Below are 72,089 nucleotides of genomic sequence, written 5' to 3'. Positions count from 1 at the left end.
TTTGGCATGTTATTCTTAGCTGGATGCTTTGGTGCATCTCACCTGCTTCCTGTATTTAAAAAACAAAACAAAAACATGCCAGCTTCAGGTTTTAATTATACTGTGCTCTGCTACTCCATACTGGTCAGGAAAACATCCCTCAACTCACTGCTGCAGGCACCATGGATGTTTTATTCATCTATGACTGTCAGCCGCCTGGAGTGCCATTTTTTGGGTAGAAAGACAGGGTACAAATGAGTGAATGCAGGAATGCTGCTGATTCACCCATGCTGCAGGCTCGCCTTTCCAGCCATCCCTCTAACCACGGAGAAACGAATGAAAGAGCCGTGTGCTCAGGGTGCCCCCGTGGGTGTCTCCCCCTGGAGTGCCAAGTCAATGCAAGAAGAGCCGGAGCGGCTCCTCCAGCAGAACAGCAGCTATGGCACCCGCTGTAATGCAGCCACGTTGCCTAGACTGGGGCCTGTGCTGGCCCCACTCCTCATGCAGATGGAAGGTGCACCAGCAGGAGCTGAAGGAGGACCCACAAGCGCAGGAGGAAATGAAGTTACTGAAGGAGGCCCTGCCACCCTTCCCCGTGCCACCTGACAGCTTAGGCCTGGGGTCTTCCTGCAGTGCGAGACAGGTCCCTTGTTCTGAACGGGGGCACCTGGGGGCTTTTGTTGCCACTCTAGAAAAGAGTTTTGGCCGGTGGTGGAACTATGAGCCATCTATCAGGCGACCCCTCAGAGTAGAGCTGAAACAAAATCTTGTAACATTTCAGCATCTGTGGAAATTGCGGAATTGCAAAATCCCGAAGTTGAGGTTGAAATCTAACCTCAAAGTTCAACACTCCGGTTTTATTATTTATTTAAAATAGTATCTGTGTCTCCTGCCTTTCCATCTGATGAGCTCCAAGGCAGCTTACATAAAACAAGAATAATACTGCCATATAAAGTATAATAATTGCATCCAACTAAAATCCATCACTGGCAACAAATCCCCAGAAGAAGGAAACTGCTATAATGGCCCCATTGAAATCCCTGGGCCTGGGCGAACAAAAGAGTGTTCACCTGGCAGCAAAAAGATGACAGAGGAGATGCCAAAGCAAAGCATCTGTGCCTGGGGGTATCCCCAAATTTGGGAGTAAGCAGAGCAGGGCCTAAGCAGTAGGTGAACTCAATCCATGGAAGTTGGGACTGATCCAGTGGGACTCTTGTTCTGTTAAGAGAGGTGTCCACCACAGGGTCATACCCAGAGGTACTGTTAGAGTCCTCCCTGGGGAACATGAAGGGTGGGGTTGCAAGTGTCCCTGGGCATGAGGCTTGCTTGCATCTGACACCTCCTGCATTGAATAAACATGTGCGCATACTTATTCTCTCTTCAGCTTAGCAGATTCAGCACATTCCAAAAGACAAAGCAGAGAACCTTTCATGCCTCGCTGGCCGCACATTTGCTGAATCAGCACAGAATTTACTTCAGCTTTGCTGAAGAAGGAGAACGGTGCTGTGAGCCAATTTATTTCTCCATGTTTCTGGGACATCCCTCGCACCCCCCATCCCACCCACTTTGGATGAATGAATGCAAACTGATGATCTCTGGCTACCACAAATCCTTCTGCTAAGCGGAGTTTTCTGCACTATGTTCACCTCCTTCCACTGTGGAAGCTTTACGATATTTGGAAACACATCTTTAAATAAAATCACAGTGAAGATGAAGGACACGAGGGACATCTTTATGCAGGAGATGCTGCAAGGTTGGTCCCCAGCTTCTTGCTCCACTGCTCCTTGTGCAATGCAGGGCAATAGAAGACCCTCGGCATAGGAGTGGCAGCTGTGCCAAACGCAAAGGCTACATGCGTGCAGCTGCCTTACACCGAGTCAGTCCATTGCTCTAGCGAGCCCAGCATGGCGTATTCCAGGGACAGGCAGAAATCAGTGGTCAGTGAAGAGAGAGGTGGACCAAACCACCTGTGTGACTTCCAGGAGAAACAAGGGCAGAGGTTCAGGACTCAAATGCACGATCACTTGCCTTTCTTGCTGTTCAGAAGTGTCCAACACTTGACTCAGTTAATGGCAGGCAGTCTTCCAGCATGGGGAGTCCCCCTAGACAAGGCAAAGTATTCAAGAATGAAGAGTTCTCATGGAGTTTGCAAGAAGGCTCAAGTTCATTCAGTTTTCCACCCCTCATGGTTTCTCGATTCAGCTGATAATTGGGGGGGGGTGCCCATTGCTCGAAGGCACTTCCCACTTCCTACCTGTGCAACTGAGGATAGGGTCTGCCTACAACTGAAGAAGTGGAGCACCTGAACATGAGAAGAACTTTGCCAGATTGGCAAAGCCTGCATAGTCCAACATCCTTCTTCCCATCAGTGGCCAAACAGGTGCCTCCAGGTCGTCCACACATCCCACGCGAAGGCAGCCGCTGCGTGGGTGAAAAAACTCCCTCTGTCTGTTTGTTCTGATGGATTCACCCTATTCACACCTCCGAAGCCTTTCAGCAAGCCAAGACAGAGTTGCATTCCAAAATTCACATTTTTGTGAGCTTTCCAATGCATCTGATCTCCAGAAAAATGCCCACCAAACACACACACACAGTAGGGAACCATGCACACAAAACTTGTACATTTTTAAAAATGTGCACAAAATGGCATTTCAGCAATGTGAAGTACCTGGAAAAATGTCTGTTTAAAAATGCACACAAAAATACATATACTAGGGAAAATGCATACAAAAAGTAAAAATGTCCATACAATTATTATTATTTAATTGCAAGCTCATGTCCATCCCTAGAGTTATGCAAAGCTGTTGCCCTGTTCATTGGGATTCTGTATCTGAACCGAGAGGTTCCATTTGGCTATCATGGCTGATAACTGTTGATAAACCATACACTTGCCTCTTTCTCTTTTTACATCATATGAGTCAGCAGCTATCACTCCTGGGCAGTGAATTCCATAACTTCCTTAGGGATTATAAGAAGCCTTTTTCTCTGCCCTGGATCTTCCATTTCCCTGTCCTTGATCTCCTGTTTCTCAGTCCTGTTGGGTGACCCCAAGCTTCCCCAAGGGGGAAGGATCAATGCACGAGGGCTCTGAATGCCTGTGACAATTGTCTCCTTGGGCTTGGTCTAATAAATTAATAAAAAAATAGCCAAGAGTTAAGGAATAATTGGCTTATTATCCTTAATTTTGTTTACTCCGCCATCACATTATTAAATTCCTCAACAAAGGGAGCTCCAACTGCACAATAATTAGCTGCAGGTGTGAGTTAGACAATTATATTTCCTGTCTCTTAAGCAATATATACCCATAACAGTTCACCAAAGCAGCTATTAAAGGGAGAAAACAGCATAACATTCTGTGAATTTCAATGGGGAAGATCAAGCCACTGCTTTGTGGAAAAGGCAGGGGATAATTTTAATAAACAAGTGAATGTCACCAGCTCTGCAGAATCTGAGACCTTTCTACATATGCTCCTCTTTTGACCTTTTTTAATGGAAACCTATAAGCAAAGAGAAAGGCACTGAGTAATATCAGTGGGTCTATATTAATATAATATAAAATAAAATAAATCTCACTCATCCATCTGGTTATTTGCTGTTAGGAAATTAACCCTGCTCATCATTTCACCCATCTCGTTGCTCCGACCAGCCCAGCCCAGAGACCCCCTTTAAGAGGGAACGGGCACTTAAACCTGGTAGCTTCTGCATGCACAGCATACAGCCAGAGCATGCAGTTTGCATGAAGAAGGCCCCAGCTTCAAGACCTGGCTATGCGGAGGCTTCCTATACTCATGTATTTATGTAGCACATGACTGAGTGTTTGGGGGAAGGGTAAGTGGAGGTGAAGATGGGGAGTGAGGAAATACAATGAAAAATCTCCAAGTTGAGTCATCCAATTTTCTTTTTTCTTTTAAGTGTTTGTTCCATAGTGAATCCATCATGAATTCATTGTTGTGTTGTGTTGTCTTGCCAGGAGTGGTAGACATGTGATAATCTCACAACCTGGCACAACCCGCGTTCAGGAGGCTTCTGCCCCAACTGGAATAGCTGTTTAATGATTATCTCCCTGCAAAAGGAGTTCCAGCTCCACTTCAAAAGTGTTTGGCAGGAGCCATGTGTCCTGGCCTCTCGGAGAGGGTGAAAAAGAAAATACAGAAGAAAGCCCTCAGACCAACTCATATTGCTGCAAGTTGAAATTCATTATTACTTCAAAATCTCATCAGCTTTGAACAGTGAATTCATAACTTGGTGAGCAAATTACACCGTATTACCTGGTCAGGTCGCCAGTCACTAGGCAAAACAAACCTCCCTGGGCAGGGAGTTCCAGAACCTCAGTGCATCAAGAATGTTTTGTGCTGTGTTTTACTGATACACAAGTGTGCTCCAAAGCATTGATAAAACACTGCACAAGACAAATCTTGACTAGATGACCTCCTGGTTCGCTTCCCACTCTGTGATTCTATGAATCATAATCGACGAGGAGTGATTTTTTTCCTATGCAGAGGAAAACAAAACTCATGAATGAATGGCAGGAACTGAAAATGCCATCAGACTGTGCATGCATAATACTCTATACAAAATTTTGAGTTTTAAAAAATGGAACAACTGAGATTTCTGGATGCACCAGTTCCATTTTGGAAACACTGCTAGGTAAGATAGAACTGCAAGATGTGGTGGTGGTGTGTGGAGATTTCAGATAAGGATAATTTTATTATTGATCTATTCATGTACTGGATAATTTGAATTCCACTTTTCCAAGTCTGAACACAAAGTTCTTAAGGGAGCTAACATCAGGTTTTAAAAACCAAAAATACACAATTAACCCCCCCCCCAACAACAACAACAGAAGCATCAACTATCAGTAAAATGGTGTGGTTCCTTTAGAGGGAGCAAAACAAGATTAAACTAAAGAGAAGCAAAAGCAAGCCTAATAAAACAGAAAGGCCTTCTGACTATGGTGGAAGAAGACCAACAGAGGGCTAAGTGCAAGTTCTCCCAGGGCATGGAGTTCCACATCGTGGGGGCCACAATTGAGTAGGCCCTTTACTGTGTTCCCACTAACTGTACTTCCAAAGATGGCAGGTCATGCAACACCTCACTGGATGTGCAGAAGAGTATAAATGGAGACGGTTCTTTACGTATCCTATAGTGTCTGAGGGCAGGTACATGACCACTCAGGGAAGTATCTTGGAACCAACAAATGTGCAAAGTGGAGGGAGGAGGGCATTTTAGTATGTATATATGTATGTATGTATGTATTATTTCTATACTGCCCAATAGCCAAAGCTCTCTGGGTGGTTCACAAAAATTAAAACATGAAGTGCAGCATAAAATGCATTTATGGGGAAGAAGCAGCAGGCAGGTGAGAGAGCTGCTTTACCCTCCTGCACCCACCAACTTTCGCCACAGGCCTGCCCCATGGTCACTTTCCCCCACGTTGATCCCAGTCTTGGATCAAATCCCCCTTCTATCCCAAGTTTGCACATCAAGGAAAAAACTGATTGGGAATCCTCTACTTCTGACTTTTTTACATCTCATCTTCTCAGAGGCTGCTAAATGCTGACAAGAGATATTGGAGAAAACAAAACAAAGGGAGACAATGCACTAGATGGTAATATGACCGATTCATAAAAACAACATTGTAAATGGCAGTATCCCTATTATATTATCTAATGTCAACCCTCTAACAACTATAATGAAGTGGGAAATGTACATGAATATCAACAGAGACAACTGATGCTGAACGAATATACGGCAGTACTAAAACAAGGAACTAGCATGCATGCATCTGCAATTCAATGCAATGCTGTGTTTTCTGGACTGGAGTGCTGTCAAGCAGAGTCTGTAAATCGACTGTTTATTTAAAACATTTCTATGGCACTTTCCTACCACACTGTAGTATTCAAGGTGCTTCGCAAGCAGATTAAACCAAATGAAAACAAAAATACAATAGCAATACAAAAACCTAGATCTCAAAGCAGGAGAGAGAGAGAGAGAGAGAGAGAGAGAGAGAGAGAACTAGTAAGTCGTAACAAACCACAGCCATACTCAAAGATGAGCCTGCAACCCAATAAGCAACAGTGTAGATAAATGGGGCCCCTTCATGGATCACTGCCTTGTTGTGGCGAAGGGGCTTGCGTAACTCAGTGAAGCCATAAGCTATGCCGTGCAGGGCCACCCAAGACGGACAGGTCATGGCAGAGAGTTCTGACAAAATGTGGTCCGCTGGAGAAGGAAATGGCAACCCACTCCAGTATTCTTGCCAAGAAAACCCCATGGAACGTATCACAAGGCTAAAAGAGATGACGCCGGAAGATGAGCCCCTCAGGTCGGAAGGTGTCCAATATGCTACTGGGGAAGAGCAGAGGGTATTTCCAAGTAGCGCCAGAAAGAGTGAAGCGGCTGGGCCAAACCCGAAAGGACACTCAGCTGTGGATGTGTCTGGTGGTGAAAAGAAAATCCGATGCTATAAAGAACAATATTGTTTAGGAACCTGGAATGTCAGATCAATGAATCAAGGTAAGCTGGAGGTGGTCAAACATGAGACGGCAAGATTGAACATCGACATCTTGGGAATCAGCGAACTCAAATGGACAGGCATGGGCGAATTTAATTCAGGTGACCATCACATCTACTATTGTGGACAAGAATCCCTTAGAAGAAATGGAGTAGCACTCATAGTCAACAAAAGGGTGGGAAAAGCAGTACTGGGGTACAATCTTAAAAATGATAGAATGATCTCAGTACGAATCCAAGGCAAACCATTCAACATCACAGTAATTCAAGTCTATGCCCCAACCACTGAGGCCGAAGAAGCTGAGGTTGATCGGTTCTATGAAGACCTACAACACCTTCTAGAACTAACACCAAAAAAAGATGTCCTCTTCATCATAGGGGATTGGAATGCTAAAGTAGGAAGTCAAGAAATCACCGGGATAACAGGCAGGCATGGCCTTGGTGTACAAAATGAAGCAGGACAAAAGCTAATAGAGTTTTGCCAAGAGAACACGCTGATCATAGCAAACACTCTTTTCCAACAGCACAAGAGGCGACTCTACACATGGACGTCACCAGATGGTCAATATCGAAATCAGATTGATTATGTCCTTTGCAGCCAAAGATGGAGAAGCTCCATACAGTCAGTAAAAACAAGACGTGGAGCTGACTGTGGCTCAGATCATGAGCTGCTTCTTGCAAAATTTCGGCTGAAATTGAAGAACGTCGGGAAAACCACTAAACCGTTCAGGTATGACCTAAATCATATCCCTGATGAATATACAGTGGAGGTGAGGAATAGATTTCAGGGATTAGACCTGATAGACAGAGTGCCTGAGGAACTATGGACGGAGGTCCGTAACATTGTTCAGGAGGCAGCAACTCAATCCATCCCAAAGAAAAAGAAATGCAAGAAAGCCAAGTGGCTGTCTGATGAGGCTTTACAAGTAGCTGAGGAAAGAAGGGAAGCGAAAAGCAAGGGAGAAAGGGGAAGACATACCCAACTGAATGCAGAGTTCCAGAGAATAGCAAGGAGAGACAAGAAGGCCTTCTTAAATGAACAATGGAAAGAAATCGAGGAAAACAACAGAATGGGAAAGACTAGAGATCTCTTCAAGAAAATTGGAGATCTCAAGGGAACGTTTTGTGCAAAGACGGGCATGATAAAGGACAAAGAAGGCAGGGACCTAACAGAAGCAGATGAGATTAAGAAGAGGTGGCAAGAATACACAGAAGAACTATACAGGAAGGATGTGAATGTCCCTGATAGCCATGATAGTGCGGTCACTGAACTTGAGCCGGACATCCTCGAGAGTGAAGTCAAGTGGGCCTTAGGAAGCATTAGTAACAACAAAGCTAGCGGAGATGACAGTATTCCAGCCGAGCTATTTAAAATCCTAAAAGATGATGCTGTTAAAGTGCTGTTAAAGTGTGTTTGATCCACACAATCAAAGGCTTTAGCGTAGTCAATGAAGCAGAAATAGACGTTTTTCTGGAATTCTCTGGCTTTCTCCATGATGCAGCGAGTGTTGGCGATTTGATCTCTAGTTCCTCTGCCTCTTCTAAACCCAGCTTGTACTTCCGGTAGTTCTCGGTTTGCATACTGCTGAAGCCTAGCTTGTAGGATTTTGAGCATCACCTTGCTGGCATGTGAAATGAGCGCAATTGTGCGGTAGTTTGAACACTCTTTGGCGTTGCCCTTCTTTGGAATTGGAATGTAAACTGACCTTTTCCAGTCTTGTGGCCACTGTTGAGTGTTCCAGATTTGTTGGCATATTGGATGCAGCACTTTAACGGCATCATCTTTTAGGATTTTAAATAGCTCGGCTGGAATACTGTCATCTCCGCTAGCTTTGTTGTTACTAATGCTTCCTAAGGCCCACTTGACTTCACTCTCTAGGATGTCCGGCTCAAGTTCAGTGACCGCACTATCATGGCTATCAGGGACATTCAGATCTTTCCTGTATAGTTCTTCTGTGTATTCTTGCCACCTCTTCTTAATCTCATCTGCTTCTGTTAGGTCCCTGCCTTCTTTGTCCTTTATCATGCCCGTCTTTGCACAAAACGTTCCCCTGAGATCTCCAATTTTCTTGAAGAGATCTCTAGTCTTTCCCATTCTGTTGTTTTCCTCGATTTCCTTGCATTGTTCATTTAAGAAGGCCTTCTTGTCTCTCCTTGCTATTCTCTGGAACTCTGCATTCAGTTGGGTATATCTTCCCCTTTCTCCCTTGCTTTTCGCTTCCCTTCTTTCGTGAGCTACTTGTAAAGCCTCATCAGACAGCCACTTTGCTTTCTTGCATTTCTTTTTCTTTGGGATGGATTTCGTTGCTGCCTCCTGAACAATGTTACGGACCTCCGTCCATAGTTCCTCAGGCACTCTGTCTATCAGGTCTAATCCCTGAAATCTATTCCTCACCTCCACTGTATATTCAGAAGGGATATGACTGAGGTCATACCTGAACGGTTTAGTGGTTTTCCCGACGTTCTTCAATTTAAGCCGAAATTTTGCCAGAAGCAGCTCATGATCTGAGCCACAGTCAGCTCCAGGTCTTGTTTTTACTGACTGTATGGAGCTTCTCCATCTTTGGTTGCAAAGGACATAATCAATCTGATTTCGATATTGACCATCTGGTGACGTCCATGTGTAGAGTCGCCTCTTGTGCTGTTGGAAAAGAGTGTTTGCTATGATCAGCGTGTTCTCTTGGCAAAACTCTATTAGCTTTTGTCCTGCTTCATTTTGTACACCAAGGCCATGCCTGCCTGTTATCCCGGTGATTTCTTGACTTCCTACTTTAGCATTCCAATCCCCTATGATGAAGAGGACATCTTTTTTTGGTGTTAGTTCTAGAAGGTGTTGTAGGTCTTCATAGAACCGATCAACCTCAGCTTCTTCGGCCGCAGTGGTTGGGGCATAGACTTGAATTACTGTGATGTTGAATGGTTTGCCTTGGATTCGTACTGAGATCATTCTATCATTTTTAAGATTGTACCCCAGTACTGCTTTTCCCACCCTTTTGTTGACTATGAGTGCTACTCCATTTCTTCTAAGGGATTCTTGCCCACAATAGTAGATATGATGGTCACCTGAATTAAATTCGCCCATGCCTGTCCATTTTAGTTCGCTGATTCCCAAGATATCGATGTTCAATCTTGCCATCTCATGTTTGACCACCTCCAGCTTACCTTGATTCATTGATCTGACATTCCAGGTTCCTAAACAATATTGTTCTTTACAGCATCGGATTTTCTTTTCACCACCAGACACATCCACAGCTGAGTGTCCTTTCGGGTTTGGCCCAGCCGCTTCACTCTTTCTGGCGCTACTTGGAAATACCCTCTGCTCTTCCCCAGTAGCATATTGGACACCTTCCGACCTGAGGGGCTCATCTTCCGGCGTCATCTCTTTTAGCCTTGTGATACGTTCCATGGGGTTTTCTTGGCAAGAATACTGGAGTGGGTTGCCATTTCCTTCTCCAGTGGACCACATTTTGTCAGAACTCTCCGCCATGACCTGTCCGTCTTGGGTGGCCCTGCACGGCATAGCTTATGGCTTCACTGAGTTACGCAAGCCCCTTCGCCACAACAAGGCAGTGATCCATGAAGGGGATATGCAGAGTACATCATGAGAAATGCCGGGTTGGATGAATCAGAGGTCGGAATTAAGATTGCTGGGAGAATTATCAACAACCTCCGATATGCAGACGATACCACCCTAATGGCAGAAAGCGAAGAGGATGTCAAGAGCCTCTTGTTGAGGGTGAAAGAGGAGAGTGCAAAAGCTGGTTTGAAACTCAACATTAAAAAAACTAAGATCATGGCATCTGGCCCCATCACTTCCTGGCATATAGAAGGGGAAGAAATGGAAGCAGTGACAGATTTTACTTTCTTGGGCTCCAAGATCACCGCAGACGGTGACTGTAGCCATGAAATTAAAAGACATTTGCTCCTTGGGAGGAAAGCTATGGCCAACCTAGACAGCATAGTAAGAAGCAGAGACATCACCTTGCCGACAAAGGTCCGTCTAATCAAAGCTATGGTTTTCCCAGTAGTAATGTATGGCTGTGAGAGCTGGACTATAAGGAAGGCTGAGCGCCGAAGAATTGATGCTTTCGAACTGTGGTGCTGGAGAAGACTCTTACGAGTGCCCTGGACTGCAAGGAGGTCAAATCAGTCCATCCTAAAGGAAATCAACCCTGAGTGCTCAATGGAAGGACAGATACTGAAGCTGTAGCTCAAATATTTTGGCCACCTAATGCGAAGAGAAAACTCTCTGGAAAAGACCCTGATGCTGGGAAAGACTGAAGGCAAAAGGAGAAGGGGACGGCAGAGGATGAGATGGCTAGATAGCATCACCGATGCAACGAATATGAACTTGAGCACGCTCCGGGAGAGAGCGCAGGACAGGAAGGCCTGGCGTGCTATGGTCCATGGGGTCACGAAGAGTCGGACACGACTGAACGACTGAACAACAACAGATAAATGGGGAAACCTCTTCCTGCTTCCTAAATTAGGTGCCAAGTGGATCTCCCATGGGTGAGAGTTCCCTAGAATCATAGAATAGTGGGGTTGGAAGGGGCCTACAAGACCATCGAGTCCCACCCCCTGCTCAGTGCAGGAATCCAAGTCAGAGCATCAAAGTCACTCTGCAGCATATGTCTCTGAATATTGACACCTTCCGCCTGGGGATGTGGGATGGGGGAGGGTCTCTCTCACGGCACGACACCGAGTGCCTTGTCAGCTCTTGCCCAGCGTCTCTCTCCCTGCAGGGGCAGGATTAACGTCTGAGCTCATTTGCTGTTGTTTAATTTAGAAATGTTCTCCACTTCAAATCCTGCTGGAGCTTCGCAATTCAGATGCTCTTCAGGGTGACAGACAGTCCATCAGTTGCCATGGTGCTTACCAGAGCTTTGAAGGAGAGAACCTGGCAAACTTGTTTGCCTTGCTTAGCAAAGACTTTCCAGGGGATTTTATCCCGCTTTATTTTTCAGCATCGAGGGAAATAAACTGTTTTAGTTCAAACACCACAGGACATAAAGGAAGGGGAATGTATGTACACATTTAATGACTAACCAGATTTCAATCAGTGCATAAAAATGAGTGCAGAAAATTTTATTTATTTATTTATTTATATTTATTTCATTTCTATACAACCCAACAGCCAAAGCTCTCTGGGTGGTTCACAGAAATTAAAACCAAACAGCACACAATAAAACAATTTAAAATATATAGAACATTTAAACCACAATTAGGGGTGGACGAAAGTCATTTCCCTGTCCTCGAAGCTTGTTCGCGGTGGGGGGGATGCGCTTCGCTGCTCCCCCCGCGAAGTTCAGGCCAGGGGGGGAGGCTTCCCGCCTCGCCCGGCCGAAATTCAGGCCAGGGAGGAGGCGCCTCGCCTCGCCCGACCGCGAACTCAAAAGTTTTTTTTTTTTTTTTTTAAACGCCCCCGTCATAGGCTACGTGACGATTAATGTAGCCTGTCATGGCTAGATCTGCAAAGTCAGCCGTGATAGGCTACGTTAATTGTCACGTAGCCTATCACGGGGGCGTTTTTTTTTTCTTTTATTGGAATGGCGGGGGCGGCAGCTGGTCGAAAGACCAGCTGCCGCTCCCGCCCCGGACGAACACGCGCCAAACCGCCGGCCGGACCCGCTGCCGGGAGGGACATTCGGCAAAGGTAAGTCCCATCCCGGGGGGGGGTGTGGGGGGCAGGGGGGTGCGGAGAATTTCTCCCCGAAACTTGTTCGGGGGGCCGAACACGTTGGCGCTCGGCCCCCTGAAGTTTCGGGGAGAAATTCTCCGCCATCCCTAAATATAACAATACAACCATAGAATCATAGAATAGTAGGGTTGGAAGGGGCCTACAAGGCCATCGAGTCCAGCCCCCTGCTCAATGCAGGAATCCAAGTCAGAGCATCCCTGACAGATGGCTGTTCAGCCTCGTCTTGAACGCCTCCAGTGTGGGAGAGCCCACCACCTCCCCAGGGAATTGGTTCCATTGTCGTATTGCTCTAACAGTCAGGACGTTTTTCCTGATGTTCATCCGGAATCTGGCTTCCTGTCACTTGAGCCCATTATTCCGTGTCCTGCACTCTGGGATGATCGAGAAGAGATCCTGGCCTTCCTCTCTGTGACAACCTTTCAAGTACTTGAAGAGTGCTATCCTATCTCCACTCAGTCTTCTCTTCTCAAGGCTAAACATGCCCAGTTCTTTCATTCTCTCCTCATAGGGCTTTGTTTCCAGTCCCCTGATCATCTCTGTTGCCCTCTGAACCCACTTCCGTTTGTCTGCATCCTTCTTAAAGTGTGGTGCCCAGAACTGGACGCAGCACTCCAGATGAGGCCTAACCATTGCTGATTAGAGGGGAACTAGTACTTCCCGGGATTTGGAAGCTATGCTTCTATTAATGCAGCCCAAAAGAGCATTGGCCTTTTTTGCAGCCACATCACATTGTTGGCTCATATTCAGCTTGTGATCGACAACAATTCCAAGATCCTTCTCGCTTGTAGTGTTGTTGAGCCACGTATCCCCGATCTTGTAACTGTGCATTTGGTTTCTTTTTTCTAGGTGCAGAACTTGGCATTTCTCCCTATTAAATGTCATTCTGTTGTTTTCTGCACAGTGCTCCAGTCTATCCAGATCACTTTGAATTTTGTTTCTGTCTTCCAAAGCATTAACTATCCCGCCCAATTTTGTATCATCTGCAAATTTTATCAGCATTCCCTGCACCTCCTCCTCCAAGTCATTAGTAAAAATGTGGAAGAGCACTGGGCCCAGGACTGAGCCCTGCGGTACCCCGCTCATTACCTCTCCAAAGTTTGAGAAGGTCCCATTGAGAAGCACTCTTTGAGTCTGATTCTGTAGCCAACTGTGGATCCACCGGATCATTGTTTCATCTAGCCCACTTTGAGCTAGTTTGCCCATCAGGATATTATGGGGCACGTTGTCGAAAGCTTTGCTGAAGTCAAGGTATATGATGTCTACAGCATTCCCACGGTCCACAAGGGAGGGGACTTGATCAAAAAATGAGATCAATTTTGTCTGGCAGGACTTGTTCTTGACAAATCCATGTTGGCTTCGAGTAATCACGGCATTGTTTTCAAGGTGCTTACAGATGGGTTACTTTATCATCTGCTCCAGAATTTTCCCAGGGATTGATGTCAGACTGACTGGTCTGTAGTTCCCAGGTTCCTCCTTTTTGCCCTTTTTGAAGATAGGGACAACGATAGCCCTCCTCCAGTCATCTGGCACTTCCCCCGTCCTCCATGATTTCTCAAAGAGAATAGACAGCGGTTCTGAGAGTTCTTCTGCCAGTTCCTTTATTACTCTAGGATGCAGTTCATCTGGCCCTGGAGATTTGAACTCACTCAAAGTAATGAGGTGTTCCTTGACCATATGCCTGTCGATCTCAAGCTGCAATCCTGCCCCTTCAGCCTGTAGGGATGGCAGAGAATTCCACCATGGATTCCACCCAGAATCCATGGCGGAATGGCCTCCTGCCCCCTCTCACCCCCCGCGGAATCCCCCAGGATGGCACTTACCTAGGGCGGATGCGGCGGATTCGGCAGCGGCTCTGGCAGCAGCAGCAGCTGGTCTCCTGGCCGGCCATGGCCATGCTGCTGCGGCTGCCATTGCCTTCTTCGAGCTGTGATAGGCTACGTAAGAATTTACGTAGCCTATTCCAGCTAACCCCCCCCCCCAAAAACACCAGCGTACGCAAATGGCGGTGGCTACGGCGGCTGCCATTTGCGTTCTCTATTATTCACTGTTCTAGCCTACGTAAATATTTACATAGGCAATTACGGCGGAAAAAAAAGGGAAGTGCAAATAGCATAGTGAGTGCTATTTGTGTTCCTTTTTTTTCACCGTGTTATCCTACGTAAATATTTACATAGGCTAGAATGGTGAAAAATAGAGAACACAAATGGCGGCAGCCATAGCTGCCGCCATTTGCGTATGCTGGTTTTTTTTTTTGGGGGGGATTAGCCATGATAGGCTACGTAAATTCTTACATAGTCTATCACAGCTGCCTGGCTGGACACAAACGGCGGCTGCTATGGCGGCTGCCATTTGTGTCCACAGCAGCCCGTCCATGGCCAGAAATCCGGCTGCGGATGGCCCTGGCTGGCTGCTCTGCAGCCTGGCCACGGAGCAGAGCCAGCCATCAAGGATTCCAGGGGGGAGGACCGGATCGCCTCCCCCCATCCCCCCATCCCCCCCCACCGCAAAAGATTCCACGAAAAGATGAGTTTCGTACATCCCCATCAGCCTGTACTTCGCCTTTGCCAGGGGGGTCATAGACCCCCTTTTGGGAGAAGATTGAGCCAAAGAAGGAAATGAGCACCTCTGCTTTTTCTTTGTCATCTGTTATCCCTTTGCCATCATTTAATAGCTGAACCACCATTTCTTTCCTCTGCCTTTTACTCTGCATGTATCTGAAGAAAGTCTTTTTGCTGCTTTTAGCCTCCCTCTCTAACTTCAGCTCGTTCTCAGCTTTAGCCTTCCTGATGCCATCCCTGCAATTCTGTGCTACCTGCCTGTACTCTTCCTTTGTAACTTCGCCTTCCACTTCCTATATGTGTCCTTTTTTGTTTTCAGGTCATCCCTAAGCTTTTTGTGAAGCCACATTGGCTTCCTCTGTTGTCTTCCACCTTTTCTTCTTGTTGGAATTGTTTGTGATTGTGCCTTGAGAATTTCCTTTTTTAAAAGCTCCCACCCATCTTGGACTCCTTTTCTCATTAGAGTCGCTTGCCATGGGACCTCACTTATCATTGTTCTGAGTTTATTAAAATCAACTTTCCTAAAATCCAGTGTATGCGTTTGGCTACACTCGGCTTTTGCTTCCTTTAGAACCAAGAACTCCAGTGCAACATGGTCACTTTCCCCCAGAGTTCCTGTAACTGCTACTTTATCCACTAAGTCATCTCTGTTGGTTAGGCTCAAGTCAAGGATAGCCGATCCTCTAGTTCCTTCCTCTGCTTTCTGTAGGAGGAAGTTATCTGCCACACAAGTCAGGAATTTCCTGGCGGGGCCATGTTTTGCAGAATTTGTCTCCCAACAAATATCGGGGAAATTGAAGACCCCATTACTACTACATCATGTTTCCTTGAAACATTGGCTATTTGCTTTTCAAAAGTTTCATCCTCGTCTTCTCCTTGGTTGGGTGGCCGGTGGTAGACTCCGACCACCAGGTTCCTTTTATTCTTTGCTCCATTTATTTTGATCCAGATGCTCTCGATGGGGCTACCAAGCTCCTCCTCCTGCAGTTCTGTGCAGAGATGTGTATTTTTCACATACAGTGCAACCCCACCTCCCTTTCTGTTCCTCCTGTTCTTTTTGAACAAGTTATATCCTTCACTTGCTGTATTCCAGTCATGAGATTCATCCCACCAAGTCTCAGTTATACCTATCAAGTCATAATTTCCCTCCGGTATTAAGAGTTCAAGTTCGTTCTGTTTGTTTCCCATACTCTGTGTCAGGAGTATGGATGGCAGAGAATTCCGCCACGGATTCCAGTGAGGCTGGATTCTAAAGAATTCTAAAGAATCCGGCTCCCGGAATCTGTGGTGGAACAGCCTTCTGCCCCCCCCGTCCCCCCATGGAATCCCCCCAGGACAGCACTTACCTGGGGCGGATGCGGCGAATTCGGCGGCGGCGGTGGCTCCGGCAGCGGCTCTGGCGGCTGGTCTCCTGGCCGGCTGTGGCCAGTCTGCTGCCGCCGCCATTGCCATCCTTGCAGCCGTGGTAGGCTACATAAGAATTTATGTAGCCTATCACAGCTAACCCCCCCCCAAACCCCAGCGTACGCAAATGGCGGCCTATTTTTTGCCGTTTTAACTTACGTAAATATTTACGTAGGCAATTACAGCGAAAAAAAAGGGGAACGCAAATAGCATAATGGGCACTATTTGCGTTCCTTTATTTTTTGCCAGTCTAGCCTACGTAAATACTTACATAGGCTAGAACTGGAAAAAATAAAGGAATGCAAATAGCGCCCACTATGCTATTTGCGTTCCCCTTTTTTTCGCTGTTTTATCTTATGTAAATATTTATGTAAGATAAATCGGCAAAAAATAAGGAACGCAAATGGCGGCCGCCATAGCCGCCGCCATTTGTGTACGCTGGTTTTTTTTGGGGGGGGGTTAGCCGTGATAGGCTACGTAGCCTATCATGGCTGCCTGGCTGGATGCAAATGGCAGCCACTACACCAGCCGCCATTTCCGTCCGCAGCAGCCTGTCCGCGGCCAGAAATCTGGCTGCGGATGACCCTGGCCAGCTGCTCCATGGCCTGGCTGTGGAGTGGAGCCGGCCGTCGAGGATTCCGGAGGGAGGGACGGAGTGCCTCCCCTCCCACCGTGAAAGATTCCGCAAAAAGGTAAGTGAGTTTCGTACATCCCTAGTCAGGAGCGCCCTAGTGGCCTCTTTCAGTACACTCCAATAGCCAACTCAAGACACAGACGAAAGGATTCTTTTCAAGGCTTTAATCCTTTTACAACTTAATGAGTCTTTGAGATGCTAATCACCAGTGACTAAGCAATGAACAGCAGAGTAGCCTATGCTCCGAGGAGGCAGTTGATCCCCGTTTGAAGGAGAATCACTTGAAGACCCTGAACTTATGGGCTAGGGAGAGATCCTCCCTCTTTCCCTTGGGTCAATGGGAGGCGGCCGTTGCTTGCACACCAAACGGGCGCTATGCCTCCTTTCCGCACCCTCCATCGCTCGTCACTCCCTGGGTCTGCGTCGAGCGTCTAGCAAGCCCCCCTCCCGCACTTTCTCACTGCTAGGATCACTATCAATCTCAGGAATGCCGGCAGGAGGAATCTCTGCCAGCTGCTGTGCCTGTGAGGAATGAGCTGGCTCCTTTCCCACGGATTGCTGATCCTCCTCAGAATCAGAACTGCTCTGAGGTTCTATCGGCTCAGTTTCCACCCTGACATCCTGGGCATTAGTATATAGACACAGAAGACCATGTGCTTCATAGTCTGGCTTTCTTCCTACATGTGACTGAAGACTATTATTGGGCACTGTCAGAGCTGTTGTCTCCGTTGCAGTGCATGCGCCTATGTCTGTTGTTACCCCCAACATTACACCTCCCTTCCCCGTAGGATTCAGTTGAAAGCCCTCCTGATGAAGTTCTTCATGCTGTGGCCAAACACATTCTCCCCAGCCTTTGTGACTTGCAACCCATTCCTTGCGAACAGCCCATCTTCCAGGAAGTATAGCCCGTGGTCCCAGAATCCAAATCTCTCTCGTCGGCACCACCTTCATAGCCAGTCATTCACCCGGAGTATTTTTCGTTCCCTTTCTATCCCTCTTCTAACTACTGGAAGGATGGATGAGAAAACTATCTGGGCCCAAAGTTCTTGAGTTTCCTTCCCAAAGCTTCAAAGTCTGACGTGATCTCCTCGTAGCTCCACTTGGCGGTATCATTTGTTCCCACATGGATGAGAAGAAAGGGATACCTGTCAGTGGGCTTTATGAGTGCAGGCAACCTTTCAGTCACATCTCTAATCCGTCCTCCCGGGAGACAACATACCTGGCAAGTTCACGGGTCTTCGCAACATACTTGGGTCTCGATCCCACGCAGCAAGGAGTCTCCCACTACTACCACTCTTCTCTTCTTCTTCTTGTAGGCCTGGGTTTCATCGCCTCTGTTTGACTGACCTTCAGCCTCTTGCTCACTCTCATGCAGGTTCCCCTGTGATTCTTCCTCTGCAGGCTGTCCTCCAGTCTCATCTGCAAGTACCTGGAATCGGTTCCACAGCTCCACTGCTTCCACTGGTGCTGAGTGGCTTCTAGTTCTTCTGCTCCTAACTGTCACCCTTTTCCAAGGAGTATCCTCTACTCCATTTTTTCTCACCTCAGCAGTTTCCTCTTCTGCCTCATCTTGCTGTTGCTCTTCAAGCTTCTGGTCTTCCCATTGCTGCTGTAGTTCCCCTATTCTGTCCAAGAGCCCTTCGTGTTCTCTTATTCCCCGGAGGGTTGACAGTCGCCGCTCCAGTCCACTTACTTTTTCTTCCAGCAGTGTGATTGACTTGCACTAGTTGCAGGTGTAGGCCATGTTGTTCTCAGGCAAGAAAACAAACATTGCACACACCTTGCAGGTCACCACCACTGGAGAGTCCTGTCCTTCCATTGCCTGTTCTCCCTTTTTGTGTCTAGGTTTGTGATTGTTCCAGACTAGCCTGAGCCTGCTCCTCTGCTCACTAGAGGTTAAAAGCAGAGTCCCACTGGTGTGGAAGTGTGTGTTACTAGACAAATAAATGGAAAAAAGTTAGTTAAATTAAAAAATAAAATAAAAAATGAAAAAATAAAAAAAATGTTAGGGGCCTCCCCCTTGACCTCCTCTGCCGAACTCCCCTGGCCAAGTGCTGTTTGCTCCCCCTGTTCACTTTCACTCGCTCTGGTCGCTCGCTCTCTGGGAGCTTGCTTGCTTCTGTAGTCCCTGCACCAGCTGGAGCAGCTTGCTCTGCTCTGCTCTGCTCTGCTCTGCTCTGCTCTGCTCTGCTCAGCTGGGAGGCGGGAAACAGACCACAATAAAACCTAGCAGCAGTGCAGGAGTTTAAAATACAGATTTAAAACAGCAAAGCTAAAAGTGTAGAAAGCTAAAATGCTAAAATGCCTGGGAAAATAAAAAGGTCTTCACCTGGCGCCGAAAGGAATACAGTGTAGGTGCCAGGCGAACCTCCCTAGGGAGCTCATTCCACAGCCGGGGTGCCACAGCAGAAAAAGCCCTCCTCCTAGTGATGGCAGAGAATTCTGCCACAGATTCCAGTGAGGCCGGATTCTTTAGAATCTGGCCCCCCAGAATCCGTGGCGCAACGGCCCCCGCCCCCCTGTGGAATCTCCCCGGGACGGAACTTACCTGGGGTGGTTGCGGCGGATGTGGCGGTGGTGGCGGCTCCGGTGGCTGGTCTCCTGGCTGGCCATGGCCGGGCTGCTGCAGCCGCCATTGGCGGCCTTGCAGCTGTGATAGGCTACATAAGTATATACATAACCTATTACGGCTAACCAAAAAAAAAAAAAACAGCGTATGCAAATAGAGGCGACTATGGTGGCTGCCATTTGCGTTCCCTATTTTTTGCCATTTTATCCTACGTAAATATTTATGTAGGCTATTACAGCAAAAAATAGGGGAATGCAAATAGCATAGTGGGCGCTATTTGCGTTCCTTTTTTTCTCGCCGTTGTGGCCTATGTAAATATTTATGTAGGCTAGAAGGGCGAAAAATAGGGAACGCAAATGGTGGCCGCCGTAGCCGCCGCCATTTGCGTACGCCTTTTTTTTTTGGCTTGCCGTGATAGGCTACGTAAATACTTACACAGACTATCACGGCAGCCTGGCTGGGCACAAATGGCAGCTGCCATTTGCGTCTGCAGCAGCCCGTCCGCGGCCGGCACTCCGGCTGCGGACTGCCCTGGCCGGCTGCTCCGTGGAGCTGCTGCGGAGCAGAGCCAGCAGGGCAGGATTCCGGGGGAGGGATGGAGCGCCACCCCCCCCCACTGTGAATCACATCCGTGAACAGGTAAGTTACTTTCGTAAATCCCTACCTCCTCCTAGTAGCCACACACCTCACTTCCTTTGGCAGGGGCTCACGGAGGGCTGCTGAGGATGATCAGGAGGGCTGCTGAGGATGATCTTAAGGTCCAGGCAGGCACATATGGGAGGAGCGATCCTTCAGATAACCTGGCCCCAAGCCGTTAAGGGCTTTGAATGTTAATACCAGCACTTTGAATCGGGCCCGGAAATGGACTGGCAGCCAGTGCACCTGGAAAAGTACTGGCGTAATAGGAGCTTGCAGGCCAGTCCCTGTTAACAATCTTGCTGCCCTATTTTGGACCAGCTGAAGTTTCCGGACCGTTTTCAAAGGCAGCCCCACGTATAACGCATTGCAGTAATCCAGACGAGAAGTGATCAGAGCATGGATAACTGTGGCTAGGCTCTCTCTGTCCAGATAAGGGCGTAGTTGGTATACCAGCCTAAGCTGATAAAAAGTGCTCCGTGCCACTGAGTTCACCTGTGCCTCAAGTGACAGTTCTGGATCCAAGAGCACCCCCAAACTACGAACCTGATCCTTTAGGGGGAGTGCAACCCCCTCCAGAACAGGTTGAATGTCACCTAGCCAGGCAGACGAACCACCCACTGACAGTATCTCCATCTCATCTGGATTGAGTCTCAGTTTATTGGTCCTCATCCAGTCCATTACTGTGCCCAGGCACTGATTCAGAACAGCCACTGCCTCACCTGGGTTTGATAAGAAAGAGAGGTGGAGCAGGGTGTCACCCACATACTGATGGCACCTCAGCCCACACCACTGGATAACTAGGGATATCAGAGAATTCCGCCACGGATCTCGGTGAGGCCAAATGCCAGTGCATTTGGCCCCCCGAACTCCGTGGCGGAATGGCCTGCCACCCCCCCACCCCCCGCAGATCAGCCCCGGAATGAGACTTACCTGGGGCGGATGTTCCGGGCGGCGGCTGTGGTGGCAGCAGCGGCTGGTCTTCCGACCGGCTGCCGCCGCCGCCATTTGCAGTCTGGAGACGTGATAGACTAAGTAAAGATTTACGTAGCCTATCATGGCTGGGTTAAAAAAAAAAAACGCATACGCAAATGGCGGCGGCTAGAGCCGCCGCCATTTGCGTTCCTTATTTTTGGCCGTCTTAGTCTACGTAAATATTTACGTAGACTATTACGGCGAAAATAAAGGGGAACGCAAATAGCGTAGCAGGCGCTATTTGCGTTCCCCTTTATTTTCGCCGTAATATTCTACGTAAATATTTACGTAGACTAAGACAGCCAAAAATAAGGAACGCAAATGGCAGTGGCTGTAGCTGCCACCATTTGCATACGTATTTTTTTTTTTTTTTTTACTCAGAGCCCTCCGCGGCCGGAAATCCAGCTGCAGACGGCTCTGGCCTGGGCCTGGCCAGCTGCTCCGCGGAGCCGCCGCGGAGCACAGCTGGCCATTCGAGGATTCCGGGGGGGAGGAACGGATCACCTCCCCCCCATCAAGGATTCCGGGGGGAGTGATGGAATGCCTCCCCCCCACCATCAACATAATCCGCGGAAAGGTAAGTGACTTTTGTACATCCCTATGGATAACTTCCCCCAGAGCTTTCATGTAGATGTTAAACAGCATAGGGGATAAAATAGAGCCCTGTGGAACCCCATGGCACAATTGCCATGGCACAGAGCAATAATCCCCCAGCACCACCTTCTGGAGTCTGCCGTCCAAGTAGGAGCGGAACCACTGCAGTGCAGTGCCTCCAACTCCCAACCCAGACAACCTATCCAGAAGAATACCATGGTCGATGGTATCGAAAGCTGCTGAGAGGTCCAGGAGAATCAATAGGGTCACACTCCCCCTGTCCCTCTCCCAGCAGAGGTCATCCCACAGGGCGACCAAGGCAGTTTCTAAAACCAGGCCTGAAGCCTGATTGAAATGGATCTAGATAATCCGTTTCATTCAACAGTGCCTGGAGCTGACCTACAACCACCCGCTCAAGCACCTTGCCCAGGAAGGGGATGTTGGCCACTGGCCTATAATTGTTAACATCCTCTGGGTCCAGGTTAGGCTTTTTCAAGAGTGGTCTGATTACTGCCTCTTTTAAAGCAGGCAGCACCACTCCCTCTCTCAAGGAGGAATTTACATCCTCCTGGACCCAGCCAGACATCCCCTCCTTGTTTGATTTAATAAGCCATGAAGGGCAAGGGTCGAGCACACAAGTAGTCGACCGACTTGGCCAAGGACCTTGTCCGCATCCTCAGGCCTCAGTAACTGAAACTCATCCAATAAAACTGGACCAGAAGGTGCTCTGAACGCCTCTACTAATGGAACTGCATTAATTGTGGTGTCCAATTCATGACGAATCTGAGCGACTTTGTCTCAAAGTGCCATGCAAACCCATCACAGCAAGCAACCGAGGGTTCCACAGTCTCTCCCTGGCCCAGTAGGCCATGAACCACTTGGAAAAGCTCTGCTGGATGACACTGAGAATATGCAATGTTGGTGGAAAAGAACTGTCTCTTTTCCACCCTCACCGCCACAGAGTAGGCTGGATAGTGGGCTCTTACCTGTGCTCGGTCAGACTCAGCATGAGTTTTCCTCCACCTGCGCTCTAGCCATCCCCCCTCTTGCTTCATTGCCCTCAGCTCAGGTGTATACCAAGGAGCTGGCCGGGCTCTGCTCAGGGGGAGAGGGTGTGTGGGTGCAATCGTGTCAGCAACCCAAGTCATCTCTACATTCCACAGAGCAACCTGGGCTTCGACAGGAGCACCAGCCATACCAGCAGGAAAATCCCCCCGAGCCCTCTGGAATCCATCGGAATCCATTAGCCTCCTCGGCAGACCATTTTAATAGGTCCCCCACCCTTGCAAGGGGGAAGGTTTCCAGGAGTCTGAACCTCAGCAGGAAGTGATCTGACCATGACAACGGGACAGATGTTAATTCCTCCACTTTCAGATCACCATCCTCCTGCCCAGGCAAGAAAACCAGATCAAGCGTGTGTCCTTTTATATGCGTTGGGCCGATGACATGTTGGGACAGCCCCATGGTTGTCATGGCGGCCATGAAGTCCTGAGCCGCCCTGGATACAGCGGCCTTGGCATGGAAGTTGAGATCCCCCAGGATGATGGTCCTGGGGGTCCTCAACACCAAGTCCGAGACCACCTCCGTCAGCTCAGGCAGGGAGTCTGATGGGCAGTGGGGTGGGCGGTACACCAACAGAATCCCAATCTGTCCCGGGTACCCAACACAAGGTACAAACACTCAAGATCTGCACTCGAATGAGCAGGAAGCCTGGAGAGGGAGATTGAATTCCTATAGACCATGGCAACCCCCCCTCCCCGACCCTCGAGTCAGTGTTGATGCTGCACCGAGTACCCCGGGGGCACAGCTGGGAGAGAGTGACCCCTCCCAGTTCCCCCACCCAGGTCTCAGTAATACATGCCAGGTCAGCCCCCTCATCCACAATCAAATCATGGATGAGGGAGATTTTATTTTGGGCCGACCTGGCATTCAGCAGCAGCACCACCAGGCCTGAGGGCAGACTGTTAAGGCCGCCAGGAACAATGTGGTCGGGGGAAGAACCAGAAGAGGGGACAGCTGTAAGGTGTCTAGCCCCTCTTCTCCTCAGCTGGCCTGTTAATCCCCCAATGCCATACCTCACCCTGCCCATGGCCACAGTTATGGTGGCACCTCCCCCACCCCCTGAGTTGCCCAATAGTCCTCCCAGGCACATATTAAAATGTTAGGATATACAATATACATCAGTGTAAAAGAATATAAAAGCTAGAAGAGATAAAAGAGAACAGAAGCGAAGAAGGAGCAGATAAAATCTACGTTTGCCCCTTTCTCTCTGGTCTTTAAAGCTGCTGCCCTCTGCTGCTGCTATTTGCTGCTGGTATCTGCGGCTGCTGGTGTCTCTGGAGAGGCAGGTGGGTGGGTCTTCAGGTGCTGTTCCGTGTGACTCCAAGTGCAGCGCTAAGTGCGCACTTAGCATCACACTTGGCGCGACGCCGAGGTGCACGCCTCTGGCAGCCCCGCCTTAAGTACCTGTTTGGCGGGGGCAGAAGCAGGCTCAGGATCCACCTGGTGCAGCTGGCTGGTCCTCCTTCCCACAGGCTCCTTCCATTGATTGAAGATCAATGCTTTGCCGCATTTTTCATGTTGGGAAAGGCAGAAGGAGGCGCCAGACATCATTGGTGAAAGCCGCATGTTGGCCAGGAGCCAGGGTCAGTTCAAGGGGGCCCGACCCTTCCCCTGCCCGTGATGTGGGGCCCTGCACTGGGGACTGTGTGAGCAGAGCCAGGAGCCAAGCCTGGCAGGCTCCTGAGACTGGGAGGAGCTCGGGGGGAGCTCAGCGAGGAAGGAGTGTGTGCAGTTGACAAGCAGGCAATATAGGGCTATTCATGCATTACCCTTAGTCTGTCTGTCTGTCTGTCTGTCTGTCTGTCTGTCTGTCTATCTATCTATCTATCTATCTATCTATCTATCTATCTATCTATCTATCTATTTATTTATTACATTTACATCCTGCCTTTTTTCTCCTTAAGGAACCCAAGGCGGCGTACATAATCCTCCTCCTCTCCATTTTATCCTCACAACAAGCCTGTGAGGTAGGTTGGGCTGAGGGTCTGTGACTGGCCCAAAGTCACTCAGTGAGCTTCATGGCTGAATGGGGACTAGAACCTGGGTCTCCCGACCCCCAGTCCTACCACTACACTCTAGCCACTACACCACATGGTCTCCCCGCTCCACATTTATATAAGATACATGTGGAGGGGGAGGGGACCACACAAAACAACCCCGCCCCCAAATCCTCTCTTCCGGTGGCCCTGCCCCAAAGTCCGTATCTTCAGTGGGAAGTCAGACAGGAGAGCACGTCTGCAGACCTTCACAAATGGGCTCTCGGCCCAATCAAGAAACCAGACAAGTGCTCTTCACTCCTGCCTTCCATGCACAGGCTAAGTAGGTGGAGGGAGAAGCAAGATCATGCCCACCTCCCCTGCTCCTGACATCTCCCCATCCCACTGACCTCACCCCCTCGCACCTGCATGTTCAGTTACCTTTCGCATTTATTTACTTATTTATTTACTTACTTACTTATTTATAATATTTGTATATCCACATCCAAAGATTTCAGAGCGGTGAACAGCGGATAGGATAAAAGAATAAAAAACACCATATTAAAATAATTACTATTTTTAAAAAGAACAGGGTTCTGATAAACCACGGCTGGTCACTCAAGACAGGCTTCCTGAAATAATATTTTCAGGAGGTGCCAGAAGCAACTCAATGTTGGCACCTTTGTAACCTCCTAAGGCAGGGAATTCATTAGAAAGGGGGCCACCACACTGAAGGCTCTTCTCCTGGTGGACTCCTGGTGTCAGAGAATTCTGCCACAGATCTCAGTGAGGCCGAATGCCAGTGCATTCAGCCCCCCGAAATCTATGGCGGAATGGCCTGCGGGATGAGACTTACCTGGGGTAGGATGGCCTGCGGGATGAGACTTACCTGGGGCGGATGCTCCGGGCGGTGGCGGCTCTGGCGGCGGCTGCGGCAGCTGGTCTTCCGACCGGCTGCTGCCGCCACCATTTGCAGTCTTGTCTTTTGTTTTTTTTACAAGATGTGATAGGCTACGTAAAGATTTACGTAGCCTATCATGGCTGGGCTAAAAAAAAAAAAAAATGCGTATGCAAATGGAGGCGGGTACGGCCACCAACATTTGCGTTCCTTATTTTTGGCTGTCTTAGTCTACGTAAATATTTACGTAGACTATGGCAGTGAAAATAAAGGGGAACGCAAATAGCGTAGCAGGCGCTATTTGCATCCCTTTTTGATTCGCTGTTTTAGCCTATGTAAATATTTTAAAACGGTGAATCAAATATCATAAAATGGTGAATCAAAAAGGGATGCAAATAGCGCCCGCTACGCTATTTGCGTTCCCCTTTATTTTCGCTGTCATAGTCTACGTAAATATTTACGTAGATTAAGAGGGCCAAAAATAAGGAAGGCAAATGGCGGCGGCCGTAGCCACCGCCATTTGCGTATGCGGTTGTTGTTGTTGGTTTTTACCCAGAGCGCTCCGCGGCCGGAAATCCGGCTGCGGACAGCTCTGGCCTGGACCTGGCTGGCTGCTCTGCGGAGCTGCCATGGAGCACAGCCAGCTGTGGAGGATTCCAGGGGGGAGGAATGGAACGCCTCCCCCCCCACCATCAACATAATCCGTGGAAAGGTAAGTGACTTTCATACATCCTTAGTGGGCAAGAATCCCTTAGAAGAAATGGAGTAGCACTCATAGTCAACAAAAGGGTGGGAAAAGCAGTACTGGGGTACAATCTTAAAAATGATAGAATGATCTCGGTACAAATCCAAGGCAAACCATTCAGCATCACAGTAATTCAAGTCTATGCCCCAACCAATGAGGCCGTAGAAGCTGAGGTTGATCGGTTCTATGAAGACCTACAACACCTTCTAGAACTAACACCAAAAAAAGATGTCCTCTTCATCATAGGGGATTGGAATGCTTAAGTAGGAAGTCAAGAAATAACCAGGATAACAGGCAAGCATGGCCTTGGTGTACAAAATGAAGCAGGAGGACAAAGGCTAATAGAGTTTTGCCAAGAGAACACGCTGATCATAGCAAACACTCTTTTCCAACAGCACAAGAGGCGACTCTACACATGGACATCACCAGATGGTCAATATCGAAATCAGATTGATTATGTCCTTTGCAGCCAAAGATGGAGAAGCTCCATACAGTCAGTAAAAACAAGACCTGGAGCTGACTGTGGCTCAGATCATGAGCTACTTGTTGCAAAATTTCAGCTTAAATTGAAGAATGTAGGGAAAACCACTAAACCATTCAGGTATGACCTAAATCATATTCCTTATGAATATACAGTGGAGGTGATGAATAGAATTAAGGGATTAGACCTGATAGACAGAGTGCCGGAGGAACTATGGACGGAGGTCCATAACATTATTCAGGAGACAGCAACTCAATCCATCCCAAAGAAAAAGAAATGCAAGAAAGCAAAGTGGCTGTCTGATGAGGCTTTACAAGTAGCTGAGGAAAGAAGGGAAGCAAAAAGCCAGGGAGAAAGGGGAAGATATACCCAACTGAATGCAGCGTTTCAGAGAATGGCAAGGAGAGACAAGAAGGCCTTCTTAAATGAACAATGCAAAGAAATCGAGGGAAACAACAGAATGGGAAAGACTAGAGATCTCTTCAAGCAAATTGGAGATTTCAAGGGAACGTTTGATAAAGGACAAAGAAGGCAGGGACCTAACGGAAGCAGATGAGATTAAGAAGAGGTGGAAAGAATTCACAGAAGAACTATACAGGAAAGCTCTGAATGTCCCTGATAGCCATGATAGTGCGGTCACTGAACTTGAGCCGGACATCCTCGAGAGTGAAGTCAAGTGGGCCTTAGGAAGCATTACTAACAACAAAGCTAGCGGAGATGACAGTATTCCAGCCGAGCTATTTAAAATCCTAAAAGATGATGCTGTTAAAGTGCTGCACTCAATATGCCAACAAATTTGGAACACTCAACAGTGGCCACAAGACTGGAAAAGGTCAGTTTACATTCCAATTCCAAAGAAGGGCAACGCCAAAGAGTGTTCAAACTACCACACAGTTGCGCTCATTTCACATGCCAGCAAGGTGATGCTCAAAATGCTACAAGCTCGGCTTCAGCAGTATGCGAACCGAGAACTACCGGAAGTACAAGCTGGGTTTCGAAGAGGCAGAGGAACTAGAGATCAAATCGCCAACATTCGCTGGATCATGGAGAAAGCAAGAGAATTCCAGAAAAACGTCTATTTCTGCTTAGTGATGTACGAAAGTCACTTACCTGGTCCCGCAGCTTGCTTCACGGTGGGGGGGAGGCACTTCGGTTCTCCCCCCAAAGTTCAGGCCGGGGGGGAGGCGCCCCGCCTCGCCCGGCCGAAATTCAGGCTGGAGAGAAGCACCCCGTCTCCCCACCCGCGAAATAAAAAAGTGAATGAAAAAACAACAACACACACCCGTGATAGGCTACGTAATGATTAACGTAGCCTATCACGGCTAGATTTCCAAAGTCAGCCATGATAGGCTATGTTAATCGTCACGTAGCCTATCACGGGTGACTTTGAAAAAAAAAAAGTGCGTACGTAAATGGCGGCGCCAATGGGTGCCGCCATTTGCGTTCCTTATTTGGGCCCAGGTAGTCTACGTAAAGATTTACGTAGACTACAGCGAAAATAAGGGCAACGCAAATAGCACTTTGTGTACGCACTTTTTTTTTTTCAAAGTCAGCCGTGATAGGCTACGTAAAGATTTATGTAGCCTATCATGGCTGACTTTGAAAATCTAGCCATAATAGGCTACGTAAATCGTTACGTAGCCTATCACGTGGGTTTTTTTTTTTTACTTTACTGGGAAATGGTGGCGGTGGCAGCCGGTCAGAAGACCGGCTCCCGCCGAAACGCCGCCAGGACCCGCCACCGAGAGGGACATTCGACAGAGGTAAGTCCCATCCCAGGGGGGGTGGGGGGGCAGAGAATTTCCCCACCAATTTCGGGGGGCTGAATGCGTTGGCATTTGGCCTCCCAGAGATTTGTAGAGAAATTCTCTGACATCCCTAGAGAAGACTCTTACGAGTCCCCTGGACTGCAAGGAGGTCAAATCAGTCCATCCTAAAGGAAATCAACCCTGACTGCTCATTGGAAGGACAGATGCTGAAGCTGAAGCTCAAATATTTTGGCCACCTAATGCGAAGAGAAAACTCTCTGGAAAAGACCCTGATGCTGGGAAAGACTGAAGGCAAAAGGAGAAGGGGACGGCAGAGGATGAGTTGGCTAGATAGCATCACCGATGCAATGAATATGGACTTGAGCATGCTCCGGGAGAGAGCGCAGGACAGGAAGGCCTGGCGTGCTCTGGTCCATAGGGTCACGAAGAGTCAGACATGACTGAATGACTGAACAACAACAACAGCACACGTGTGCCCTGATGGCACATTGAGTCATAGGGATGGCGGAGAATTTCTCCACATATCTCTGGGAGGCCGAATGCCAACGCATTCGGCTCCCCGAAATTGGTGGTGAAATTCTCCGCTGGCCCCCCCCCCCCAGGATGGGACTTACCTTGTGCGAATGTCCCTCTCGGCGGCGGGTCCCAGCGGTCGTTTCGGTGGGGGCGGCGGCCGGTCTTCTGACCAGCTGCCACCGCCGCCATTGCAAAATAAAAAATGAAAGTAAAAAAACAACACACACCCGTGATAGGCTATGTAACGATTTACGTAGCCTATCACGGCTAGATTTCCAAAGTCAGCCGTGATAGGCTACGTGAATCATCATGTAGCCTATCACGGGTGACTTTGAAAAAAAAAAGCGCATACGCAAATGGTGGCGCCCATGGGGCACCACCATTTGCGTTCCTTAGTTTGGCACGTCTAGTCTACATAAAAATTTACGTAGACTACAGCGAAAATAAGGGCAACGCAAATAGTGTTCCCTTATTTTCACCGTAGTCTACGTAAATCTTTATGTAGAGTAGACGTGCCAAACTAAGGAATGCAAATGGCGGCGCCCTATGGGCGCCGTCATTTGCGTATGCGCTTTTTTTTTTCAAAGTCACCCGTGATAGGCTACATGACGATTCACGTAGCCTATCATGGTTGACTTTGGAAATCCAGCCATGATAGGCTACGTAAATCATTACGTAGCCTATCACGGGTGTGTGTGTGTGTTTTACTTTACTTTTTTTTTTCGCGGCCGGGTAGACGGGGCGCTCCTCCCCGGCCTGAATTTTGGCGGCGAGGGATGGGGCGCCTCCCCCCCGGCCTGAATTTCGGCCAGGCGAGGCGGGGTGCCTCCCCCCCCTTGCCTGAACTTCGGGGGGAGAACCGAAGCGCCTCCCCCCCACCGCGAAGCAAGCTGCAGGACCAGGTAAGTCCCTTTCGTCCATCCCTACATTCAGAAGACACATTAAGCAAATGGGAGTGACTCTGGGCATCTGCCACCTCGGTGTGATTTTTAAGGGATGTATCTTGTAAGGTTTATTCTAGGCTGCTGTTTGCTGTTGTGTGTTGTTTTGAATGTTTTCTGGAGCTGCTGTTTTTACTGTGCTTTTACTATTTTTACTACCATATCTGTTTTTACTGTGTTGTATGCCACCTTGGAGGGCTCTTGCCCTCTGAAAGGCAGCCAAGGAATATTTTAAATAAAATAAATGAGAATTTCAGCTCGGTTTTGATGAGAATTTACAAAATTCAAAATTTTCTCCATATTTGGGACAAAATGAATGTGAGATTTTAAAAAAGAAGAAGAATGTGGGAGAATTTGAAACTTACAGATTTGTCTATCCAGACCCAGGGCTTTGAGTGTAGGTCAGTGGCAGAGCTCCTGCTTTGCATGCAGAAGGTCCCAGGTTCGATCTCCAGCATCTCCAGGTAGAACTTGGAAAGCAATGAGCCCTGTCTGAAACTCTGGAAAGCTGCTTTTAGGTGGAACCATCGTCTGACTTAGTAACAGGCAGCTTCCTATGTTCCTATGTGCACTTAGTCCTTAAAAGTCTGGGTTTGAATCCCAATTTATTCACCCATATCAGTGCTGAATTAGGGTTGGCACCTCCGTTTTTCTGACAAGCTCTTCATCTTTAACAGGTACATGGAAGGCAGGTACAATATGGTCCTCTCCATCCTGGGGATAGCTGGATCATTTCATTTCACTTTTGAAAAGAATTTACCAAAATTCACAAGGTTCTTCATATTCAGGAGAGAAATAACATGAAATTTTAAAACTCTGAATGCAGGAGAAAGTGTACTTGAGAGATTCTCCCATCCCTAGATTTATTTTCATGCTGGATCTCACCGAATGGGCCAAAGCGAGGGATACATTTCCCTACAGGGCCACTTTAGTTCTGCCTTGGAATCCAGCCCTGCCTCCTGGTTTTGTTCTGCGTGTGCCTCAGCTTCATGAGCAAGCGGCTGCACATTCGCTCTCCCCGACTCTCCACTGATTTACTAATAGGCATAATAAAAGAGTTGCTGAAAAGCTTTGCAAATTTACTTACCCATGATGGGAAAAGAGAAGAGGCAGACAGCCTGGATTCAAAATAGAAATTGCTCCAAGGTACGATTTGCTCGAGTTGCTGTAATGCACATTATGGATTTAATTTTAGCATGTTTCTGCTATATAATAACCTGACTTGAAAATCTAAATGCAAATTAAATTTAAATAACCTCTACTTTTATTTTTTTACCCTTTTCGATTTTTCATAAATATTTAGTACAGAGGCTGTCTTATTTAAACAGCCGGTTCTTATTTGTATTTTTTTAAGACAGCTTCTTTCCCTGTTCTTACTCCAGGGACCGGATGCAGGAGGGCAGCATGCAGACCCTGTTGTTCCCAGCCCTGGAGAAGTGCTGGGGTGACCAGAGGCACAGGCAACAGTGCAGGAGAAGGACTTTCAACGGCTGTGGCTTCTGTCCCCACGTCTGGCAATCTACAGCTGCCCAGGTGACCCTTTCTCCATAGAAAACAGGGCCCTGTCCTTTGCCACCCCAAAGGTCTCCCTTGGGCTGCTTCTGTGCAGCATGAGTGCTGCCCCGCCCCTGCCCCGACACAGATAACGTTTGCACCCTCTATACGGAGTGACAGAAACAACAGCAACAGCGAGACAGTGCCCTGCTCATAGGGCTTGTGGCCTAAATTTTGTCAGAGAAGAAAGGGAGAGGCACGGGGAACAAGGGATGAGTAGGAACATGTATTTAAGCTATGTTACACCTGAGGATAGAGACTAAGGGGCTAAGCTGGCTCCTTCCCTCTCCAGCACTGTGGCTGATAGTTTTTAAGAGGGTTGGAAGTGGTTTGAGAGAAGCTTCACTTCCCATGGTGTGCGGGCGCACGCACACACACACACAGAGTTCTTTCATCTTGCTCTCACTGCTGGTGAAGTAGGATTTGCAGTTTTTGAAAGAATATAAAAACCTGCCAGACCTGTTTAGCAGAGGTGAAAGTGGGATGAAATGCAGACCATTAAACTCCAATCTGACAGAGAGAGAGAGAGAGAGAGAGAGAGCAAGTGGGATGATGATAGCTTTATTTGGCTCACATTGCACACTGCAGGTTTATACCTGTTTGAAAACTGTTTCATTGTCATCAGTACTCACAAGGTAGCTTGGGCTTCTGAAGGGGCTGCTGTTATTCCTCTGATTGAGACCCTAGCCGTCCATCAAAACCACCATTTACATTACAGTTAAGCAGTTAGGAAGCTGTTTTAAATTTGTGATGTTGCAGACACACCTGACTTGTGTTTGAAATGCAGGCTGAAGCCTTCCAAGTCACACAGGACTCTTTTTTAGAGATGTTCGGAAGAGGAAGAAACAGAGACAGAGAGAGGGAAGAGTACAGAATAAAACAGAGCAGGACAGAGATTATGGGAAAGCATCCCCCAACCTGGTGCCCTCTGGCTGTGTTGGAAAGCAACCCCCATAATCCTGGCTGGGGGGTTAGGCGTTGTAGTCCAGCATGTCCAGAGAGCACCAGGTTGGGGGAGGCTGCTGCAGAGACGGGCCAAAGAGGTTTCACCGGCAATGCAGCTCATGTGATGGAATGCCCACATCTCCCTATGTGATGGTCAAGCATCTCTGGTCTAACCCCTGGGATGTTAGTGTCAGAGCAATACGACAATGGAACCAATTACCTGGGGAGGTGGTGGACTCTCCCACACTGGAGGCCTTCAAGACGAGGTTGGACAGCCATCTGTCAGGGATGCTCTGACTTGGATTCCTGCATTGAGCAGGGGGTTGGACTCGATGGCCTTGTAGGCCCCTTCCAACCCTACTATTCTATGATTCTATTCTATGTTATAGGCAGGACAGTGGCACATAACTGGGTTTGAACATGGAACTGGCCACTCACACTGAACGAGTGGGGGAGACCCATTTCAAATATTCAAAAGGGGCTTGTGGGTGAGTGTAGTGGAAACGTGGAAGACCGTTGTCCTCTGGAGGAGTTAATGGTGAGCAACAATTGCTCCTTTTTGTGCCTAGACTTCCAGTTTGGCCTGTTACTTTCAGTAGTTAGCTCTGCTTCTTTGTCTCATTATTTCCCAGAATGAGCTATCTGCTTGATACGGTGTGACTTGAGAGACTGTGTCTGCCTTTATAGAGCCCTTGGCTAGATCTGAAGCTCTGCCACGTGCCGCCTCGTATCTGGGATCTGGGTGTCTTAGTGTCTAAGAAGGTCCTATAGTTACCTGTTCTGGGTGCTTGCCACCCACTGGGGCTGCTCCTTTCCCTTTGAAAGAATGCGCAAACACCCTCGAGGTTGCTGGAGTATGGCCAGAACATAGCTGGGTTTAGTGTGAGCATAGTAACAGATCTGTCCCTGGGACACTCCCAGTTCAGAACCTCAGCAAGGGCTGAGATCCAAGATGTGCTGCGTTCCGGGGAGTCTGTCGCTGATTCTAAGGGGGTTACCAGTGTAGTAAAAATGTAACCTAAAAGCCATTCTATGTGTCTGAGGAATGTACGAATCACTTACCTGTTCCAGTCGGGGCGTCCGCTGGGGGGGTGAGGTGCTCCGTCCCTCCCCCCAGAATCCTCGAGGGGGGGAGGTGATCTCGTCCTCCCCCCCGGAATCCTCAATGGCCGGCTCCGCTCTGTGGACAGGCCATCGAGCAGCTGGCCAGGGCCATCCACAGCCAGATTTCCAGCCGCGGACGGGCTGGTGCGGAGGCAAATGGCAGCCGTCATAGTGGCCGCCATTTGCGTCCAGCCAGGCAGCCGTGATTTACGTAGCCTATCACGGCAAGTTTTTCAAAGCCAGCCATGATAGGCTATGTAAATCTTTACGTAGCCTATCACGGCTGACTTTGGAAAAAAAAAAGAAAAGCGCGTACGCAAATGGTGGCGCCCATGGGCCTTAAGCGTTGCCCTTATTTTCGATGTAGTCTATGTAAATCTTTACGTAGACTACCCGTGCCCAAATAAGGAACGCAAATGATGGCACCCATGGGTGCCGCCATTTGCGTATGCGCTTTTTTTTTCCCCCCAAAGTCAGCCGTGATAGGCTACGTAAAGATTTACGTAGCCTAACACGGCTGACTGAAAATCTATGTAAATCTTTACATAGCCTATCACTTTTTTGTGTGTTTTTTACTTTACTTGGAAATGGCGGCGGCGATAGCCGGTCGGAAGACCGGCCGCCGCTGCCACCGCCGCACTGCCGCTGCACCGCCACCGGGACCAGCCGCCACGAGGGACATTCGCACGGGGTAAGTCCCATCCCGGGGGGGCAGGGGGGTGGAGAATTTCCCCACCAATTTCAGGGGGCCGAATACGTTGGCATTTCGCCTCCCAGAGATTCGTGGAGAAATTCTCCGAAATCCCTAAGGCTACGTAAGAATTTACGTAGCTTATCATGGCTAACCCCCCCACAAAAAACCAGAGTACGCAAATGGCGGCAGCTACAGCGGCTGCCATTTGCGTTTGCTATTTTTCGCCGTTCTAGCCTACATAAATATTTGCATAGGCAATTACGGCAAAAAAAAAGGGAACCGCAAATAGCGTAGTGGGTGCTATAGCATATATATATATATATATATATATATATATATACACGCTATAAATATACGCTATACTGTAGTGGGCGTAGTGGGTGTGGGTGGGTGGGTGCAGCGGCGGCGGGTGCGGCGGCAGCAGGTGCGGCATAGTGGGTGCTATTTCCTTTCCCCTTTTTTTTGCCGTAATAGCCTACGTAAATATTTACGTAGGCTAGAACAGCGAAAAATAGGGAACACAAATGGCGGCCGCTGTAGCTGCCACCATTTGCATACGCTGGGTTTTTTTGGGGGGTGTTAGCTGTGATAGGCTACGTAAATACTTACGTAGCCTATCACGGCAGCTTGGCTGGACACAAATGGCAGCTGCTATGGCGGCCGCCATTTGCATCCGCAGCAGCCCATCCACGGCCGGAACTCCGGCTGTGTCTGGCCCTGGCCGGCTGCTCCACGGAGCCGCCACGGAGTGGAGCCAGCTGGGCAGGATTCTGAGGGGGAGGACCAGATCACCTCCCCCTCGTCGAGGATTCTGGGGGGAGGGATGGAGCGTCTCCCTCTCACCGCGAATCACATCCGCAAACAGGTAAGTCACTTTCATACATTCGTAGTTTTGAATAGAGGTAGGCACATTGAAGTCGGGTAGCTCCCATTAAGAAAACTCTGCAACCCCACTGGAATGCATGCTCAAGAACTTTAGGAAGTTCAAAAGAGATTTTAGAATTAAGATGGCCAAGGGTAAATTGACCTTCTTTTGCCAACTGGACTGGCCAGCATTTGGAATTAGTTGGCTAGACATAGGATCCTTTGATGTAGATCTTATAAATGCTGTATATAAAAATGTGATGAACAATGGGCAATGGGATCAATTCTGCTATATTGCTTGTTGGTTGAATTGGTGCGGAAAGAATTAGGGATGCCAGAAAATTCCGCCATGGATCTCGGTGAGGCCAAATGCCAGTGCATTCGGCCCCCTGAAATCTGTGGCGGAACGGCCTGCCCCCCTGCCCCCCCATGGATCCCCCTCGGGACGAAACTTACCTGGGCTCTTCTGGGTGGCAGCAGCTTCTGTCATCTGGGTGGTGGCAGCTCCGGCGGTGGCTTCGGCGGCGGTGGCTGCAGCGGCTGGTCTTCCGACCGGCTGCTGCTGCTGCCATTTGCAGGGTTTGTTTTTTTTTACAGAGATGTGATAGGCTACGTAAGTGTTTACATAGCCTATAACGTCTGGGTAAAAAAAAAAAAATGCGTACGGAAATGGCGGCGGCTACAGCCGCCGTCATTTGCCTATGTGGTTTTTTTTTTACCCAGACGTGATAGGCTACGTAAGTTTTTACGTAGTCTAAAACGACTGGGTAAAAAAAACAAAAAGGCCTACTCAAATGGCGGTGGCTACGGCCGCTGCCATTTGCATTCCTTACTTTGGGCCATCTTAGTCTATGTAAATATTTACGTAGACTACAGCGAAAATAAGGGGAACGCAAATAGCGTCCGCTACGCTATTTGCGTTCCTCTTATTTTCACCGTCTTAGTCTACGTAAATATTTATGTAGACTGAGACGGCCCAAAATAAGGAACAGAAATGGCGGCAGCTGTAGCCGCCGCCATTTGCTTACGCAGTTTTTTTTTTCCCCCAGAGCCCTCCGCAGCCGGAAATCCAGCTGTGGACGGCTCTGGCCTGGCTGGGCCTGGTCGGCTGCTCTGCTGAGCTGCCACGGAACACAGCTGGCCTCGGAGGATTCCGGGGGGGAGGAACAGATTGCCTTCCCCCCGGCGAGGATTCCGGGGGGGAGGAACAGAACACCTCCCCCCCTACCGTCAACATAATCCACGAAAAGTGACTTTCATACATCCCTAGAAAGAATCCCCTTTAGTTACAGCGGTGTAAATGTGTAAATATGTTACTGGCAAAGGACCGCAGGGGCAAGAGACTCCGGGTGCTGTCTGAATCAAGTAATGAGATAGAATTGCCTCAAGGAAAGTGAGGTTATCGGCATTTGGATAAGTGCCAACCAAAATCCACTGAAGATGAGGAAAGGTTGAATATAAAGTTCAATATTGTAAAGTCATGATGGTATGCTCCGAGATAAGCCCAAATCCACTTTTCTCCCCGATTCAAGCCCCACGGAAGGAGTTTGAAGATCGGGAGACCCTCCCCAAGGTGCCCTGAGCTCCCTCTCATCTTATTCGGTCTGTTAGGTTGGGAGGAGAGGTTGTTGGGGGAGGGAGGGGGCCCTCCAGAGACAGTTTGTCTGCCATCGTATCCACGTTTGTTAGAAGAAGCAAAAGCAGTTGAAAAAGTTGCAATTTCTGAAGAAAGAGCTTTGTTTGACATCTTAAAAACTGTGGCAAAATCAAGAAACAAAGACAGAGCAAGTTCTTAAAATATAGGGATGTACCAAAGTCACTTACCTTTTCGTGGATTGATTCACGGTGGGGGGGAAGGTGCTCTGTCCCTCCCCCTGGAATCCTCGATGGGGGGGAGACAATCCTGTCCTCCCCCCGGACTCCTGCCTGGCCGGCTTCGCTCCACAGCAGCTCCGCGGAGCAGCCGGTCAGGGCCGTCCACAGCCGGAGTTCTGGCCGCGGACTGGCTGCTGTGGATTCAAATGGCGACTGCCATTTGTATCCAGCCAGGCTGCCATGATAGGCTACGTAAGTATTTACGTAGCCTATCACGGCGGGGGGGGGGGGGAACCCAGCGTACGCAAATGGCAGCGGCTACCGCCATTTGCGTATGCTGGTTTTTTTTTCCCTCTGCCATGATAGGCTATGTAAACATTTATGTAGCCTATCATGGCAAGGGGAAAAAAACCCCAGCGTACACAAATGGCGGCGGCTATCGCCATTTGCGTACGCTGGGGTTTTCCCCCTGCCATGATAGGCTCTGTAAATATTTATGTAGCCTATCATGGCTCACTGCAGGGATGCAAATGACGCCGGCTATGACAGCCGCCATTTGCGTCCCTGCAGGGCTGCCCAGCGGCCAGATGTCTGGCTGCGGGCGGGTGGAGCTGGCCGGTGGCTCCGCGGCTTGGCCATGGAGCGGAGCCGGGCGGCCAGGATTCTGGGGGAGAGGCACGGAGCGCCTCCCCTCTGGCAAGGATTCTGGGGGGAGGGATGGAGTGCCTCCCCAAACCTGCGGAGCCCGGCGGAGCCAGGTAAGCGGGGTTTCGTATACCCTTAGATTATGCACTGGAGCATCTAAAGCCCAGGATTGGTGAGGTGTCAGAAACCTGTGAAAACAAAACAGACTGCAAGGCAATAACATAATCTTGAATCTTAAAACTCTTACTTCTAAATTCACATTTAAGCTATCTGCCATAGGTAGTAAAAGAGGTGTGCGCTTATATAATGTTTAAAGGGTCTCAATTTAATACTTCCCTTGGGGGTGCACCATACTTGAGTCAAGGTGATTGGCCAGGCCTGTGGCCTTTCAACTTAATCTTTAAACAAATTCTAGTGAGCATTGTCTTTAAGGCACGGTTCATCTTCTCAACTTGACTTGTGGATTGAGTTTTCCAAGAGGGGTGTAGCTTCTAGTTAGTTTGTTATGCCTGGGCCACTACTTGTGTCACTTTTCCAACAAAATGGGGCCCCTGATTCGATTCACTCTCTTTAGGTGACAAGAGCCTAGGGATTACTTTTTAACAGGATCTTGGCTACTGTCTGTGCGGTGCAGTCAATTGGTTTTATTATTACTAGAAGGTACCGATAGCCATGAGTCTGGGGCAACTCTGAAAAGTCAATTTGAAATCTCTGAAAAGGATAGTAAGCCCGTGGGCGACTTTCTCATTTGATCTGGGGGCTCAAACGTCTTTGAATCGTTTTTGAGGCACAAAGGGCAGTTAGCCACTGCTCTCAGGTCTTGCACCAAACTGATGGAGGTGCTATCTGCCTTGGGCACACCCAAAATTGGGGTGTTAAAGGGAGATGAGCCCTTAATTAGCCAACCATAATTTTTTGAACTTCTCAATGAGCGGCTTCAAGCCTGCACAGGTGGCTTTCTTCAGAGGATACTGCCTCACGCACACAGGGCTCGCTCCCTTTTTAAAGAAGATTTTAACTGGTGTTATGCATTTGCTCAGGCAGGGGCTCTGCCTGCCTACACACATGGATCAACATTTTCTAAAATCTCAGTCCCTTTGGCCTCTGACACAATCTTGATTGCTTGAAGGGCCATCTGATAATTTGAGCCCTGCTTTATTGGCAGCTGTACTACAATCTGATTATCATGGAAGAAGATTTTAGCTTGCAGTTTTGTTAACAAGTCCCGCCCCAACAGGGCAACTGGGCATACAGATGAAACTACAAAGGCATGTTCCGGTATGTTGTTTCCAATCTTCGTGAGGAGGGGCTTACACATGGGCAATTTAGTTTTTTTCCCCTTTAATTCCTTTTACAGTTACATGCTTTCCACTTTCTCTCACTGGGTGGGCTTCACGGGGATCATAGAAAATGTGGCTCCAGTATCTACTAGGGCCTCACAGTCATAGAATCATAGAATAGTAGGGTTGGAAGGGGCCTATGAGGCCATCGAGTCCAACCCCCTGCTCAAGGCAGTAATCCAAGTCAGAGCAACCCTGACAAATGGCTGTCCAGCCTCCAGGGTGGGAGAGCCCACCACCTCCCCAGGTCATTGGTTCCATTGTCATATTGCTCCTACAGTTAGGAGGTTTTTCCTGATGTTCAGCCGGAATCTGGCTTCCTGTCACTTGAGCCCATTATTCCGTGTCCTGCACTCTGGGATGATCAAGAAGAGATCCTGGCCTTCTTCTCTGTGACAACCTTTCAAGTACTTGAAGAGTGCTACCATATCTCCCCTCAGTCTTCTCTTCTCAAGGCTAAACATGCCCAGTTCTTTCAGTCTCTCTTCATAGGGCTTTGTTTCCAGTCCCCTGATCATCTTTGTTGCCCTCCTCTGAACCCTCTCCAGTTTGTCTGCAACCTTCTTAAAGTGTGGTGCCCAGAACTGGACACAGTACTCCAGATGAAGCCTAACCAGTGCTGAGTAGAGGGGAACTAGTACTTCGGGGGATTTGGAAGCGATACTTCTATGAATGCAGCCCAAAATAGTATTTGCCTTTTTTGCAGCCACATCACATTGTGGTGATGTGCCTGCCACCAACCCTTACTTTTACCTTGGGATTCTCTCAAGTGTTTGTTCATAGGGGGGTGGCCCTTCAGCTAGATTCCCCCCCCCTCGGAGGACCCTGCCTGCGTTAGGCAGTCTTCAGGGTGAGTCTCTTTTCTCTTTCAACTCTGGACAATCTTTCTTCCAGTGTCTCTTCTCTTGGCAATACGCACATTTATCAAGCCCCGGTTGGCCCTTTCCTTTTTTCTGCCCCCCCTCTGGTCGCTTCTGTGCTCTCAAGCCGTAGTTTATATTTCCGCCCATGGTGGCTGCTAGCATTGCCTTTTCCTTTTTTCAGGAATGGCACTCTTTTCATGTGCTATCACGTCCACCATAGCTACTTTTTTTGGCTTCATCAAAGCATCTAAAAATTTTATTATATAGGGCCTGATAAGGCTAAAGCAGGTGATGATATTAAGGCTTGCTTCAATTTAAGAAAAGCCTTTTTTATTTTAATTGTCCACTTCTAGTGGGTAATATTGTTGTCAAAGCTTCATATGGGGTTTTGCCCCTTTTTATGGCTGCTATAGCCCCCCTCTTGTAACAGGTAGGGATGTACAAAAGTCACTTACCTTTTCGTGGATGTGATTCGCGGTGGGGGGGAGGTGCTCTGTCCCTCCCCCCAGAATCCTCAATGGGGGGGAGGACCGGATAGCCTCCCCCCCATCGAGGATTCCAGGGGGCGATCCGGGGGCGATCCGGTCCTCCCCCCCGGAATCCTGCCTGGCCGGTTCCGCTCCACGGCAGCTCCGCGGAACAGCCAGCCAGGGCCGTCTGCAGCTGGAGTTCCAGCCATGGACTGGCTGCTGTGGACGCAAATGGCAGCCGCCGTAGCAGCCGCCCTTTGTGTCCAGCCAGGCAGCCGTAATAGGATGTACGAATTGTGTACCTTCCGTGCCGCTTGACTTCTGCAGTTTGCGGCCAGTGCTCCATACCGTCGTTCGCAAGCCCCCAGAATTCTCCTCTTTTTTTTCCACTCCAAGAATTATGAAGATAAATCCATACTGACAGCCGTAATTCTGCATAACTTCTGTAAGAAAGGCTATTTTTCATAGATATTTACGTATTCCCCCCCCCCACCCTGAGATGTGCAGTAATTACTTTCAGCCAAAACACTTCCTCCTCCTCCGGGCTTCCCAAAACAAGGCTGCCCCAGGTGTGCCTGAGTGATGCACTTTTGGTTTAAAGCAACACTGTTTGAATGAAAGAAAGAAAGAAAGAAAGAAAGAAAGAAAGAAAGAAAGAGCCTTTTAAAATGACCATGCCGGTCTGGAGCCCTGCACGAGCATTATTCCCCCTGCTAGGCTTTCTATTACCACATCCAGCCTTGTTGGTGATGATGTGAGGCTAAAATGGAGAGGAGAACCAACTCTGTGCATGTCTACTCAGAAGTAAGTCTTACTGAGTTCAATGCAACTTACTCCTACACATGTCAGCACCCCACTTGCCCCCAGCTCAGCTTTGTATTTCCACATCCAGCTCATTAGCAAACCTCCTCTTAGTTATCTCACTGGGTGACTTTGGGCTGGACTCTCACCACTAGATCATACTTCTGTTTTGAAATTCATGAAGAAAAAGAGACAGTATAATGGAAAGTTCTTTCTGAAGCAGTCACACTTCACTTGTACAAATGCAGCATGAAGGGAAAGATCAGCAACCTCCTCTTTGTTTGAATAAAAAGCACACTCTGCAAAGGCTCAGGGAATGGACAAAATGAGGAATAAACATACCAGGGAATATGAAGAACTATATTCTTCCATTATGTGTGTGTGTGTGTGTGTGTGTGTGTGTGTGTGGAATCTCCCTCCATCCAGCTGTTCCCTGGAACCCCCCCCCCCCCAATTCACCCAAGGGCCTTCTGAGATAACTAACAGGAGGTTTGCTAATGAGCTGGATGTGGAAATACATTACTGTACATCTCAGGGCAGGGGAAAAAAATACGTAAATATCTACGAAAAATAGCCTTTCTTACAGACGTTATGCAGAATTACGGCTGCCGGTATGGATTTATCTTCATAATTCTTGGATGAATAAATATTTGCATAGGCAATTATGGCGGAAAAAAAGGGAACCGCAAATAGCGTAGTGGGCACTATAGCGTATATATATATATGCTATAAATATATGCTATAGTGTAGTGGGCGTAGCGGGTGTGGGTGGGTGGGTGCAGCGGCGGTGGGTGCGGCAGTGGCAGGTGCGGCATAGTGGGTGCTATTTGCTTTCCCCTATTTTTTCGCCGCAATAGCCTACGTAAATATTTACGTAGGCTAGAACAGCGAAAAATAGGGAATGCAAATGGCGGCCGCCATAGCTGCCGCCATTTGCATACGCTGTTTTTTTTTTTGCCTGCCATGATAGGCTATGTAAATACTTACATAGCCTATCACGGCAAACAGCAGACGCAAATGGCGTCCGCGGCAGCCGGTCGAAAGACCAGCCGCCGCTGCCACCAGAGCTGCCGCCACCAAAACATCTGCTCCAGGTAAGCTTCGTCCTGGGGGGGAATCCGTGGGGGTGCCGGGGGGTGGGAGGCTGTTCCGCCATGGTTTGCGGGGGGCCGAATGCTAGTGCATTCGGCCTCCCTGAAATCCATGGTGGAATTCTCCTCCATCTCTAGTAACAGGCACACTTATCTTTTGGCTTGCCTGTTCTGCAGATCATGTTTCAAACTCTCTGTGCCATGCACCAGCTTTAACTCTTCATTTGTCTTCTCTGCAAGTTAGGCGGTTTGCCATTGCTTCGACAGAAACTCACTTGCTTAGACCGTCTTACTAATTTCAATGACACACATTTGGGATAAGGTCTCTTTCTTCTTTAAGCCTTTTCGTCTGCTACTTTCTTCTGCCTTCTTTTATAACTTCTTCATATCATTAAGATCTAACACCATGACTGGAAAACATTTGTTTTGCATTGTAGGCCATGGTGGAGCAGATCTAACAATTAAACTGGTCCTCTGACTGCATGGCCAGGGCCCATCAAAATCAAGAGAAGGGCATTCTCATACATGCAAAGAGTTCCAAGCCAGCATTTTTGCATCAGCAACTCCATGCTGCATGAGTTTTGGCGGAGTGTCAGGTTTGCCTCTAAGCAAATGTAATGTCAGAACAGTTCAGATTTTGAGAAGGAGCTGGAACATGTGGGGCAGGAACTTTCTCAGGCTTCAGAAACACAGCTGGGCTTAGAGGTATCACGGGAGAGTGGGGGACTCTTTCCCTCTCACCTCTTAAGTTAAGAGAATTTGCTGCCCCCTGATGCTTTCGAACTGTGGTGCTGGAGAAGACTCTTACGAGTCCCCTGGACTGCAAGGAGGTCCAGTCAGTCGATCCTAAAGGAAATCAATCCTGAGTGCTCATTGGAAGGACAGATCCTGAAGCTGAAGCTCAAATATTTTGGCCACCTAATGCGAAGAGAAAACTCTCTGGAAAAGACCCTGATGCTGGGAAAGACTGAAGGCAAAAGGAGAAGTGGACGGCAGAGGATGAGATGGCTAGATAGCATCACCGATGCAATGAATATGGACTTGAGCACGCTCCGGGAGAGAGCGCAGGACAGGAAGGCCTGGCGTGCTATGGTCCATGGGGTCACGAAGAGTCAGACACGACTGAACGACTGAACAACAAAACTTTCGTAGTTTCTCATTGAAATTTTGGAAGGCTGTTTCCTTTGTAGTCTGTGAAACTCTAGCAATTTGCATCTGTGTGCTTCATTAGGGTAAATGAAATCAAAGCCTTGGAAATCATAGAATCATAGAATAGTAGGGTTGGAAGGGGCTTACAAGGCCATTGAGTCCAACCCGCTACTCAGTACAGGAATCCAAGTCAGATCATCCCTGACAGGTGGCTGTCCAGCCTTGTCTTGAATGCCTCCAGCGTGGGAGAGCCCACCACCTCCCTAGGCAATTGGTTCCATTGGCGTATTGCTCTAACAGTCAGGAAGTTTTCCTGAGGTTCTGCCGGACTCTGGCTTCCTGTCACTTGAGCCCATTATTCTGTGTCCTGCACTCCGGGATGATCGAGAAGAGAGCCTGGCCTTCCTCTCTGTGACAACCTTTCAAGTCCTTGAAAAGCGCTATTGTATCTCCCCTCAGTCTTCTCTTCTCAAGGCTAACTATGCTCAGTTCTTTCAGTCTGTCCTCATAGGGCTTTGTTTCCAGTCCCCTGATCATCCTCGTTGCCCTCCTCTATACCCTCTCTGGTTCGTCTGCATCCTTCTTAAAGTGTGGTGCCCAGAACTGGACACAGTACTCCAGATGAGGCCTAACCAGTGCTGAGTAGAGGGGAATTAGTACTTCCTGGGATTTGGAAGCTGTGCTTCTATGAATGCAGCCCGAAAGAGCATTTGCCTTTTTTGCAGCCTCATCACAATGTTGGCTCACCTTCAGCTTGTGATCTACCACAATTCCAAGATCCTTCTCGCTTGTAGTATTGTTGAGCCAAGTATTCCCCATCTTGTAACTGCTTTCATTTGATTTCTTTTTCCAGTGTGCACAACTTGGCATTTATCCCTATTAAATTTAATTCTGTTATTTTCTGCCCAGAGCTCCAGTCTATCAAGATCACTTTGACTTTTGTTTCTGTCTTCCAAGGTACAGATTGACCATATGCTTATCAATCTCGTGCTGCAATCCTGCCCCTTCAACCTGTACTTTGCCTTTGCCAGTGGGGTCGTAGACGCTCTTTTGGGAGAAGACTGAGCCAAAGTAGGAATTGAGCACCTCTGCCTTTTCTTTGTCATCTGTTATCCTTTTGCCATCCTGATTTAATAGCTGAACCACCATTTCTTTCCTCTGCCTTTTACTATGCACATAGCTGAAGAAAGCCTTTTTGCTGCTTTTAGCATCCCTCGCTAACCTCAGCTCATTCTCAGCTTTCACCTTCCTGACACCATCTCTGCAATTCTGTGCCACCTGCCTGTACTCTTCCTTTGTTACTTGGCCTTCTTTCCACTTCCTATATGTGTCCCTTTTTGTTTTCAGGTCATCTCTAAGCTTTTTGTGACTCCACATTGGCTTCTTCTGTTGTCTTCCACCCTTTTTCTTGTTGGAATTGTTTGTAATTGTGCCTTGAGAATTTCCTTTTTTAAAAGCTCCCACCCATCTTGGACTCCTTTTCTCATTAGCGTCGCTTGCCATGGGACCTTACTGATCATTGTTCTGAGTTTATTAAAATCAGCTTTCCTAAAATCCAGGGTACGCGTTTGACTACACTCGGCTTTTGCTTCCCTTAGAACCAAGAACTCAAGTACAACATGGTCGCTTTCCCCCAGAGTTCCTGTAACTGCTAGTTTATCCACTAAGTCATCTCTGTTGGTTAGGATCAAGTCAAGGATAGCCGATCCTCTAGTTCCCTCCTCTACTTTCTGTAGGAGGAAGTTATCCACCACACAAGTCAAGAATATCTTGGAGGGGCCATGTTTTGCCGAATTTGTCTCACAGCAAATATCGGGGAAATTGAAGTCCACCATTACTACTACATCATGCTTCCTTGAAACACTGGCGATTTGCTTTTCAAAAGTTTCATCCTTGTCTTCTCCTTGATTGGGCGGCCGGTAGTCGACTCCGACCACCAGGTTCCTTTTATTCTTTGCTCCTTTCATTTTAACCCAAATGCTCTCAGTGGGGCTACCAAGCTCATCCTCCTCAGGGATGTACGAAAGTCACTTACCTGGTCTCGCAGCTTGCTTCATGGTGGGGGGGAGGCGCTTTGCTTCTCCCCCCGAAGTTCAGGCCGGGGGGGGAGGCTTCCCGCCTCGCCTGGCCGAAATTCAGGCCGGGGGGGAGGCTTCCCGCCTCGCCCGGCCGAAATTCAGGCCGTGGAGAAGCGCCCCGTTTCCCCGGCCGCGAACTTCAAAAGAAAAAAAAAAGCCCCGTGATACGCTACGTAATGGTTTACGTAGCCTATCACGGCTAGATCTGCAAGGTCAGCCGTGATAGGCTACGTTAATCGTCACGTAGCCTATCACGGGTGACTTTAAAAAAAAAATGCGCGTACGCAAATGGAGGATTTCTCCCCGAAACTTGTTCGGGGGGCCGAACACGTTGGCGCTCGGCCCCCCGAAGTTTCGGGGAGAAATTCTCCACCATCCCTACCCGTGATAGGCTACTCGTGATAGGAAGCCTCCCCCCCGGCCTGAATTTCGGCCGGGGCGAGGCGGGAAGCCTCCCTCCCCGGCCTGAACTTCGCGGGAGGAGCAGCGAAGCGCCTCCCCCCCACCGCGAACATCCTTCAAGGACAGGTAAGGGACATTCGTCCACCCCTATTTCAGACACAAGGAGTTATATGGCTGTTTTAGTAGAGGCAGCCAGGGAGAGGAAAAAGATCTCTACCTGGTGCCAGAGGAAAAGGACACTGAAGCAAAGCACGAGGAGCAGGGAGGAGGTGTGCTACCTTGCCTGATGCCCCTTCCACCACGGGAACAGGGAATTGCTGGTCTGTGACGGGCCTCTTCCCATTTTCTTTCAGATGTGCCTCTGAGACTGTTTTAATGCTGCTCTGCCTTTCATTAAGGAGGCTTTTTAGTCTTTCATGCTCAGGTTTTGACCTTTTATTCTTCCTTTGGCTGGCTTGGATGTGAATCATAATGTTTTACTATTTAAAACTGCTCCAAAATCTTTTGATGTGGAGTGGTATATAAATGTAAATAAATACAATATTTTTATATATATGTGGACAGTTAATAGTGCACTGTATTTTAATATTGTTTCTCTGATGGTGTAAGCCTCTTTGAGGAAAAAAATAGTTTAAAAAGTGGCACAGAATTATGAGCAATAAATACATTCATTTTTAAATACATGGAACTCCTGCTGTCCCATCCAGTTGGCCCTCTAGATTATGCCTTCCACCAATTATCATCTATGAGCTCCTGAAAGGATCCAAATTGGAAGGTCAGCTTTAATTTAGAGATCATTAACAGGATGAGACAGCTGGGATTTAACCTGTAAACAAAGATGCAGCAGCCTGAGGAACAAAATGCTCAAGAGCTCACCTTGAGCAAATTAGCACTCTTTTCATAACAATTGGTTTTGCAGGCTGGTCTGCACCGTTCTTCTCTTGCATGGTTCACAAAGATGATGTCTTCTTCTCTCTCCCCACTCTCTCCCTTCCCTATTTGAGCTTTCAGCATCTCCAGGACATGATGGGGAATTCGCTGCCCATCAGAGAAAATAACGTATGAGCCTAGGGCGCAGCCTTGCGCTGACTCAGGCCGCTGGTCCCCCTGGCTCACTGTTGTCTACAATGGCAGTAGCCCTTCGGGGTCTCAGAGAGGGGTCTTCCCATCCCTGTCTGGACACGCCTCAGGCTGAACCTGGACTCGCCCATGCAAAGCATATGCGTGGCCGCTGGACTATAGCTCTTCGCATCCCTATCGGAGCAGAGGGCCCTGCTGCATGCAGAGTCCGACTGTGGCCCCATCCAGCTCCCCAGGGCCTCAGAGACTCGCCTTTCCTAGTGCTACCTGGAGATGCTGCCGGGGCTGGAAGCTGGGGCCCTTTGCACGCAAAGCGCGTGCTCTGCCGCTATGTTTCAACTTCCCCGTAGGCCAGATGGTCCATGGCATAAGACAGTGTTTCATATTTGCTTCAGTCTGCAGCCACGTTGGCCCTCAGGCATGGGAAGCCTCCTATGTGGATTACTCAGCCTTGCTTTATGGCTAGCATGGGAAACGTCCAGCCCATGGGCAAAATTTGGCCCACCAGGCTAGCCCGTCAGGCCTGTGGGGGCTCCAGCGAGCCCCCTCCCTGCCTGAAGTCCCTGCCCCTCAGGTCTAGCAGGGAGGAGTGCCTGCTGTCATCTTCAGTCAGTTGGCTGAGACAACTGGAGATCCCCTTAGTGTGCCACTCCTCTTCCCAAGTGGGAGGGCGAGTGGTGCACGAACTGCTTTGCCACTTTGCACCCTCTCCGATGGGGGGAAGCCGAAGGCAAAGCTTCCTGACCCTGACGTGAGGCACTAGCTGGAGGAGTGCCCCTGTAGCCAGGGCTGCCATTAGAGACCTGGCTTTGCTGTGCAGGGCTTTCCCTGACTGGGGAAAGCCCACATGCAGCACAATTGGGTCTCCAACCAAGGCAATGGCTGGAGGAATTCTGGCCAAGGGCTCGATGCCCCCTGACCTCATCCATCCTGCACAGAGGGCTCGGGCAGAGGGTCACCCACCCCTGCTCTACGGGGTTGATATGCGTGAGGCTCATGTGTTTGTCATTGGCATGCTCTCGTGCAAACTCCCTCACTGTAGATTTCAGAACTTTGTTTTATTTTTTTGTAGCGGGCGGTGTGGTAACAGGAGGAAAGTTATATGTATCGGGCAGGAGAACTGGGAATGGTGACCCTGAGGGAGGACATGTCCAGAGATTTTGCTTGCTGCATGTTTCACACATCTCACCACAACCCTGTTGCCCTGCTTAAACATGGACACACAGCAGCCTGCGTAGATGTGTCAAGAAGTGCATGTGCACAGCAGATCGCGCACTGCTGCTGCACTCCCACTCAGTGGGCAAATAGCTTCCCCCGACGGGGAAGATCAGAGCAAGAATAATAAGAGCATGAATGATACAAGCTTCATTGGACCACAGATACTTCAGCGAAGAGAAGAACGCTAAGTATGCCAGTGCCGTAGTGCATAGACCAGCATGCTAGTTCTAACAGCACTAACAGGGAGGGAGACAGAGAAAGGCAGATGCGAGGGGTCGAGTGTTTCCCAAATAAGGCATGGGAAGAACACTGGGGAAATGGCAAGGCAGGGTCTGGGAAGCTGCCAGCAGGGAAACACGAATATCAGGGGCCTGGCGTGGGCCACATGTAGGGATGTCCTAGGGATGTCAGAGAATTTCACCATGAATCTCAGGGAGGCCGAATGCCAGCGCATTCGGCCCCCCGAAATCGGTGGCGAAATGGTCTGCCCCCCCCCCCCGGGACGGGACTTACCTTGGGTGGATCTCCCTCCAGTCTGTTTCCCGCCTCCCAGCTGAGCAGAGCAGAGCAGAGCAGAGCAAGCTGCTCCAGCTGGTCCAGGGACTACAGAAGCAGGCAAGCTCCCAGACAGCGAGCGAACAGAGCAAGTGAACAGGGGGAGCAAACAGGAGTTGGCCAGGGGAGTTCGGCAGGGGAGGTCAAGGGGGAGGCCCCTAACATTTTTTTAAATTATTTTTATTTTTTATTTTAACTAACTTTTTTCCATTTATTTGTCTTGTAACACACACTTTCACACCAGTGGGACTCTGCTTTTAACCTCTACTGAGTGGAGGAGCAGGCACAGGCTAGTCTAGAACAATCACAAAGCTAGACACAAAAACGGAAAAGAGGCTATGGAAGGACAAGACTCTCCAGTGGTGGTGACCTGCAAGGTGTGTGCCATGTTTGTTTTCTTGCCTGAGAACAACATGGCCTACACCTGCAACAAGTGCAAGTTGATCACGCTGCTGGAGGAAAAAGTAAGTGGACTGGAGCGGCGACTGTCAACCCTCCGGGGAATAAGAGAACACGAAGAGTTCTTGGACAGAATGGGGGAACTACAGCAGCAAAGGGAAGACCAGAAGCTTGAAGAGCAACAGCAAGATGAGGCAGAAGTGGGAAATGCTGAGTAGAAGAAAAATGGAGTAGAGGATACACCTTGGAAAAGGGTGACAGTTAGGAGAAGAAGAACTAGACGCCACTCTGCACCAGTGGAAGCAGTGAAGCTGTGGAACCGATTCCAGGTACTTGCGGATGAGACTGGAGGACAGCCTGCAGAGGAAGAATCACAGGGGAACCTGCATGAGAGTGAGCAAGAGGCTGAAGGTCAGTCAAACAGAGGCGATGAAACCCAGGCCTACAAGAAGAAGAAGAGAAGAGTGGTAGTAGTGGGAGACTCCTTGCTGCGTGGGATCGAGACCCAAGTATGTCGCGAAGATCCGTGGACTCGCCAGATATGTTGTCTCCCAGGAGGACAGATTAGAGACGTGACTGAAAGGTTGCCTACACTCATAAAGCCCACTGACAGGTATCCCTTTCTTCTCATCCATGTGGGAACAAATGATACCGCCAAGCGGAGCTACGAAGAGATCACGTCAGACTTTGAAGCTTTGGGAAGGAAACTCCAGAACTTTGGGGCCCAGATAGTTTTCTCATCCATCCTTCCAGTAGTTAGAAGAGGGATAGAAAGGGAACAAAAAATACTCCGGGTGAATGACTGGCTACGAAGGTGGTGCCGACGAGAGAGATTTGTATTCTGGGACCACGGCCTATACTTCCTGGAAGATGGGCTGTTGGCTAGGGATGGGTTGCACCTCACAAAGGATGGGAAGAATGTGTTTGGCCACAGCATGAAGAACTTCATCAGGAGGGCTTTAAACTGAATCCTACAGGGAAGGGAGATGTAATCTTGGGGGAACAATGGACGTAGGCGCATGCACTGCAACGGAGAGAACAGCTCTGATAGCGCCCAATAATAGTCTTCAGACACATGTAGGAAGAAAGCCAGACTATGAAGCACATGGTCTTCGATGTCTATATACTAATGCCCAGAGTATGGGAAACAAACAGAACGAACTTGAACTCTTAATACAAGAGGGAAATTATGACCTGATAGGTATAACTGAGACTTGGTGGGATGACTCTCATGACTGGAATACAGCAAGTGAAGGATATAACTTGTTCAAAAAGAACAGGAGGAACAGAAAGGGAGGTGGGGTTGCAATGTATGTGAAAAATACATATCTCTGCACAGAAATCCAGGAGGAGGAGCTTGGTAGCCCCATCGAGAGCATCTGGGTTGAAATTAATGGAGCAAAGAATAAAAGGAACCTGGTGGTCGGAGTCTACTACCAGCCACCCAATCAAGGAGAAGACAAGGATGAAACTTTTGAAAAGCAAATAGTCAATGTTTTAGGGAAGCATGATGTAGTAGTAATGGGGGACTTCAATTTCCCCGATATTTGTTGGGAGACAAATTCTGCAAAACATGGCCCCCCCAGGAAATTCCGGACTTGTGTGGCGGATAACTTCCTCCTACAGAAAGTAGAGGAAGGAACTAGAGGATCGGCTATCCTTGACTTGATCCTAACCAACAGAGATGACTCAGTGGATCAAGTAGCAGTTACAGGAACTCTGGGGGAAAGCGACCATGTTGTACTTGAGTTCTTGGTTCTAAGGGAAGCAAAAGCCGAGTGTAGTCAAACGCGTACCCTGGATTTTAGGAAAGCTGATTTTCATAAACTCAGAACAATGATCAGTAAGGTCCCATGGCAAGCGATGCTAGCGAGAAAAGGAGTCCAAGATGGGTGGGAGCTTTTAAAAAAGGAAATTCTCAAGGCACAATCACAAACAATTCCAACAAGAAGAAAAGGTGGAAGACAACAGAAGAAGCCAATGTGGCTTCACAAAAAGCTGAGGGATGACCTGAAAACAAAAAAGGACACATATAGGAAGTGGAAAGAAGGCCAAGCAACAAAGGAAGAGTACAGGCAGATGGCACAGAATTGCAGGGATGGCGTCAGGAAGGCTAAAGCTGAGAATGAGCTGAGGTTAGCGAGGGATGTTAAAAACAACAAAAAGGCTTTCTTCAGCTACGTGCATAGTAAAAGGCAGAGGAAAGAAATGGTGGTTCAGCTATTAAATAAGGATGGCAAAACGATAATAGATGACCAAGAAAAGGCAGAGGTGCTCAATTCCTACTTTGGCTCAGTCTTCTCCCAAAAGAGGGTCTATGACCCCCCTGGCAAAGGCGAAGTACAGGCTGAAGGGGCAGGATTGCAGCTTGAGATTGACAGGCATATGGTCAAGCAACACCTAATTCCTTTGAATGAGTCCAAATCTCCAGGGCCAGATGAACTCCATCCTAGAGTCATAAAGGAACTGGCAGAAGAACTCTCAGAACCGCTGTCTATTCTCTTTGAGAAATCATGGAGGACGGGGGAAGTGCCAGATGACTGGAGGAGGGCTAATGTTGTCCCCATCTTCAAATGGGCAAAACGGAGGAACCTGGGAACTACAGACCAGTCAGTCTGACATCAATCCCTGGGAAAATTCTGGAGCAGATCATAAAGCAATCCATCTGATTACTTGAAGCCAACATGGATTTGTCAAAAACAAGTCCTGCCAGACAAATCTGATCTCATTTTTTGATCAAGTCACCTCCCTTGTAGACCGTGGGAATGCTGTAGACATCATATACCTCGACTAGGGATGGCGGAGAATTTCTCCCCGAAATTCTCTTTGGGGGGCCGAGCACCAATGTGTTCGGCCCCCCGAACAAGTTTCGGGGAGAAATCCTCCGCACCCCCCCGCCCCCCGCACCCCCCCCGGGATGGGACTTACCTTCGCCGAATGTCCCTCCCGGCGGCGGGTCCGGCCGGCGGTTCGGCGGGTGTTCGAGCGGGGCGGGAGCGGCAGCCAGTCTTTTGACTGGCTGCCGCTGCCGCCATTGCAATAAAAGAAAAAAAAAACGCCCCCTGATAGGCTACGTGACGATTAACGTAGCCTATCACGGCTAGATTTGCAAAGTCAGCCATGATAGGCTATGTTAATCGTCACGTAGCCTATCACGGGTGACTTAAAAAAAAAAAAAAAGCTCGTACGGATAATGGCAGCCCCCATAGGGAGCCGCCATTCCCGTTCCTTATTTGGTCGCTGTAGTCTACGTAAATCTTTACGTAGACTACGGCGAAAATAAGGGCAACGCTATTTGCTGATCTTTACAGATCTAGCCGTGACAGGCTACGTTAATCGTCACGTAGCCTATCAGGGGGCTTTTTTTTTTTTTAACTTTCGTGTTCGCGTCCGGACGAGCAGGAAGCCTCCTCCCTGGCCTGAATTTCGGCCGGGGCAAGGCGGGAAGCCTCCCCCCCAGCCTGAATTTCGGCCGGGGCGAGGCGGGAAGCCTCCCCCCCCGGCCTGAATTTCGCGGGGGGAGCAGTGAAGCGCCTCCCCCCCACTGCGAACATCTTTCAAGGACAGGTAAGGGACTTTCGTCCACCCCTAACCTCGACTTCAGCAAAGCTTTCGACAAAGTGCCCCATGATATCCTGATGAGCAAACTAGCTCAAAGTGGGCTAGATGAAACAACGATCCGGTGGATCCACAGTTGGCTACAGAATCGGACTCAAAGAGTGCTTATCGATGGGACCTTCTCAAAAAGGGGAGAGGTAACTGGGGAGTGGGGTACCGCAGGGCTCAGTCCTGGGCCCAGTGGTCTTCAACATTTTTATGAATGACTTGGAGGAGGAGGTGCAGGGAATGCTGATCAAATTGGCAGATGACGCAAAATTCGGAGGGATAGCTAATACTTTGGAAGACAGAAACAAAATTCAAAGTGATCTGGATAGACTGGAGCGCTGGCCAGAAAACAACAGAATGGCATTTAATAGGGACAAATGCCAAGTTCTGCACCTAGGAAAAAGAAACCAAATGCACAGTTACAAGATGGGGGATGCGTGTGTGGCTCAACCACACTACAAGCGAGAAGGATCTTGGAATTGTTGTCGATCACAAGCTGAATATGAGCCAACAATGTGATGTGGCTGCAAAAAAGGCCAATGCTCTTTTGGGCTGCATTAATAGAAGCATTGCTTCCAAATCCTGGGAAGTACTAGTTCCCCTCTACTCAGCACTGGTTAGGCCTCCTCTGGGCACCACACTTTAAGAAGAATGCAGACAAACTGGAGAGGGTTCAGAGGAGGGCAACAAAGATGATCAGGGGACTGGAAACAAAGCCCTATGAAGAGAGACTGAAAGAACTGGGCATGTTTCGCCTTGAGAAGAGAAGACTGAGGGGAGATATGATAGCACTCTTCAAGTACTTGAAAGGTTGTCACAGAGAAGAAGGCCAGGATCTCTTCTTGATCATCCCAGAGTGCAGGACACGGAATAATGGGCTCAAGTGACAGGAAGCCAGATTCCGGCTGAACATCAGGAAAAACCTCCTGACTGTTAGAGCAACACGACAATGGAACCAATGACCTGGGGAGGTGGTGGGCTCTCCCACACTGGAGGCCTTCAAGACGAGGCTGGACAGCCATTTGTCAGGGATGATCTAACTTGGATTCCTGCATTGAGCAGGGGGTTGGACTCGATGGCCTTGTAGGCCCCTTCCAACCCTACTATTCTATGATTCTATGATTCCCTGGCGGTGGCGGGTGTGGTGGCAGTTCGGCGGTGGTTCGGCGGCGGTTCGGTGGCGGTTCGGCGGTGGTTCGGCGGCGGTTCCGACCGGCTGCTGCCGCCGCCATTTCCAGTAAAAAAAAAAACCAACACCAAAAAACCGTGATAGGCTACGTAAAGATTTACGTAGCCTATCACGGCTAGATTTTTAAAAAATACCGTGATAGGCTACATAAATGTTTACGTAGCCTATCACGGCTGAGTAAAAAAAAACAACCGTGCATACGCAAATGGCGGCGCCCATGGGCGCCGCCATTTGCGTTCCTTATTTTGGCACGTCTATTCTACATAAACATTTACATAGACTACGGCGAAAATAAGGGGAACTCAAATAGCGTAGCGTCTACGCTATTTGCGTTCCCCTTATTTTTGCCATAGTCTACGTAAATGTTTACGTAGAATAGACGTGCCAAAATAAGGAATGCAAATGGCGGCGCCCACGGGCGCCGCCATTTGCATACACGCGGTTGTTGTTGTTGTTGTTTTACTCAGCCGTGATAGGCTACATAAACATTTACGTAGCCTATCATGGCTGACTGCAGGGACGCAAACAGCGGCAGCTACGGCTGCCACCATTTGCGTTCCCGGCCAGCCAGGATTCGTGGCGGGAGGGACGGGGCGCCTCCCCCCAGCCAGAATTTTAGGGGGGAGGGACGGGGAACCTCCCCCCCAGCCAGAATTTGGGGGGGAGGGACGGAGCGCCTCCCCCCCCACCCTGAATCAAATTTCGGTACAGGTAAGTGACTTTCCTACATCCCTAGCCACATGAGGGCAGAATGGATAGATCCAGAGGAGGGCCAAGAGGGAGATCAGGAAACTGAGCCAAAGCAGCCATTGTTGCCTTGTTTCATAGCAAGGGCAGCACAGAGGACATCCAGGCTGGTCTTGGATGCCTGGAAGCCCCTGGGGACCACAGGCTCCCTTACAGTCTCACGGTTGTGGATTATGAATCCCAGGCTAGATAACTGCCAGCCTGCTTCACCATCATTCAGTGCCATGCAAGCCAGAAATGGCCCAATGGATGATTTATCCAGACTGCACTTCTAGACCTCTGGTACTCCCCACAGGACTGAGACCCTGATGCCAAACCAGCAAGCCAAACCTCAACAGAGTCTTGAGTGGACATGTTCTTCTTGGGCCCTGGCTACTCTGAGGAGCGGGGGCGTGGAGGCGGTCATCCTTGACTTAAGACACTACACTTAGGACAACCTCAGCACAATGGCCAAGAAGACCCTTTCCTGTCCACCAAGCCACTGGACCCAGAGTCAGCAATGCGTTTGGGGGTTGCAGATCCCTGTACGGCACAGAGCACCTGCAGGGCAATGGAAAGAGCTCTCAGCATGGGCTGCATCACGTGTAGAATCTGGCTAGCGATTCAAACAAGGGGCGAAGCTCTCTCTGGGTTTATAAGGCAGCAGGTCTGTTATGACAAACAATGCAGCATGGTGGCTCAGCTTGAAGGGGGAGAATAACCCTGGCCCTGGGAATTGTTGGGAATATTGTAACCTCATCTGCAAGTTACAAGAAGGGGGTAGTTTGGCAGTTAGCTAGTTAATGCATGGGAGTTTGGGCATATCTAGTCTTAGGATCTCTATAGCCTATATGTGGCTTTCTACCCCTTCCCTTCCCCCTGCTCTTTCTCTCTGCTTTCCTCCATCACTGGGAGCACACGCGCGTTCTTTTTCCTGCCAATATTATAGAACACAAAGAAATGGACTGAACAAACTCTGTTTGGAAATCCTATGCTGTGCCTGCATTTTATGCAAGAGAGTGTGAGTAAAGCTGTTTCCTTTCCTTCACTAAAGGAAGGGTGTGGTCTCTACTTTTTTTTAGTTTGTGTAGGGATGTTGGAGAATTCTGCCATGAACTCCAGTGAGCCAGGATTCTTTAGAATCTGGCCCCCCAGAGTCCGTGGTGGAACGGACTACCCCCCCACCCCCAAAATCCCCCCTGGAACGGACCTATGTGGTGGCGGTGGCAGCTCCAGTGGCAGCAGCAGCGGCTATGGCGGCTCTGGGTCGTCTTCCGGCCGCTGCCGGGCTGCAGTCGCAAATGGTGGCCACTACACCGGCCGCCATTTGCATCCCTGCCAAGCCGTGATAGGCTACGTAAGTATCTACATAGCCTATCACGGCAAAAGGCAGGGACGCTAATGGTGGCCGCTACACCATTTGCGCCACTGCTGTTTGTGGTAATAGGCTACTTAAGTATCTATGTAGCCTTATCATGGCAAAAGGCAGGAACGCAAATGGAGTAGCGGCTGCCATTTGTGGCCGCAGCCTGGCAACGGCTGGAAGTCCGGCTGCAGCTGGCCCTGGCCAGCGGCTCCACAGCGTTGCCGCAGAGTGGAGCCAGCCGGGAAGGATTCCAGGGGGGAGGGATGGATCACCTCCCCCCCCCACGACTGCCGGCCGGAACGGGGTAAGTATTTCGCACACCCCTAGTTTTGTGTGTGCATGTCAGCTGGTAAACGCTCATTTATTTATATTTATTTATTTCATTTCTATACCGCCCAATAGCTGAAGCTCTCTTCGGCTATTGAAAAACGCTCATTCTGCTTCGCTTTTGTTTTTACTGTGCTAACTGCCTTTCTAACAAGAGGCAGCAATGCCATATAAATCCCATCAGGAATGTGGACTAGGAGCCAGAGTAAAAAAAGGAGTAGAAAAGTAGGTTCTATCCATGCTGAGCCCCATCATGGAGGGGCTCAGCATATCCGCTCTGGGTGCTTGAACTCAAGGGTAGTTGCAGACCGCAAAGGAAAGGGTACAAAAGGATCGGTGGCCCTGGGGCTACATTTGGGATGGGGCAGAACAAAGGGATCAATAGTTTAGAACATAAGGACATAAGAAGATCCCTGCTGGATCAGACCCAGGGTCCATCAAGTCCAGCATTCTGTTCACATGGTGGCCAACCAGCTGTCGACCGGGAACGCTCAAGCAGAGTGTGGCATGAGCGCAACAGCACCCTCCCACCCATGTCCCCCGGCAACTGGTGTACATAGGCTCACTGCTTCTTGTGCTGGAGGTAGCACATAGCCATCAGGACTAGCAGCCATCGATAGCCTTCTCCTCCCGGAATTTGTCCAACCCCCTTTTAAAGCCATCCAAATTGGTGGCCATCACTACATCCTGTATTCCATAGTTTTAACTCTGCGCTGTGTGAAGAAGCCCTTCCTTTTCTCTGTCCTGAATCTCCTAACAGTCAGCTTCACAGGATGATCCCTTTGGGTTCTAGTATTTTGAGAGAGGGAGAAAAAGTCTCCTTATCCACATTCTCCACCCCATGAATAATTTTGTACATAGCTTGACTCTGGGGAGTGAAAGGGAACAAAATCCATGCATCTGGGAGACAGTTAGGTAGGGGTGGACGAAAGTCACTTATCTGTCCTCGAAGGACGTTCGCGGTGGGGGGGAGGTGCTTCGCTGGTCCCCCCGCGAAGTTCAGGCTGGGGGGGGAGGCTTCCCGCCTCGGCCCGGCCGCGAACGCAAAAGTTAAAAAAAACAAACAAACGCCCCCTGATAGGCTACGTGACGATTCACGTAGCCTATCACGGCTAGATCTGCAAAGTCAGCCGTGATAGGCTACGTCAATCGTCACGTAGCCTATCACGAGTGACTTTAAAAAAAAAAAGCGCGTACGCGAATGGCGGCCCCCATAGGGAGCCGCCATTCGCGTTCCTTATTTAGTCGCTGTAGTCTACGTAAATGTTTACGTAGACTACAGCGAAAATAAGGGCAACGCAAATAGCGTTGCCCTTATTTTCGCCGTAGTCGACGTAAATCTTTACATAGACTACAGCGACTAAATAAGGAACGCGAATGGCGGCTCCCTATGGGGGCCGCCATTATCCGTACACACTTTTTTTTTTTTTTTTAAGTCACCCGTGATAGGCTACGTGACGATTGACGTAGCCTATCATGGCTGACTTTGCAAATCTAGCCGTGATAGGCTACGTGAATCGTCACGTAGCCTATCAGGGGGCGTTTTTTTTTTCTTTGATTGCAATGGCGGCAGCGGCAGCCGGTCAAAAGACTGGCTGCCGCTCCCGCCCCGCTCGAACACCCGCCGAACCGCCGGCCGGACCCGCCGCCGGGAGGGACATTCGGCGAAGGTAAGTCCCATCCTGGGGGGGGGGGTGCGGGGTGCGGGGGGGTGCGGAGAATTTCTCCCCGAAACTTGTTCGGGGGGCCGAACATGTTGGCGCTCGGCCCCCCGAAGTTTCGGGGAGAAATTCTCCGCCAACCCTACAGTTAGGTAGACGAATGCAGAACAAAGCATATCATGAGGGGTGCCTGGGTGGTACTTGAGCTAGCAGGCCTATCTTGTGGGGAGGGAGGCTTCTGGATTGGCCCATGTTTCCCACCAAGGCTCTGGAGTTAAAGGTACCCTCATGGCTTCTCTGGCCTGAAGTCTGGGTGAAGACGTGCTAGACATGGGTGGAAGTGAGGTTGGCATTTGTGTGTACTCAGAGTTCCCAAGGTGGCAGCTCCTTTTTAATTTGATCAGCAGAGAGGACACACGTAGGCAAGTGGGCTCTAGCCCCCTGTTACCCTAAATGGCTCTCTCTTTTTCCCGGCAGCCGAGTCTCTTAGTCTTGCTACTCAAAACAAAATGGCTACTTTAGCCAAGATGCTGGGGCAGTGCAGGCCCACAATGCAAAGCACAAACTATACATGCATCATGCATAGGGATGTACGAAAGGGACTTACCTTGTCCTGCAGCTTTTTTCGTGGTGGGGGGGAGGCGCTTCGCTTCTCCCCCCGAAGTTCATGCGAGCGGGGGGTGTCTTCCCACCTCGCCCGGCTGAAATTCAGGCCGGGGGGGGGGGCTTCCTGTCCTGGCCACCTGTCCTGAATCACGGGCCTCGCTTTTCAAATAGACAGTGCTGTTCCTTGATACATTCTGGAGGAAGCATCACACTTTCCCCTGTGTTTGCTGCATTTGGGGGCCATGGCTTTTGGTGGAAGGGCATGATGGTGCCTTTTGCAGATCAAATGTGACAGGAGGACAGCAGGGGCGGCTCAGACACTCTGCTGGTGTGGTGCTGACGATGATCTGGCTTGGGCTGGCTTTGAGTGCATGCTGTTTAGCAGCCATGGAAGCAAGGACTGGCACCCACCCCTTCTGTTTGCTTCAAAGAAGATGGCATGTGCTTGCCTTGCCATTTAACAGGCCTTTTGCTGCCAATGGCAGGAGGAGTGGACAGCTGTCCATGCTCCTGCAACCTCCAGGCCAGAAATAAGCGAACCAACAAATGCAAAAGCAAATGGAGGGGTGACTCCAAAATCCATGTGGCCACTCTTGGAAAGCATCGTTTCATGTGCTTCCGCTAAACGGCTGTCTGAAGCCTGCCTTGTCAATGGCCATTGAGTAGCTAATCCCATTTGTTATCTCCCGTAGCAGGAAGCATGCATTATCCCCCACGCAAACGCTCCGCTTTCTTTCTTCCTCCGTTTGTGAGCCTTTGTGCCCAGGCTGTGAGGGATGTTTTATTAGACCGATTCTCGGTGGAAACAAAAGCGTAACAAATGGCCAGCACATTTGGTTCCGTTGGCACATTCTGTCAGCGGGGCCACGGCGGGCCTTCTTGGAACAGCAAGGCGGCAGCTTGATTTCATTTGCTTAAATAACATTTATGTTTGTGTAATGAGGCAGACTAATCGGAATAAATGTCCTTCCCTTGGCACTTCAGTCATTCCAGCAGCAGAAAGGGCTCCAAATGCCATGGCCACCTATTACTGACAGAAATGGGGGCAGAGACTTTGAAGACGGAGGGAAAACACAAATTAGCTCTTTCAGCAGTGTGGGCTTCTCTTTCCTTCCTCTCTGCAATGTGGCTGATTAAGCAGCAGAGTTGGTTTACCACTTTGAGCTGCACAGGGTGACGGAGCTGCCGTCAACATGGCAGCAAACGCAACACCGCCACCACGGAGATACGCAGAGACAGGCCGGGTTGCCATCCACTCTTCTGTGGGTATCCTGCTGTGCTCCTCTGGTGCCTGCCGCTTGCTGGAATCAGGACCAGCTTCGAACGGCCTTCAAAGGCAGCCCCACACACAGTGCCTTACAGTAGTTCAGCCTGGATGTCATCAGAGCATGAATAACTGAGGCAAGATCCTCCTCCAGATAGGGTCACAACTGGCATATCAACCTAGGCTGGTAAAAAGTACTCCTGGCCACTGCTGGCCACTGCTGCCACCTGAGCTTCCCCAGTTAGTGCCAAGTCCAGGAGCACTAACTGGTCCTTCAGCGGGAGTCCAATCCATCTAGAACCAGATGTAATCCTCTACCCAGATTAGTCAGTTTAGTACATCTAATTCATAGTGAGGAGGCTGCTTGGCCAGGACAGAAGCCTTGTGGAGCCCCCCCCCCCCCGCATCCTGTGGCAGCCTCATCCAGTAGTAGTGGGCCAGCCATGGCCTGTGGGCCATATATGACCCTCAGTCACTCTCTCTGTGGCCCATGGAACCTCCGATTTGCCCCACTTGTTTTTCCCTGCCTGCTTTTCCTTACCACCCAGCTAATCAGCCATCAGCTGGGGCAAGGCGGGGGCCAGGAACAGATAGTTCTTTCCCTGCTGCTATTTGCTGGGGGAGGCCTGAGGAGGGTCACCGGTGTGTGTGTGTGAGGGGGGCTCAGAGCTTGCCCGCCCACCACATCTCATCAAGTTCACTGTTTCCCCGCTGCGCTGCTTATAGGAGTGAAGAAAGAGCAATCTTGAACTGGATCACTGAGGGTAGAGGAGTTTAAACCTCCCCCCCCCCTATGATGCTCATCAAGATCTTGGTTTCCACATTGCTAATAGCCATGAAGGGCAAGCACAGCACTTTTGACGAGCATCACGGGGGGGGGGGTAACTTTGCCACTCCCTCCAGGAACCTTACTCAAGTTCACTGTGTGGGTGTGTGTGCTTCAGAGTGTGAGGGGTGTGTGTATTAGGGATGGACGGGCGCCCCCTGTCTGGGTTCTCTGGGAGCCCGCCAAGCCCCCACCCCCGCCCGTGCACTGTAATCTTACAATATATTGGCCATTCATGGCCCTATTTTACATAAGATCAAATAGGCACATTTTTGCCATCTTTCTTTCTTTCTTTCTTTCTTTCTTTCTTTCTTTCTTTCTTTCTTTTGCAAAATGGTGATTGCAGAGCTTGCCACATGGGCCTGGGGTGAGTGTGGGCAGCTTGGCCAGTGTGGAAGGAGCTCAAGTGGGGCAGGGGGCTTGGCAGGCATAGCTCGGGACAGTGGGAGGGGGAGTCCACTGGGCTCCGGACCAGATTGGGCCCCTGTGCCATCCCTGGTGTGCATGGGGGCTTGAATACGCATGGATGATGGCGTGCCTGTGCAGGCATATGTGTGTTTGTGGTAATGAGTATGTGCTGTTGTGACCAATGTGCCACCCTTTGCCACATGTGGGCCTTGAGGGTGAAAGGCTGCCCAGCCCTGGCCTAAACAGAGCCAATGGGAGCTGTCCTGCCGATGCAAATATCAGCTCTTGGGGAGTGATTTTTCATGAGGGCTGCAGCAGGGGAGGAAAGGGTTAAAACCTCTTCCCTGCAGCTCCTGTGAACCTGATCATCATCAGCCTCTTTGTGGCTGCTATTTGCATGCTTTTAAATGTGTAAATGAAATAGAAATATACATTTATCATCATGTCCTGCATGGCCCGGCATTGAAAGCCAGTGCTCATTCTTGTCCATGAAGCTTGTGCAAGAGCCATCCCCCTCCGACTGCACCCCCGGTTCCCTCATTGCCACTCACGCTTCTGATGAAGGAATACACTTGGGATGCTGTTGCTTAGGGCGCAACTGTGCAAAGAAGGCTCCCTACCTCGGCCTCCCCATCTAAGCGCACCCTCAGCCTGCCACCATTGGCTGGAAGAAAGCTGCCACAGCAGAACATGGAAAATGCAATAAGCCACTTCAGTCTTCTTTGAGTCTGGGCTTGCAAGTTTTCCATGGTGACAGTTTGAGCATCACAAATGCGATGCATGCAGCAAAGGGGGTTGGATGGATTTTGCAAGCCAAACAGGCAAAACCAAAGAACAGGCATTAGATCTCCCAATCTGGCAGTCGGATTCAAAAAGCATCCCAGTACCCCAGGTAGGCTAACCCAAAAGCTCAGAATATTTTGTCACTTCCCAGCAATACTTTTTGGAAGACATGGTCTGATGTTTTAGTATGCACACACATTGTGGCCTAAATGACACAGACCTTTCCATCACAAAACATAGGCAGGCAGGCAGGCAGGCAGGCAGACAGACAGCCACACACACACTCATGATGCCACTGAGCCCTCTTCCTTTGGGACATCAGGAATTGCCACAGCTTCTTGTGTGCCACTTCTTTTCTGACTTATTTGGGTACTGAAGAAACTGAGGCAAAACTGAGGTAAAAGTTGAATGGTCCTGTTTTCTTTCTATGACGGAAGGTCTGAATGGGAAATGTGTGTCTTTTATTTGAGGCTTGAGCCTGGGGAGGGGCACATTGTCCACGTGCTGGAGCGCCACTTGCCACTGAGAGGGGAATAGGGGCCCCCGTTTCTGCCTTATGTATAGGAAGGCTGGATCGAAACTGGTAGCATCTGACTGGAGAACAGCTGACCATTCCCAAGATGCTTATTGGTCCGGAATTTGAACAGAGGCAGGGAGATGGGATGGTGGCACTGGCTACACCAAGGCTGACTGGCTGGAGGGTTCGGCTGGGGCAAAGAGAAGGGGCTGTCGAGGAGCACGTGGCGGGAGTTTGCCTGGGAGACGCTGTCTGGGAGAGTTCGTCGGGAGGCGTCCTCAGGCTGGGGAGCCTGAGAAAGATGTCAGCCAGAAATAAGAGCAGCCTCAAGTCCAGGAAGCCAAACGGAGAGCCGAGAGCATGTGAGGCAGACGCTGGAGGAGGTCTGCGAGTGAGGAGACTCCCAGAGCAGCTCCCGGAGGAAGGAGCTGGAGCCTGGCTGTCAGCTGGTGCCGGGGCTCTGAGGACAGAACAGCTGCTGGACCAGACTTAAGGCTTCGGGGCATGCCTCAGATGCTCCAGTCTGTAGCCAAACCCTGCCAGGGAGAAGGCCACCTTTCAGGCCCGTGAGCAGGCTGTTGTGGGGCTTGACAGGGGAATTGGCTTTAGTTTGGCTAGAGGTAGGAACACACAGTCATGTGAGTATTAAGCCCATTCCTTTGGGGCATCAGGTATTGCCACAGCCAGAATGTGCCTCGAATCAGTCTTATCTGGGATGACTGGCTTTGTGCATTTTGCTCACATTCCAGTGACGGACAGATCTGTATATCCCGGTCTCAACTAAACTGAATTCTTTTGAGGTCAAGCTTGTTCCATCCCATTTCTGCGTGAGCTTGTTTTTAAAAAAGAAGGAAAAAAAGAATGTATGTAAATTTGTAATTTTGGGGTGTGCATTTTCCCTAATGTATGCATTAAAGATTTAAAGTACACATTTTTGTGTGGATTTTCAAATGTCTGCGTCTTCCCCAAGTATTTTACATTGCTAAAATGCACAAAACTGCGAATTTCAAAACGTGACTGTCTTAGCCGCTGAAGGCTCAGGAGGTGCAAATTGGATAAAGTGTAACAAAACAAAACACCTCAACGGAGTGAATTTCTCACCCATCAGTAGTTCCTGGTTCCCAGATATGGGAGTGGAAAATCAGATTATCTAGACCTGCAGTCCAAAATCTCCAGAGACCAAATTTGTGTCTGACATTGGAGGTCCATTGCCCATAACTTCTGCTCCATAAATTTTGGTAGCCACTTGATTCCCACCATGCTCTTTCATTTAATAGGCTTATGAGTCTCACTCACTTGAACAAGCATGATATACTCTCACAATGCCTACTTTCTGGAAAGATCTTAAACTTTCTGCACCAAGCATTGGTATTCTCACCATAGTCTGGGGCTATCACAACCATTAGACAGAATGAGGCATCCACCTCGGGCAGCAGAACGTTGGTGACTCTGATTTTTTTGCCTCAGGTGCCAAAATAACTTGACTAGCCTTGGGTATTACGCACCTTGATTTGGGGTTGTGGTGCCACCATTTTCTTCTCCACCTCAGGCAGCGAAATGTCTTGCAACTAGGGATGTCAGAGAATTTCTCCACGAATCTCCAGGGGGCCAAATGCCAATGCATTCAGCCCCCCGAAATTGGTGGAGAAACGGTCCGCCCCCCGCCCCCCCCCCGGGATGGGACTTACCTTTGGCGAATGTCCCTTGCGGCGGCGGGTCCCGGCGGCGTTTCGGCGGCATTTCAGCAGCGGTGGCAGCGGCGGCAGCCGGTCTTCTGACTGGCTGCCTCCGCCGCCATTTCCAAGTAAAAAAACAAACAAACCAACAAACGTGATAGGCTACGTAAAGATTTATGGAGCCTGTCACGGCTAGATTTTCAAAAAACACTGTGATAGGCTACGTAAAAGTTTACGTAGCCTATCACGGCTGACTTTGGGGGGGAAAAAAAAGCGTGTACGCAAATGGTGGCGCCCTTATTTTCGCCATAGTCTACGTTAATGTTTACATAAACTATACGTGCCCAAATAAGGAACGCAAATGGCGGCGCCCATGGGCGCCGCCATTTGCATATGTGCTTTTTTTTTTCCCCCAAAGTCAGCCGTGATAGGCTACGTAAGGATTTACCTAACCTATCACGGCTGACTGAAGGGATGCAAATGGCGGCGGCTATGGCCGCTGCCATTTGCGTCCCGGCAGGAGAAGAGATTCGCGGCCGGGGAGACAGGGCGCTCCCCCCCAGCCAGAATTTCAGCAGGGAGGGATGGGGCGCCTCCCCCGCAGCCAGAATTTCGGCAGGGAGGGACGGGACGCCTCCCCCCCACCAAGAATTTTGGGGGGAGAAACAGAGCCCCTCCACCCCACCGCGAAGCAAGCTGCGGGACCAGGTAAGGGACTTTCATCCATCCCTACTTGCAACAGCCCTGCCATGGTCCCAATTGTGATAAACAATTTGAATTCCTGAGAACAAAGCACAAGAGCAAAGCCATCTGCATTCTTGTAACATTTAACACCAAAAGATCTTAGCTGAGGCAAGTAGAGAAATGCATGCAGAAGATCTGAATCCTGAAAAGAAAACTACAGATTCATAATGTAGTGTAACTGCGACTGAAGGAGTAGAAGCTCAAATGCAAAGAGCTGTGCTTCATATTAACCCCTGGCTTTCCACTGGAAACTTCCTGTTCAAGACCAGAAAACAAACCCAAATCCTTCTCTCCAGCAGGTGTTATATGTGCTTAGAAAGGATGTTTGGGCTTATTGTGTCTCACTAAAGAACAGCAGTGGCTGGAGTTTTCAGAAAATTTCATGCCTGTAAGAGTCCTGCTCTGTAAGCAATGTCTCAATTAGGGCTAAAATGAGTCTGGAGATAATGGGTTGCCATGCTCCATTACTTGACGCGAGGGCAGCTCTTTAAGAATGGGTCGGTGAATGAATCTCTCTTTTGAAACAAGGGGCATCCATCAAGAAGGTAAGCGAGCTCTTGAGTAGAAAGGCACTGCTTTTCACTGCAGAAATCCAGCTGGCCTCAGTGTTAATCCCCTGCAAATCGCCAGTCCTTATTTGCAGAGGGAAACCCATCAAACCAAAGGGAGAATCAAGCGTGTTTGAAACGGCCTGCAGTGGGAAGGGCAGGTAGGGTTTCTGTTATCGCCTCCATGAGCTGCTTCTGCTGCTATAAAGAATTAATGGAGGGCAATTTATTAGCACAATTCTCATTACTTTAATTAGATTACATTCTTTCCCTCTTTGCTGCTTTCTAATTTGGCTATATGAGAATGAAAGTCGATTATTAATTTTTGCATGTTTATTCAGACTTAATGAACTGATTGGAAGGCTTTGCAGGGCTTAGTGTCTGCTCAGTGCAGTTTTGCCCTTTTCCATTTAATAAGTGAGCCCATTTTGATGAAGGCTTTATTGCAAACAAATGACACAGTATTACTACGTAAATCTTTACGTAGACTACAGCGTCCAAATAAGGAACGCGAATGGCGGCTCCCTATGCGGGCCGCCATTAGCGTACGCGCTTTTTTTTTTTTAAGTCACCCGTGATAGGCTACGTGACGATTTACGTAGCCTATCACAGCTGACTTTGCAAATCTAGCCGTGATAGGCTATGTTACTCGTTACGTAGCCTATCACAGGGGTGGGGTTTGTTTTTTACTTTTCTTGTAATGGCGGCGGCGGCAGCCGGTCGAAAGACCGGCTGCTGCCCCCGCCCCTGACGAAGACCTGCCGAACCGCCGCCGGGACCCGCCACCGGGAGGGACATTCGTGAAAGGTAAGTCCCATCCCGGGGGGGGGGCGGGGGCAGGGGGGCGGAGAATTTCTCCCTGAAGAACCTTCGGAGGACCGAATGCGTTGGCACTCGGCCCCCCGAAGTTTCGGGGATAAATTCTCCCCCATCCCTAATTTGTATGTCATGCTGTACTCTGTAGCAGTAAAGACCTTCCCAACCTGATTGTGGAGCTAGAAGACTTCTGAAGGGCTCCATTTATACTAGGGTTGGCGGAGAATTTCTCCCCGAAACTTCGGGGGGCCGAGCGCCAACGTGTTCGGCCCCCCGAACAAGTTTCAGGGAGAAATTCTCCGCCCCCCCGCCCCCTGCACCCCCCCCCCCGGGACGGGACTTACCTTTGGCGAATGTCCCTCCCGGCAGCGGGTCCGGCCGGCGGTTCGTCAGGTCTTCATCCGGGGCAGGAGCGGCAGGCGGTCTTTCGACCGGCTGCAGCCGCCGCCATTCCAATAAAAGAAAAAAAAAACAACGCCCCCATGATAGGCTACGTGACGATTAACGTAGCCTATCACGGCTAGATTTGCAAAGTCAGCCGTGATAGCCTACGTAAATCGACACGTAGCCTATCACGGGTGACTTAAAAAAAAAAAAAGCGCGTACGGCTAATGGCGGCCCCCATAGGGAGCCGCCATTCGCGTTCCTTATTTGGATGCTGTAGTCTACGTAAAGATTTACGTAGACTACGGCGACCAAATAAGGAACGCGAATGGCGGCTCCCTATGGGGGCCGCCATTTGCGTACGCGCTTTTTTTTTTTTTTTTTAAGTCACCCGTGATAGGCTACGTGACGATTTACGTAGCCTATCACGGCTGACTTTGGAGATCTAGCCGTGATAGGCTATGTTAATCGTCACGTAGCCTATCACGGGGGCGTTTTTTTTTTTAACTTTTTATTTCGTGGCCGGGCAAGGCGAGGCACCTCCTCTCCAGCCTGAATTTCGGCCGGGCGAGGCGGGAAGCCTCCCCCCCCGGCCTGAACTTCGCGGGGGGAGCAGCAAAGCGCCTCCCCCCACCGCGAAAAGCTTCGAGGACAGGTAAGGGCCTTTCGTGCACCCCTAATTTGTACAGAAAAATAGAACTCCAACAATGTCCAAATTGTTTTGTCCGAAGAATACAATGCCTCCCCCTGCCCTGCACCCCCAGCATGACAGAAGTCAGCCATGCCTCCCAAGGTGTTCCTGGGAGATACTGCCCAAACCCTGTCAACTGTCAGGGAAGGAGTTCCTAAGACCTTCCTTTGGCAACTGATCCCGTTGTTGAAGATCCCTTAGGAAGGTTAGGCATTATGAAAGGTGATAAAGGTTGTGGTCTTCCTAAAGTTGAACTGAAATCTACCTCAACAAAAAGGGCTAAACCACTGCTGCCCCTTGTTCTCCTGATGTCCTTTCAAAAGTTTGGAAGATGGTATTCAGGCTGCAATCCTGCATGCACTTGCCTGGGAGTAAGCCCCACTGAACATGATGGGAAATACTTCCAATTAGACTTGGACCCCATGGCATGTACACATGGGATTTACTCCAGTGTTACTGCTGCATCTCACAGACAGTCATGGCACATGACATTCCCCCCTCTCTGCAGCAACTGTGGGTTCTCATGCCATAAAACCCACATTTTTGCAAAGTCATTTTGTGAAAGATTTTCCCACCACACTAGCTTCAGTGTGGTTTGGGAGTCTGTGTGACCTCAGCTAGTGAGTTGGCGCTGGCTGCGGGGAGCAGCACAGATAGGAGGAAGGGAAAGTTACGTCATCTGTGCCTATCCGGAGGAGTGGTGCTTCGCATAAGCTCAATAACTGCACTCATTAAGTTTATACGAATGATATGATAGCACTCTTCAAGGACTTGAAAGGCTGTCCCAGAGAGGGAGGCCAGGATCTCTTCTTGATCACCCCAGATGCAGGACACAGAATAATGGGCTCAAGTTACAGGAAGACAGATTCTGGCTGAACATCGGAAAAACTTCCTGACTGTTATGTTAGAGCAATACAGCAATGGAACCCATTCCATTGGGAGGTGGTGGGCTCTCCCACCCTGGAGGCGTTCAAGACGAGGCTGGACAGCCACCTGTCGGGAATGCTCTGACTTGGATTCCTGCACTGAGCAGGGGGTTGGACTTGATGGTCTTGTAGGCCCCTTCCAACCCTACCCTACTATTCTGCAATTCCATGATTCTATGAAAAGGTGCTCTGGTTTTCCCCAAATGAGTCTTAAAGTCAGCACGTTACTTTGGGATGGCTGTTGTCCTTTCGAAATCTTCACTTCTGCCCCGAGACCAGCCCTAAACATGTCTACTCAGAAGTAATTCCCACAGACTTCCACTGCACTTTCTCAGCATGGAGTGGAGAGGGGGTGGAGAAGGCTACTGTTTTAAATCTGCACCTATCCGGAGGAGCGCACCCTCATATAAGGTTAGTGATTTTTTTTTTTTTTTAAGGGAGCTTGTTGATGCTGCAGAGGCCCAGATGTAATGCCATTTCTCAGGCTGTCTGCGACGCAAAACCGATTCTTTTTTTCCTTTTTGGTATACACCACTTTAATTGCCTGCATGGCCACAGAAGGAGAAAATCCAATTGGATGAAAACGCACTTTTAAACTGAACCGTGCTGGAAAGCATCTCTCTATAGATTGCCCCTTGTATAGGCTTGCACCATGAATCTCTCTCTCCCCCTGACAATCTCTCTCTCTCTCTCTCTCTCTCTCTCTCACCCACCCACTTAATTCATTCTTATTTTCTCAGGTGTAATGTGTGATGCTTTAACCTTTCTCATAGATTGCCTTCTGCATGCTTCATCAGCTTCACACACCCCAGAGCCCTTTCCAGAATCCAGTCAGTGGTACCCAAAGCTGAATTTGGTACTTTCCAAAGGAGATCTATTACCAGTATGGAGTCATAGAATCATAGAATCATAGAATAGTAGGGTTGGAAGGGGCCTACAAGGCCATCGAGTCCAACCTCCTGCTCAGTGCAGGAATCCAAGTCAGAGCTTCCCTGACAGGTGGCTGTCCAGCCTCGTCTTGAAGGCCTCCAGTGTGGGAGAGCCCACCACCTCCCCAGGTAATTGGTTCCATTGTCGTATTGCTCTGACACTCAGGACGTTTTTCCTGATGTTCAGCCGGAATCTGGCTTCCTGTAACTTGAGCCCATTATTCCGTGTCCTGCACTCTGGGATGATCGAGAAGAGATCCTGGCCTTCCTCTCTGGGAAAACCTTTCAAGAACTTGAAGAGTGCTATCATATCTCCCCTCAGTCTCCTCTTCTCAAGGATAAACATGCCCAGTTCTTTCAGTCTCTCTTCATAGGGCTTTGTTTCCAGTCCCCTGATCATCTTTGTTGCCCCCCTCTGAACCCTCTCCAGCTTGTCTGCATCCTTCTTAAAGTGTGGTGCCCAGAACTGGACACAGTACTCCAGATGAGGCCTAACCAGTGCTGAGTAGAGGGGAACTAGTACTTCCCGGGATTTGGAAGCGATGCTTCTATGAATGCAGCCCAAAAGAGCATTGGCCTTTTTTGCAGCCACATCACATTGTTGGCTCATATTCAGCTTGTGATCGACAACAATTCCAAGATCCTTCTCGCTTGTAGTGTGGTTGAGCCACGTATCCCCCATCTTGTAACTGTGCATTTGGTTTCTTTTTCCTAGGCGCAGAACTTGGCATTTGTCCCTATTAAATGCCATTCTGTTGTTTTCTGCCCAGCGCTCCAGTCTATCCAGATCACTTTGAATTTTGTTTCTGTCTTCCAAAGTATTAGCTATCCCTCCCAATTTGGTGTCATCTGCAAATTTGATCAGCATTCCCTGCACCTCCTCCTCCAAGTCATTCATAAAAATGTTGAAGAGCACTGGGCCCAGGACTGAGCCCTGTGGTACCCCACTCGTTACCTCTCCCCAGCTTGAGAAGGTCCCATTGATAAGCACTCTTTGAGTCCGATTCTGTAGCCAACTGTGGATCCACCGGATCGTTGTTTCATCTAGCCCACTTCGAGCTAGTTTGCTCATCAGGATATCATGGGGCACTTTGTCGAAAGCTTTGCTGAAGTCGAGGTATATGATGTCTACAGCGTTCCCACGGTCTACAAGGGAGGTGACTTGATCAAAAAATGAGATCAGGTTTGTCTGGCAGGACTTGTTTTTGACAAATCCATGTTGGCTTCGAGTAATCATGGCATTGTTGTCAAGGTGCTTCCAGATGGATTGCTTTATGATCTGCTCCAGAATTTTCCCAGGGATTGATGTCAGACTGACTGGTCTGTAGTTCCCAGGTTCCCCCTTTTTACCCTTTTTGAAGATAGGGACAACGTTAGCCCTCCTCCAGTCATCTGGCACTTCCCCCGTCCTCCATGATTTCTCAAAGAGAATAGACAGCGGTTCTGAGAGTTCTTCTGCCAGTTCCTTTATGACTCTAGGATGCAGTTCATCTGGCCCTGGAGATTTGAACTCATTCAAAGGAATTAGGTGTTGCTTGACCATTAGCCTGTCAATCTCAAGCTGCAATCCTGCCCCTTCAGCCTGTACTTCGCCTTTGCCAGGGGGGTCATAGACCCTCTTTTGGGAGAAGACTGAGCCAAAGTAGGAATTGAGCACCTCTGCCTTTTCTTTGTCATCTGTTATCATTTTGCCATCCTTATTTAATAGCTGAACCACCATTTCTTTCCTCTGCCTTTTACTATGCATGTAGCTGAAGAAAGCCTTTTTGTTGTTTTTAACATCCCTCGCTAACCTCAGCTCGTTCTCAGCTTTAGCCTTCCTGACGCCATCCCTGCAATTCTGTGCCATCTGCCTGTACTCTTCCTTTGTTGCTTGGCCTTCTTTCCACTTCCTATATGTGTCCTTTTTTGTTTTCAGGTCATCCCTAAGTTTTTTGTGAAGCCACATTGGCTTCTTCTGTTGTCTTCCACCTTTTCTTCTTGTTGGAATTGCTTGTGATTGTGCCTTGAGAATTTCCTTTTTTAAAAGCTCCCACCCATCTTGGACTCCTTTTCTCGCTGGCATCGCTTGCCATGGGACCTTACTGATCATTGTTCTGAGTTTATTAAAATCAGCTTTCCTAAATCCAGGGTACACGTCTGACTACACTCGGCTTTTGCTTCCCTTAGAACCAAGAACTCAAGTACAACATAGTCGCTTTCCCCCAGAGTTCCTGTAACTGCTACTTGATCCACTAAGTCATCTGTGTTGGTTAGGATCAAGTCAAGGATAGCCGATCCTCTAGTTCCTTCCTCTACTTTCTGTAGGAGGAAGTTATCCACCACACAAGTCAGGAATTTCCTGGAGGGGCCATGTTTTGCTAGGGGTGGACGAAAGTCACTTACCTTTCATCGAAGCTTGTTCGTGGTGGGGGGGAGGCGCTTCGCTGCTCCCCCCGTGAAGTTCAGGCCGGGGGGGAGGCTTCCCACCTCGCCCCGGCCGAAATTCAGGCCGGGGGGGAGGCTTCCTGCCTTGCCCCGGCCGAAATTCAGGCCAGGGAGGAGGCTTCCCGCCTCGCCCGGCCGCGAACTCCATTGTGTGTTTTTTTTTAAAAAAAATGCCCCCATGATAGGCTATGTGATGATTAACGTAGCCTATCACGGCAAGATCTGCAAAGTCAGCCGTGATAGGCTACGTGACGATTAACGTAGCCTATCACGGCTGACTTGGCAAATCTAGCCATGATAGACTACGTTAATCGTCACATAGCCTATCACTGGGGCGTTTTTTTTTCTTTTATTGGAATGGCGGCGGCGGCAGCCGGTTGAAAGACCGGCTGCCGCTCCCGCCCCGCATGAACACCTGCCGAACCGCCGGCCAGACCCACCGCCGGGAGGGACATTCGGTGAAGGTAAGTCCCGTCCCGGGACGGGTGTGGGGTGCGGGGGGGGTGCGGAGGATTTCTCCCCGAAACTTGTTCACGGGACTGAACACATTGGCGCTCGGCCCCCCGAAGTTTCGGGGAGAAATTCTCCGCCATCCCTATGTTTTGCAGAATTTATCTCCCAACAAATATTGGGGAAGTTGAAGTCCCCCAT

This window comes from Heloderma suspectum, chromosome 1, assembly GCF_057233095.1.
Source record: "Heloderma suspectum isolate Gila_16-S chromosome 1, 16-S_ref, whole genome shotgun sequence".
Taxonomy (NCBI): Eukaryota; Metazoa; Chordata; class Lepidosauria; order Squamata; family Helodermatidae; genus Heloderma; species Heloderma suspectum.
This window is presented reverse-complemented; position numbering follows the sequence as displayed.